Source organism: Protopterus annectens, chromosome 9.part0 (genome assembly GCF_019279795.1).
Source record: "Protopterus annectens isolate FY-2018-M chromosome 9.part0, PAN1.0, whole genome shotgun sequence".
In the NCBI taxonomy this organism is placed as follows: Eukaryota; Metazoa; Chordata; order Ceratodontiformes; family Protopteridae; genus Protopterus; species Protopterus annectens.
In genome coordinates this window covers 1,334,320,540-1,334,392,628 of record NC_056743.1, presented here as the reverse complement: position 1 = coordinate 1,334,392,628, position 72,089 = coordinate 1,334,320,540, and positions in this window count along the sequence as shown.

Sequence of the window (72,089 nt, the reverse complement as noted above, 5' to 3'; positions counted from 1 at the left end):
CTGTCGAATATGGATTGGGATTCTATTCCAGAGTGAGGGGAGTCACTGGGACAAGAATCTATCCCTCCAGCATGTCCTGTTTATTGTTGTACATAGGTTCAAGTTACTAGAATGAGTGATTCTGAGGGATCTCGTTTTTTTGAGGTGAAGCATGTCCATTAGTTCAGGGTTTGACATGGCCCTATAGGACAGACATAGGTCACCTCTGAGAAGACGGTAAGCGACTGAGAAGAGCTGGAGCTTTTTTAGTCGTGCTTCATAGGGCAATTGTTTAAGGCCCTTAATCCTCTTAGTGAGGTACTTCTGTGGTCTTTCTAGTTGTTGCAGGTGTCTAGTGAGGTACATCCCAAATGGGGCATTGTACTCTATTATGGGCCTAATGAGTGAGGAGTAAAGGGGCACAATCACCTCCTTGGATCTGGATGAGAAACCCTTTGTGATCAGGTGTGCCACATAGAAGGATTTCCTGACCGTTTTGGCTATGTGGTTATCAAAGGAGAGCATGCTATCTACTTGGGTACCCAGGTCCCTCATTACTTCTTCTGTACTTAGTGGATTCCCATCTATGTGGTAGTTTGTAGGTACTTTGTTTTTCCCAAATGGGATTACTATGCATTTTTTGGCATTTAGCTTGAGGCCGTGACTTTGACACCAGGTGTTTGTTTCTGTGAGACCCTTTTGCAGGATGTCTGTGTCAGCTGGAGAGTCAATTATTGCACCCAATTTACAGTCATCTGCGAACTTGGTTAGCCACAGTCCCTCCACCTTTGCCTGTACTTCGGAGAAATATATACCGAACAGGAGGGGTCCCAGGACTGAGCCCTGTGGGACTCCACTTGTGACTGGTTTAGAGTCAGACATGGCGCCTGCCACTCTTACCGTGTGGGTTCTGTCTGAGAGCCAATTGGCAACCCATCTCGTGACATAGGGGTTAATATTTAAGCTGGTGAGTTTGTCTATGATTCCCGAGTGTGGGATGGTGTCGAATGCCTTAGCGAGGTCCAGATATGCTGTGTGGACCACCTTCCCTTCATCTATGGCCTTGGTGACTGTTTCAAAGAAGTCAACCAAGTTCAGGAGGCAAGATCTGCCTTTAACAAAGCCGAACTGGGTGGGGTCCAGTGTCTGGAGGTTCCCATTGTCCCTGTTAATGAGCTCCATGATAATGCGTTCCATGGCTTTGCAGACCAAGCTAGTCAAGCTTATAGGGCGATAGTTCCCAGGGTCAGTTGTGGCACCACCTTTGTGGAGTGGTACGACTGTTGCTGTAAGCCATTCTTTGGGTACATAGCCTGTAGAGATGCTGAGTTTGAATAGTGATTTGAGATGGGGGTTAGTTCATTTTGAAGCTCGTGTAAGACACAACCTGGGATAGCATCTGGTCCCATTGATGCTGTGTTTTTGGCCTTTGCAAGGGCTGTCTTTACTTGTGTGTCTGAGATATCTGGAGTGCCACATTCTTCTGGGATGGGTGCTAGCCCCTTTTGTGGAGAGGGAGGGGTGAAGTTTGCACTGAACTTGTCAGCCAGGATGTTGGCAATGTCGGTTGGTTCAGTGTATTTATGGCCATTATGCATATCTGAGAGTTTGCCCCTAGACTCTTGACATAGTTAAAGAAGGCCTTGTGGTTATCCTTAGAGTCATTGGCTATTTTTCTTTCGAAGTTGGCCTTGGATGATTTAATGAGGGAGTGCAGTTTTTTACTGATGTTAATCAGAGATGCCTTCTTATTTTGGGATTTTGTTCTATCTTGCAGGAGTTTCCTCCTTCTGTTGTAAAGTTTATTTATGGCCGAGGTCCACCAGACTGACTTCCTCTTTTTTGAGGAGTTGGTCTTGGTTTTACTTGGGATGGCTCGGTCCATGCATTCTTGAAGGTGTTCATAGAATGCATTTGTAAAGGATTCTGCCGATGGGTCATCATTTTCCATTTGATTGGGAGCTTTGAAACTTCCCACCTGGGTCTTGAGGAGTGTGAAGTTGGCTTTAGAGAAGTTTTTTACCTTGATTTCCTTGACTGGGGGGGGGGGGGTCGGGATGTGGATGTCCAGTGTGATTAGTTGGTGATCTGATCTTACCAATGACGAGTTTACCTCAGGTGTGGAACATAGGTTTCCCATGTTGGTGATGACCAGGTCCAGTATGTTGTCACCTCTTGTGGAAGTGGTGACCAGCTGTTCAAGGGTGTTTGAGTTTATAAACTCAAGGAAGCATTGGGCTAGGCATTTGAGCTTGAGTAGTTTTCCCAGTCAATGTTTGGATAGTTGAAGTCACCCAGTAGCATGGTGTTGGGTAGAATCTTCATATTTTCTAATGTTCTCAGGAATGCTGCGTGAGCATCCTGAGACAAGGTGGGAGATCTGTAGCAAGCTATAAATTGAACAGTCAATTTACCTGCTGTCAATTGCACTTGGATGATCTCAGATTACGCGTGCTGTGCTACTAACCTGGAGGTGTGGGTGTTCTTGATGAATATGGACACACCCCCTCCTTTTGTGTTCCAGTCCTGGTTTTGGGACCTAAAGGTATGGTAGGAGTTATAGCCTGGTAGTGCTGGGGTGCTCTCTGGAGCCTTGAACCAGGTTTCTGTCACTGCACATACGTCGATTTCTTCCATACTAAGGAGAGCCTTGATTGCGTGCATTTTGAGGTTTAGACTTCTGGCGTTGAGCAGCATTACCCTCAGTTTTTGTTTATTATTGTTGTTTATGGAGGCGGGTTTGTCTTTTGAGCCTTGCCTAAAAAAGGCAGTATTGGGGCGGCAAGAGTCTTGGCCAGTATTCGAAAGCCCAGGGGCGACAGGTGCAAGCCGTCTCTGGTAACCATCTCCTTGTTTAATCTAGTGAGTGAGATGTCTGTGTGCCTGATGATAGAATCACCGATTACTAGTGTGTTATTTAGCCTTATGGGCTGTTTTTGCTTGGCACACTGACGTTGTGACATATGTGTTACCTGGTTTCTGTTGTGGGGTGGGGGTTGCTTGGGTGTATGCTTGGGAGGTCTCTGTTGTTTAGGCAGGTTCTTATTTAGAGCCTCCGAGTATGTTTTTGTATGTTTCTGAGAGTTGTTTTCTGGTGCAACTATGGCTGGTCTGTGTGAGTCTGGTAATGTGGTGCTAGTGTTGCCCTTCTCCTTGTGACTGGTTGATCCAGTCGTGGGTTGAGAGAGCTTAGCCTCCAGTTTGGCTGTGTAGCTGCATCTCTCACATATGTTTGTGTTGGTTGGGAGGAGGAGGGGGTTGTCTGTGTGCATGAGGCAATTGTAACATTGCCTCAGGATGCCCAGATTCACTAGCTGGACCAGAGAGCACACCTGAAGCTGTCCCTTGAACATGCTTGAATAGATGTTTGGGACTCTATTGCTGATTGGATGAGTAAAGAGCCTTATACTTCCTGAGTATAGGGCTGAAGTGCAAGCTGTAAGCTAGTGATAGTTTTAGTGAGTTTTAGTAAGTGCCGGTCTTAAATTGCCTTATTCCTAGTGCTGGGTTGAAGTGTTTCAAGTTTCAAGGGAAAAACTGAAGTGCCGACTTCATGGAGCCTGGAGTAATTTAACTGTAGCTAAACAGCGCTGCGCGGTGCACAAAACCACACTAAGCGGTTTTTATACCAGGGAGATAAAAAAGGATAGTAATTAGCCCAAAATGGCCAATGAGCTACAAGTTGCTGGGCTGGGACCACTCCTACAGGGACAGATAGACTGCTCAGAGTTCCCTCTCTCACAGTGAACAAGGAGGCCACCTAACTATCCAAGTATGATATGGGTAACACAGGAACCTTTACCACAGTCCTGGATTCAGCAAAGCCTGAAAACTGGACTAGACTAGTTCAGAAAGGTGGGAAAACAAGGATTTTTTTTTTCAGAAACAACAGAAATGCAGAGCTTAAATTACTTTAAATACACAGAGGAGGCTAGCACACTTGAGTGTGTAGCCTGTGACTGTGTTACAGGTAACTTAAATGCAAAAACGACAAACAGTAACTTTTTTTCAAGTGAAACAAGGAAGTAAGTACAGTAAGCAATGCAGATATCACTATGGATCCACAGAAACGCTGAAAAGCCGTGTCTTAGGTGGAATTAGGGTTTCAGGGAAATAACAAGCAAACAAACAACAAGCATACAAACAAAGCTAGATTCAACAGGCCTGGATCTAGTCTATGCTACAGCAAACAAGGTGTATCAATTTCAGTAAGAAACAGTTGGACTATAGTCCTCTTTTATTCTTCAATGTACAAATTACCTAACATTTATATTTGCAATGTTACATAAGCTTTTTTATAACCTTAATTTTTGGCAACACCTCTAGTCAAGAGCTAGTTGGATATGTCTAGTAGGGTTCCTGATGATGACGTTTGGAATTAAGTCAATGATGTACATAGTATGTAAATTGAGTTTTTTTGTGATAGTTAACTACAGAATTGTTTCAAGAATTTGTTTACTTGTTCTTCTATTCTCTTTATTTCTCTCAATCCTAGGGGATTTGTGGGTAGGCACAGGGGTAAGTTTGAGAGAGCTCAGTGCTGCATTCTCATTAGATATTGTATGGGTACTAAATTGGCGAACTAATCTTAATTTTCATGACAATGTTAGTAATAAAGAAACTGTTTGACAGTGTTACCAGCTGAGGATACATTTATTTTCATGCATAGCAGAATCCATAATGTATTTAAACAAACTCAGGTGTATTAGAATGTGCATTGTTTGTATACATGGTTATGGCATTGGGGGATATTAGTTTCAGTTCCAACAATTCACTCTGTAAATTACTTAACTGTCCTGTGCTTCAAGGTCATCCCTGAAAAGGGAACACCATTCTCAGTGGATTTATCTAGTTAACAAATATAATGAGTTAGTAATTCTGCACAGCATATGCCATTTTTCTGTATTTAAAAGCATAACTTTTTCTTAGATGGAAAAGGTTTCACTCTGACACTGCAAAGTGGCACTGCATACAACACACACACACACAATGGAAAAAGCTCACATGGAGAGGAAGAGGAAATGGAATACCTGTTAAACTGCAATTACATCTCTTCCATGTGATGGGTAAGCCCAAACAATCTTATTAACTAGGACATTCTGTTTTTCTACACTGGATATGCCAATTTTTTTTTAACTACAGTGTCTCAGATGAGCTGATCTGAAGGAAGCATAGCTCAGTTCTGTACTTAGCTATCTGGTTCAATGACATAGAAGGCTGGAACCCTGATTATGACCCATATAACAAGGGCTTGACTTGAGGTTCTTACTGGTGGACCCAGAAAGGCTGGAGAGAGGGATGAAAGGCAATGACCACTCACTTGTCTTATGGATGGAGGGGAATATGCATGCTCAAGGAGCACACATGTGAGCATGGTCATTCCTAGTGAAGACAGGAGAGGGAAGATCCATGATGCCTTATGGCTGGCGGTGGGCTGTTTGCTGGAATATACTCTCAGCATGTTCAACTCATTGCACAGCTGCCTGCGGGTAGCTTAGTCATGCATATGCATGGCGAGTAAAGAAAACGAAAAATCTCAAAGTACACAGCCAGCCTTGTGATATAAAAGATTTAATCCTGCCTATGACCCAGGTAAGCTGGTTTCGATAAGAAGTTCAGATGACACTAGGGCTGACAGGGAAGATAGGTGGGGTCTATCTTGGGAGGAGAAGGAGGTGGTTTCCCAGTCAGCTTAGCAAGCCACTCCAGTGGCCTGAGGTTGAGGTCTCAAGTTAGCAAAAGCAGGAGCCAGTCCTGGGAGGGGATGCACTGTCGCTGCCCCAGCTGGTAACAGTAGCTTCATTACTTCACATACAAGGAAGCATGCATGCATGGACTGGAGGGACATTAGGAATCCCCTCCAGTGATGCAGGTGTGTGTATATCATCAATGGGGGTGGGATTATAGCCATAGCAGAAAAATGTTTTCAACTGTCTGGATGCGGGCCTGAGCACAAATGCCTTCACATTCTGCCCAGATGAGAGCCCCATGTTCAGGCTGTCACTCAGATGGATCTGTGGGGTGAGCTCACACCACCAGGGAATTAATGGACCCATGTATGATTGTGGAGGCTTGCTGGTCAGCAGGCAGAAGGGAGAAAAGGGACCTAGAAAAAAATTCAAAAATATTCTTGAGAGGTGCCTGAATGATGTCTTTTCAATGGGCTGATCCTCACCCTGGTGCAGGGTAATGAATGGATTGAGAGAGGGATGGATGACTGGCATGAAGTGGGGGCAAACTCAGACTAATGGCTGCAGTATGGAAACAGACAATGGGCCCTTGCAGGATGGCTTGGGTAATGGACTATTTTATAATGAAGGAAAAGAGGTTGAAGGATGAAGGAGGGTCTTCTGGCATGTGTTTTTCTTTTCCTTTACCATATTTTTGCCCCATTGTGTCACTCTAACTCTCTGCCTGCACCTAATGGAGCATCCTCTTCCCTCTTTGGCCAACGTGTTTGGCTTTGCCTTCTGCACTGGGTTTGTCTTTTTTATGCTGGGAGTACCCGGAACAGAATTCTTTCTCAAACAGACAAATAAGGTGCTTAATGGGGCATCATGGAGGTAGATGAAGAATTAAGCTAATACATGCAGTACAGAGGCCTGTCTGCAAGAGGTACAAGCCTCTGTAAGGTAAGTGTAAATGCATGTTGACACATACAGATGCATGGAGGTGGAATTTATCAGAACAGATTATTTTTTATTTATTTAATATTTGTTGACCAGGAAACTCCAACTAGGACAGAGCCTATTTTCAGTGGAGGCCCATGAAGAAACGCTCCAGACAGATGTCTTTGGAATGTGGGAGGAAAACAGAATACCCAGAGTAAACCCAGACAGGACATGCAAACTCCACATAGAAGGCACCCCAGCCAAGAATCGAACCAGAGAACCTCTTGTTGTGAGGTGACAACATTAACCGCTGCACCACTGTGCCACCCAATCATCAGATCATCAGATGATCAGTATGGTTAGAGGTATGGGCTGGCACAGATATTGCCTGGAATGTGGTAGAGCATTGGCAATAAATAAATGATAGACAGAAATGTTCAATAAAAAGAAAATCTGGCACTGAAAAAAGTGAAGCGGTATACTTTACCAAATGAAATGTAGATCAACAAAGTATAACTTGCATATCCATACTAAAATTCACTCCTGACAAACGTAACTTCTATAACTTCCTCAAAAGGGGATAGACTGAACAAATCAAAGGCTTTTACCTTTTGCACGATCGTTATTTAACCCTTTGTCAGAAACAATGATTCCTTTCCTCCAAGTCTCCTCAAATATTTGTTTCAGACTTCAGGAGGACATAGTCACTGAAATTGCTCTAGACTCTTTCTGGTCAATTAATGTTCAGTCTTTCCTCTTTTTCACAAAACACATATTTCCCATGTCTTAGAAATCAAAGACATTAAAATACTAAACTAAATATTCTATACATTTGTTAACAAATTAATGCTGTTTAAAAGGGTGGATCTTGCTGAAATGGTTTTACTCTTGTATTCTTTTTAGTGCATTAGAGAGAAGTTATAGCTGTGTATAACATAAGCTATATTTCTACAACATATAATTGCACAAGGGATGGTAGAGCAGGAGTGACCTTTCTTGCATCTTTACTAATGCATGACCTGTACAGAAAGGTGTGGCTCAGATGAGTACATGTACATATACATCACCTGCACATGCTCACTAGCATCTCAATACACTATATACACATGCTCACTAGCGTCTCCATACACTATACCTTCCCTCAGCTTACTAAGTACTGGATGTGAACAGGCATTCCTACTGAACAACTACAACACACTTACATTATGATTACAGCAGATACTGAACAATAGCAATAACATGATTATACAGTGTTTAAAGAAAAAGCTCTTGAATGTAATACAGCAGTTTCTCAAGCAATAAATATATAAGTACATTGAATTATTATGTAAAGTACTATATCAATAAACATAATATCCATATGTTTAAATAGACAATTGTAATACTTAAGTCTACTGTTTGTAGTAAGAGCTATCTTATACAAAACATGCACGGCGAAAACAGTAAGTGCACCTTTGTTTATAAATAACACTTCAGGGCATGTCCGTAAAATAGCATCATTGTACAGCTACTAATATTGCCTGTTACCGTATTTATTATTAGCATTTTACAACATCATCATGAAATGGCGTTGGCATGATCTGACACCAGGATACCTCTTCCTCCTCTTTACAAGTTGTAATCTGATGAAAGTCATTCAGCTGCAAGGTGTAAGGTAACTGTAACGTGGCCAAGTTTTACTTAGCATCTCTGAATGTGTCAGTGGCCTTTCATCATCTCTAAAATGTGCCAGTGGCCTACGTAGGTCCACCTAGCAAAGCCAATAAATGGATGAAGTGCCCTACTCAGTATTCAGGTGTAGTAAGATAACAGCTATTTGGTCTGAAGGCACTAATATGCATACTAGGTAATGGAATAAGATCTGTGGTGGTCATTATACACTAAGAAATTTTGCTGTTGACATGTGATGGTTAGTGCCCAGCAGCTCTATCCGGCCTGGTTATCCTAGTTATGTGTCCATCTGTGGATGTGGTTACGTTCTAGGTCAACCATACCTTTATGGCAGGTTGCCCAATAAGTCATAAACCAATAAAACTGATTAGAGTAATCTGTTTCTTCATGTGTTGAGTTTAGAAAACTGAATCTTTTAATTTTGCTTTTAGTGTCAGTTATTTTTGCAACAGTGCCAACAACTCTATACATGTGATTTGTAGTATTTTTCGCACTTCTGAAAAACGGGTGGCTTTCCTGAAGAAATTTCTTTTCAGTTTTGCCCATCTCCTGCAGATTAATTACACTATTATTTATCTGAGTGTTCATTTTTATATTTAGTGTTGTACATTTTGAAGACTGGTTCTTGTGCAAAATGTGTGAAGTCTCACAGGTGAACATTTTCATTTTTACAAGATGAAAATTCTAGCCTTGGTATAATTGCAGGTGTCAAGAAGGATTGTTTGTAGTTTCCCATCAAATAGCTGGTGAACCCTTCTGGATAATTTGTAGTAATGATGTTAGAGCTGCCAATTGATCTGTCTTGGCATCATGGTTTTATTGTTTCAGTTCCTGTCTTTTAATAAGAACTTTATTCAGACATCAAAACGTATAGGTATGTAAAGGCACAAAAAAAAATTCATAACAGAATTACTCAGTAACAATGATAATTATTAAACTGAGTCAATCCATTGTAAAAACTATTACTAAAGTGACAAAGCTAATATGTCTAACAAATAAGACACTGTCAAATCAATATTCCTTAATGTGTTGGCAGCATCCACACTATAGTTGTCTATTCTTATACTTGTAATGATGCAGATCTACAAGGTGAGAGCAGCAAGTCCATTTAGACTTCACTTGTGCCTTCCAGACGTGGGTCTACAAATGCTTGTTACCATCTCCTTGAAGGTATCTAATAAGGGACATTTCCAAAAAATATGCATCTAGTTCTCCATCTTTTGACCTCCATTTTGACATTTTCTGTAAGAGTGAGTGTGCCAACTACAGCCTCAAGTTTGTTTTTATTATGTGCCCTCTTGCAAGGAGTTATCTGTGTAGTACATATATTATTTTAAGATGCAGTGCTCAGTCATTTTTTATTGGTTTTCTGTTTATGCTTTCTTTCTTTAAATTTAGAATGTGTAGTATGCTGGTTTGAACCTTTGTATAAAAGCAAATGTCTGTTTCCCTGGCACTGCTTTAGTGACCACAATGTGTTCATTTGCATGAGTTAAAAGCAAACTTCATGCTAGTTGTTTGACCTGACCCCTATCAAATAATGGAGCTTCTGTTTCACCAAAGCAGATCTGCAAATTTTATTTTGCTCTGGAATATAACTACAACTGTAATAATTTATTCAGGTTTTATGATGTCATTGGATAAGTTATAAAATGACTTTTTTCCTAAGGGGGTGTCACCTATGCTTCTTTTGGATAAGGACAGTTGGTGTTGATCATAGACTTGCTGTAAATATACACCATACAACTTGGTCAGTAAGGGAACAAGGTATAACATTGCTAGGCTTATAACGGCCCTAGGGTCAATAGCCTAGTAACCTCCTATGAACCTATGAACCTATGGGAATATATGAAATTACTTTCTCAAAGTTATTTGCAAAAACAATAAACAATATCATTTATCCAGTATCAAGTTCCATGTTCAGCTCAACTCAGAGTTATACAGATGTCTCTGGATCAGTTAACAGATTATATATTTCCAGATAGTGAATACCTTACAATTTACACTTCATATCATTTGCAGATTCAAGCTCTGTCATGCTGTCTGGGGTAATTTTCATATGCACTGTGACACTTTTAAGTATATTTATTTTTATTTATCCACTTGGCCTGTACAGAGTCTGCCAAAATGATCTTTCTTTGTGCAATAATTCATTTTAAAATGAAGAATCATTTTGACAGTGGGAGACTGCTACAATTAAAGCAGGGTGGTCTTTGGAAAGGTTTAGTTATTACCTTGTCAGCAGGATAATCAGCAAGTTATATTTGTAGTTTCATGGCATCCTTGGCAGTATTTTCCATGGCCATTGTTATTCGCAGTACTTTATCTAGGGTTAAGTATGCTTTCAAGAGACAGATGTTTTTATCTTTTATACCACACACAATCTTATATCTTATTCGCACTCATTTTTGAAACTGTACTGTGCTACATATTCAAAAAATACTTTCATTTTTTTATTTAATACAATATAAAACATTGGCTAGAGTAGATAGATTTAGAATTAAATTATTTTGTATGGTAAAGGGCAAGACATTGAAAATGCATATATCTAGGCTTTGATGGTGCCCCCACCCCCAAACTGTGCAAAAACTAAATATTCTTGACATCATTGCATTAACTTGAGGTTGTGAATCTTTCATTTGGTCCTCAGATTTGTCACATTTTCAACATAGTTTCACCAGGCCCACTTATTTTGCTAGTTTTTTATAATGGAACAGAAAATGCCCTCATAGTCAATATGATCTGCCAGTTTGTGATCCGGTAGGGTCCTATACCCTAGTACCCACTTCTGGCCAATGGTGGATTACATGCAGCTTGGTCCCTGGGTTGATTTCAAACCATGAGCCCCCTGCATACATTTTTAGGACCATACATAAATGCATGTGTTCTTTGATTCACCTTCCTGATTGTTTTTAATAATATTTCTTGTTTACTACAGCAATATTTGCAAGTGTGCATTTTAAATTTGTAGTTTTGAACATTTTTTGTCTAGTAAACAGTGAAACAAAATACATGAACCAATACTGATAAAAGTGTCCAATTTAGAACATTTTAACCATAAAAGGCCACTCAAACTGCTGTCCTTATAATCCACAAATATTTGTAATAAACTATTATTGACTATGTACACATCACATGTCTGAGTGATAACATGGCTGGATGCACCTAGTGCAGTGACAGAATAATGATTTTTTAAATTTATCAGCTCAGCAGCATCGGCCATTTTTATTCACATACATCCTCCCCAAACAAGCAGTTATAACTGCATTGTTATCTGCATCCTTCTCAGATGTAAGTCATATATTTCAAATTTGTATCACACAAACACACTGCACCCAAAGTATTCCAACTTAATTCACAGAAACATATGCACACTAGTCCTGCAAATCCAGATTAAAAACATGTTTAAAATTTACCAGATGAAGGGCATAAGGTACTTTCTTCTATAGAGAACCCCCACCAGCAGTTATATCCACTTTGATGACTGTATATATTCTTTGCTGTTATGAAGAAATAAATTGCATGCACTTAATTGGTAGCTTTGGATGAACTACATGAAACTGCATTAAGATCATTTTCATCATACCATAATATCAAGCCACTTGTAGCACAATTTAAATAGAAGAGTATTTGTGAGGGCATAAGAAATATGATAATGTATTATACATCAGTATGTACAATCTTTGCAGGAGTAGAAGTCATCTGAATAATTCCACAGTAAAGAGAATTATTACTAATGCAGGGGTTGCTGCTGGAAAATAACTGTCCATTTCAGTGCTTCATCTACAAATGCAGTGCCTGCTGCCCTTGAAGAATAGTGCCTATGTTGCATGGTGTGTTGGTGTTGCCATAGCATTTCCTGAACTAGATCAGCTATGCAATAGGGAATAGCTGACAAACAATGTCAACAGGTTCATAGGTAATACATATAGGATCATATGGTTATAGGAGGTTACTAGGCTAATGACCCTGGTGCCTTTACAAACCTAGCCAAGTTCAACCCTTGTTCCCTATAGGGCCTAAATATAGGGTCAGTGATTACAAGCCAATCCAAATCAGCACCAACTGCCCCTGTCCAAGAGGGACACGGGTGAAACCCCTGGGGTGACTTTGTGGTTTCTCATCCATTCATCCAGATTACACTTAAATAGAGTCAATGATGGGCTCTGTTTAACTTGAACTGGGAGTTTGTTCCAGAGGAGAAGCAACCTCTGTGAGGCATATCTGTCTCTCCAGTAAGTCCTGTTGATGTCACAGACTAGGTTAAGGTCCCTAGAGTGAGTGAATCATGTACCATTTGACTTATGAATGTGCAGCATAGCCTTAAGGCAGGATCAGAGGTTGCTCTGTATGCAAGGTACAGGTTGGCTCTGAGTATTCTTTATGATACAGAGTATACTGACAGTGATTTCAGTCTGTCCATGTATGACTTGTGCTGAGGACTCTGAATTTTCTTCATGAGAAACAGTTGAGGTTTCTCAAGTTGCTGCAGTTGCCTGGTAAGGTGCATCCCAAGGGAGCATTGTACTTTATTGTTGGCCTGATGAGGGAAGAGTATAAGGGGTTATAACCTCTTTTGTTTTTGAAGCTATGCCCTTATTTATGAGGTGAGCAATGTAGAAGGTCTTCCTAACCATTGTGATGACACAGTGATCAAAATAAGGTTGCTGAAAACCTGCGTGCCCAAATCTCTCAGCACTGATTTATAGCTTGGGGTGCTGTTATTAATATGGTAATCCACAGTGACATTGCCCTTGCTAAAGGGAATGATAATACATCTTTGGCACCACTCACTGGTTTGAATAAGCCCTTCTCGTAGAATGTTGACATCATCTGGGGACTCAATGAGTGCACCCAGTTTGCAGTCATCAGCAAACTTTGTCAGCCACAGAACTTTTGTTTTTGCCTGTACTTCAGAAAAGTAGGTTTCAAACAATATAGGCCCTTGCACCGATTCCTGTGGAACATTACTGGTAACAGGTCTGCTGGTGGAGGTGGAATCCCCTAAGTTGACTGTATGTGTTCTGTCGGTGAGTCAGTTTGAAACCAACTTGACAATATATGGGTTGATCCCCAGCTGGGTGAGTTTTTCAATAATGCCTGAGTGATGGATTGTGTCAAAGGCCTTGGCTAAGTCTAGGTAGGCTGTTTGCACAGATTTGCCCTAGTCCAGGGATCTGGTGATATTCTAGAAGAAATCCACCAGACTCAACAGGCATGATCTGCCCTTGACAAAAGCAAACTGGGTCTGGTCAAGCATTTGAAGGCGTTGTATGTTTGTTGATAAGGTCCATGATGATTATCTTCATGGCCTTGCAGATAAGGCTGGTTAGGCTTATGGGTCTATAGTTCCCAAGGTTGGTGTATGCACCCCCTTTGTGCAAGGGGATGACGGTAGCTGTTTTCCATTCTGCGGGGACAGAACTAGTGCTTAGCTGTAGTTAAAGAGAGTACTCAAAAGTGTTGCTAACTCCAGTTTTAAACCATTTAGAACATGGCCCAATATGTTATCAGATCCCATAGATACTGTGTTTTTGGCTTTGGAGAGAGAGTGGATAAGACCTGCTCTTTAGCAATAAAAGGTGGGAACAGGTGGTAGGAATGTACTGTGGTATATAAGGCTGGGACAGGGGGAAGAAATTTTCACTGTACCTGTCCGCTAGTAGATTGGCTATTTCTACAGGTCCACTATCTGTGGTGCCATTCACCACAAGTTCAGCACAAATCTGGGCTTTTCCTTTAAGGTGTGGGATGTAGCTAAATAATGCCTTATGGTTATCCTTAGCAGGGATGCTAATTTAGATTCATAATTAGCTTTAGAGGACTTTACAAGATGTCTTATTTGCTTGTTCAACCTGAGAGATGTGTGTTTCCAATTCTGAGACAATTCCTTCATGTTCTTATACATCAATTTCTTCCTCTTCTTGTATAGCCTGTTTATGACACATGTCCACCAGGCAGGCTTGTTCTTTCTAGAGATATTGCTTTGATCCTATCAGGTACGGCTGAGTCAATACAATTTTATAGATGTTTATACAGAGCATTGGTGTATATCCCAGTATAGGTGTCCTTGCTGTCATTGGTGATTTTTTGTTTTGCCTTAGGGGCTTGATTAGGTGAGACACTAGTGCATGTGTTTTTATGTGTACTGTGTTCAGCTGGTAGTGAATTATGTGAAGTGTGTTTATGTGTGGTAGCTCTCTGATCTCTGGGTAGGCTTCTGGTGTGTACCTCCGCATATGTGGGTTTAGGTGCTGTATGCGTGGTTGGTGCAGGAAGTGAAGTGTGTGAGCTGACAACAAAATTAGTGTCTGATATACTGATTTATTAGCAAGAGAGCATAGATTCTAGATTCTTAATACAGATGCATCTCTCATATATCAAATTTGTGTGACATAGAAGTAAAGGGTTGCCAGTGGACATGAGGCAATAGCTGCACTGCCTCAGGATGCCCATGTCGACCAGGCTGGCTGGAGAAATTGTGAGAAACTGTCCATTCATGATACTAGATATAGTACTGTGGTCAGTATTGGGGAGAGGACTAGAAGGACCAAAGTATGGCTGAGGGACTAGTAGTAGTTTTAAACTGTGAGATGCTTAGAGGGTGAGACTTGCATTGGTACCTCAGACGCTTAGATGAGTGTGTCTCTGGAGAGTGAAGCACAACAGTGAAAAAACTCAGATGGAACACAAGCAGTTGACTAAGGGAAAATGTATTTGTCTGGGACTTTGTGTCTATAACCACCAATGGTAAACACCACTGTGCGGTAGTGCACAGTGGGGCACACCACACAAACACGGGCAATAAATAACAACAAAATTAAAATTAAACAAATTTAAAACACTCTAACCAATGACAGCATACGAGACTGGGCCCTGGGCCAACAATCACCACTCAGACGGATCCTTAGCTACACTCTTCTCTCACATGGATGCAAGGTGAGGCAATCTTTTGTGGAGGAAAGCTGGATTAGTGCTCAGAAACTGCAAAAATAGACTTGTTCAGCAAATCTGAACCAAGTCTATGCTAGGCTAAAAAGTGCAACTAATAGCAAAAACGCAGTTCAAAAATAACAGCACACAGTAAAAAACAGTACAAGAAGTGCAGATTAAGTAAAAATGGTACTTATTTTGCAATAGAAAGCAGTGGATGTTTCGGATAACACAGCAGATCATTTGCAAGTTGTTTAGCTCTGCGCAGCTCTGGTAAACTAAGCATGCAGTACTGGAGACCTTTAAAGAGCCTGGCCCAATTGCTCCAAAGCACTGTCTGGTTAAGTGACTTGTTCAATGTCACACAGTAGGTAAATGAAGGTGAAAAGATTCAAACCCTGCACCCTTGGCACAGGAAGCAGCTCATTAAGAAATCAGACCTTCAGTCCTCTGTGCTGTACCAAGTGCAGTGGCATGCCGTGCATTGTACTATTGATATATTACTGTGACTATATTTTTTCTCAGAGTGACAGTTTTGAACTAAATGCAGAAGTCCTTTACTATCGGATCTCGTATATATGACTGTGTTACTGTAATATGAACTGTAATATGCTTGCAGGCACCTCCATCTTCGTTTTGACCTCTCTATGTCTTCTATGTCATCAAGAACAACTATCTCCTCTGACATCACTCACTCCCTATCTCTCCTATTTGAATGGCCAATAATGCTGTATTGTTGCAGCAAACACCTCCCATGTGAACAGAACCAAACTGTGGACAAATGGGGCCATATAGATGTCAATGAATCAGGCCCCTACCAGCCATTCCAGTATCCTGTTACTGGGCTGTCTCCACCCAGTCAGTGTACACGCCATTTTCTTCTTTACTTTTACAATTGCCACAAATATTTGGATTTCATTTAAAACTATATTTCAAATTTTACAGGAAAACACTGTCAACTATTTTCTAAACAAAACAAAACCCTCTCACATTGAAAAAATGCTTCACTTGGGAACAGTAAACTTCTTTTCTCTTCTCTTGAAACTCACATTTAGTGACATGCATCAGGCAGACCTTTAAACCACAAGAGACATGCTGGTATTCATAACCATGCAGCATATAGATAAGCACTAATTAAAGGCTATATGATGGGTGCAGGAATTTAAAACACAAATGTGTAACACAGTTGCTACATAAGTGCAGACTGAGAGTTGAAGTTGTGTTCTTATAGAAGCCCATTGTGTGATAATGCTGCATGTAGTAAGCTCTGTAGACAAGGATGTGGAAACCAGTGTTAGCTCTGTGCACCACTGATAAGACTGCAGCTTTAGCAAGAGCAAGGGTAACATAGCTGTGATCTAAGTGAAGAAATTGCATTATAAACCTACAAGCCTTATTCTGAAGGGCATCGATCCTGTTCCCATTAGTATAAAAGCCAGATGTGACCATCAGAATGCCTTACTCCTTGACAGACAGAAGTACTCCTTTTTCATTGGTTTCTGGCTCTGTGGGTTAGCAGCAATGCACTTTAGTTGCAATATGATGACATGACCTTATGGTTAGTAGCTATGATGACAATATGTGTTATAAAAGGGAACTGACAGTCAAGCCTGAAACCAAAATATTTAAATAATTGGACTGAGTGTAGAAAGTAATCTTGACATGTGGTTACAGACCAGTTAAGAGTTATGGATGAGGAAAGAGTCCAACTGGGCATTCCTAGACTTGGAAAAGCATTTGACAAGGACTCAAGAAAGCTGCTTCGGGCATTCCTGCGATGGTTCAAAATTCCAGAAACACTGGCAAAATCAGTGCAGGCTATGTACATGGACCCAATAACAAAAGTACAAACAATATTTAGACTCACGGGGGAGGGGGATGCCAGTGGTATTCAGGATTCAGCTCTGAGACCACTGCTTTTCATACTGTTGATGGACTACATTAGCAGTCAGGAGAGGACAGGTCAGCAAAGCTGCTGTATGGAGACAATGTAGGATTACAAGCGAACTCTGAACATGAACCTCAGTAAATGATAGGGGAATAGAGTGAAAACTGAAGGCACAATGGATGAAATGGTGTACAGACAAGGTATTTGTCATTTCAGCAAATGGAGGAAGTCAGAAGAAGCTGAAAATTGAACTTAATGGCTGAGATGTGATTGAGAAGGAGGAAAGTCTGAATGAGGAGGTCAAAGCTAGAATCATAGGGGATGCAGCCAACTGGCATCAGGAGTATTATATGACAGAAGAATGCCAAGGAATTTAAAAATAAGGGGCACAAAACCTTTGTGCAACCACTACCTTGACAGTGAAGGCAGAGCAGCTGAGGAAGTTAGAGGTGACTGAGATGAAATGCCTGAGATGGGTGATATGTTGCATATTGTGGGACAGATGAAAGAATGATGACATCAGAGAAGAAGCCAAAGAAGCTCCAAATGCAGAAAAGGTCAAGGAGAGCGGATTGTGGTGGCTTCATCACATCTGCATGAGAGCTGAAGAAGATTTGGGAGAGACAGGAAGAAGGCAAGAGGAAATGAGGATGTCCAGCAAAGGGATGGATAGTATGAGAGAAGACCTGTGACAATCAGACATGACTGTGACAATGAATAAGGAGAGTCGCCAACATTTAACATAACACCCTGACGCCACGTAAAATGGGAAAAAAGAGGATGATGATAATGATGTTACATACAAGTTAATACAACGCCAAGAGCGATTCTTTGTAGTGTCAAAGGAAGCATGACTTCTGTTTTTTTTTTTAAGTCCTGTAGAAATGAACTATTTTTGATTGCTTTGAGTTTCCAGTAAGAGCTGATGTTTTCTTTTGAATTGTCAGAAAACCATATTAACAATTTATCGGGTCTATATCACATGAGTGAAAATTGCGGAACTCAAAACCGCAATTGTGAGATTGCGGTACAGTGAAGATGGGAATATTTGCCCTTTCCTCACTGTAGTGCGATCTCGGAGTTGGAATATATATTTAGCAGGGGGGGGTACATCCCCCCACAACTGCAGTTTCGAGTTCCAGGATTTTCGCTCATGTGAGCGTTCACTAAGATGAACTTTCATTCATCTAATATAGATCCCAATTTATCAGCATAATGAAATGCAGGTATGCTGGTGAGGGTTATGTTGAAGGGATTTGTAAAAAAATAATAGTGAAAAACAGTGGGCCCAATACAAAGCCCTCGGGAACCCATATTTTAACCTGCTCTGAAAGGGGTCTATATTAGAAGACTGAAAGTTTAAAATCGCAAACACTCTAAAGAGTGAAAATGCCAGCCCTCAAGTGCTTTTTTTGAGATTGTAGTACAGTGAAGATCAGAATATTTGCCTTTCCTCACTGTAGTGCAATTTCAGAGTTGGAATATATATTTAGCGGGAGATGGGGGGGTGCAGCCCCCCACAATAATGATTTCAAGGTCCAGCATTTTCGCTCCTTAGAGCGTTCGAGATTTTAAACTTTCAGTCTTCTAATATAGACCCCTCTGAAAGACAGCTGGGCTGCCTGCTTAGACAATGAATTACCACCTCTCAGATAACTGTTTATTCAGTTAACAGCATATGTGTGTATGTGAAAATGCCCCTCCCCCACTGCCAACTCATTATCCGCACCCTTTGTGTTTGCAAAATAATAGGGTGAATGCCCCTTCTCCGTGTGTGTGTGTGTGTCTGTGTGTGTGTGTGTGTGTGTGTGTGTGTATGAGCAAGAGTACATGGAAGTTTACTGTTAGTTATGCAAATTAGGTGGGCATTTGTCTGGTATATAAGCAGCTCTTTGGTGTGACGTGGCACCTTATGAGATGTAGAGTACAGAGCTTCTTTGTACTCTACCATGATAAGTGGTGTGTTTATATCTATTTATACGTGCCCTTGTATTACGTGGACTTGGACCAGATGGCAAGTGAGTGAAATGGGAGTGGCCATTACTTTTAGCCCTGGTGGTTTTGGGTAGCTCTCCTACTGAGAGGAGGAACAGTTTCATCTATGCCTGCCAGAATTGGTTGCTGTTTTTTCTGGAGCTATTTTATTAATTATCTGTTTTATCTTATTTATTTATTTATTTATTTTTTAGTAATTAGAGCTTTGCCTGTTTGGGCGGCCATGGTGGTGCAGTGGTTAGCATTGCCGCCTCACAGCAGGAAGTTCTCTGGTTTGATCCTCGGCTGGGGTGCCTTCTGTGTGGAGTCTGCATGTCCTCCCTGTGGTCGTGTGGGTTCCCTCTGGGTGCTGCGATTTCCTCCCACATCCCAAAGACATGCTGCAGGTGGATTGGACACTCTAAATTGGCCCTAGGTGTGAGTGTGTGCGTGTGTGTGTGCCTTCTGTGGAAGGTTGGGTGCTGGGCTGGCAACTCGACACCATAAAACTCCACTGACAATCATGAGCGGACAAGGTGATCTGCTGTGGTGACCCCTAACTGGGAAAAGCCAGAAGAAGAAGAAGAGCTTTGCCTGTTTACTCTCCTTTTTGCTGCTGAGGATAACTAGTGCATTTGTCTGTCTTCTTTTCTTTATATTGCTGATCTAGACTTTTTGGTTTAGGTGGGTGTTTGTCTGGTATATAAAGAGCTTCACTTTCCATTGCTTGTCAACTTCTAATGTTGAGCTGTGTATTACAGCACTTGGTGGCATTATAGTGTTTTAAGTGAGTGATGGTCATATTTTGCCCTTGTTTTATCTGGGTTTGGAACAGTTGTACCAAGTGTAGTGACATGCAGTGAATTGTACTATTGATATATTACTGTGACTGCTATTTTTTCCTCAGCTTGGAATTGCAGGGTAGAACTCCATTATTTTTTCATTGTCCCTCAGTGGTCTCTGAACCTGTAACTGAACTACACGATCAGTTAATTTAATCTAATTGTAGTTGAGACTTGGGGACACTTACTACCCATTCCCTGTGTTGGTTCACCACTTGGGTAGTTGATAAATATCTGTTGACTTGCTAGTCTCTATTGGCACAGGTTCTCGGTTTACTATATCCCATTCTGTTGACATCCTACTTACTTTAGGAACCCTGGGACAGTGTAATAATATCATTTATTCTTGTCTTTTCATTTGTGACAGATGCAAATATGTGCTCAATTTGGAGGCTAACCTCTCACCATATGTCAGTAAACAGTTTACTATTACATTACAATGATTTAGCAATATACCCTGTTATGTCAAGTTTGTTAAGAAATTATTACCTAAGCGTCCTAGAGCACATTTAAACAAATATCGGCTAAATAACACCAATCACTCTAATACATCCACACTGACATCTTCACGCACACATAAATTAACTCACCCTTGCTCCAAGCCTCCACCCATTAGGGCTCCCAAGGCTGGAGACACACATGGTAATTTTTGGTAATTGGACCAGGCAGTCAAGAGGAGAAGGGAATTACTTGCATCACACCACCAGTCTCACATAGACCTATGAAACCAGCACCGGCAAAAAACACACATAAATACAGGAAAACATACCCAGAGGCTCTAAACAAAAATCTGCAGAAGCAACAGAGACCTCCAAAGCAGACATCCAAGCAACCTCCACACCCCAACACAAACCATGAAACACATACTTCACAAAACCAGTATGCCACACAATCACAGCCCTTAAGACAAAATAACATACCCAACACACTAGTAATAGGTGACTCTATAGTCAGGCACACTGATGTCCCACTCACTAGGCTGATCAAGGAGAAGGTTACTGTTAGCTGCCTGTTGGGTGCCAGGATCCACCACATAACACAAGCACTCAGGTCACTCCAGAACAAGTACAAATATGACTCTGTCATTGTCCATGTTGGTATGAATGACCTGAGCCGTACCTCCCTGGAGTACATGAAAAGAGACATGGAGGAGCTTTCTGATCATGTAGCCCAGGCCGGTATGACCCTGACCCTGAGTAGCATCCTGCCCTCACCAAGAACGATACCACAGTATACAGAAAAAAAATATCAATTTCAACAATTGGCTAAGCTTCTGGTGTCATTCAAAGGGGATCCAGTGTCTGTCAGCCTGGGATGACATGCTTGACAAGCCACACTGCTTCGCTAGAGATGGCTTGCACCTGTCACCCTTAGGCTTTCGAATACTGGCCAAGGCTCTTGCCACCCCCATAGTGCCTTTTTTAGGCAAGGCTCAAAAGACAAACCCACTGCCGTAAATAGCACAAGTAACAAAAACTGAGGGTAATGCTATTCAATGCCAGAAGTCTAAACCTCAAAATGCATGCACTCGAGGCACTCCTCAGTATGGAGAAAAATCGATATATGTGCAGTAACAGAAACCTGGTTTAAGGCTCCAGAGAGCACCCCAGCACTACCAGGCTACAACTCATACCATACCATACATTTCGGCTACAAAATCCAGACCAAAATACAAAAGGAGGGGAAGTATCCATATTCATCAAGGATACCCACACCTCCAGGTTAGTGGCACAGCACGATGCTTCAGAGATCATCCACATGCAACTAACAATGGGTAAAACTGCTATTTAAATTATAGCTTGCTACAGATCACCCACCATGTCCCAGGACCCCCACTCCGCATTCCTGGAAACACTGGGAAATATAAAGGTCCTACCAAACACTCTGGTATTGGGTGATTTCAATTACCCAAACATTAACTGGGAGAACTACTCAAGTATAAACTCCCTTGCCCAACATTTCCTAGAATTTATAAACTCAAACGCCCTGGATCAACTAGTCAACACCCCCACCAGAGGTGGCAACATATTGGACCTGGTCATCACCAACATGGGCGACCGGTGTTCCACACCGGAGGTCAACCCCTCACTGGTTAGATCTGACCATAAACTAATCACTCTGGATATCCACATTCCACCACAACCCCCGATCAGAAACCACCGTGAAAAAATTTTCAAAAGCAAACTTCACATTACTTAAGACCGAGGTGGAGTTTCAAAGCCCCCATGCTAAAGGATAATGCTGTCCAAGCTGCAAAATCCTTTACTAATGCACTCTATGGGCACTTACAAGAATCCATGGATTGTATTATCCCAAACAAAACCAAGACTCACTCCTCCAAGAAAAGGAAACCAGTCTGGTGGACCCCTGCCATAAACAAGCTATACAATAGAAGGAGGAAACTAGTACAGAAAAGAGTAAAATCCCAAAAAGGGAAGACATCCCTGATCAGTATCAGCAAGAAACTATGTTCCCTCATAAACTCATCCAAGGCTAGCTTCGAAAGAAAAATTGCCATGGACTCCAAAGATAACCACAAGGCATTCTTTAGCTATGTCAAGAATCTAAGTGGCAATTCTCAGATCTGCTTGGAGTTAGTGCAGAATGGCACAAAATACACTGAACCGACCGATATAGCCAACATCCTGGCAGACAGGTTCAGTGCAAACTTCACCCCCTCTCAGCCCCAAAAGGGCCCATAACTATACCAGAAGAATGTAGTGCCCCTGAAATCACAGACACTCAGGTTAAAACAGCCCTCTCCAAAGCCAAAAACACAGCATCAATGGGACCAGACGGTGCCCCAGACTGCGTCCTACACAAGCTCAAAGATGAACTAACCCCTCACCTAAACACACTGTTTAAACTCAGCCTCTCCACAGGCTATGTGCCCACAGAGTGGTTCACAGCAACAGTTATTCCACTCCACAAAGGTGGAGCCACAACGGACCCCAGGAACTATCACCCTATAAGCCTGACTAGCTTAGTCTGAGAAGCTATGGAGTGCATCATCATGGATCTCATTAATAGAGACATTGGAAACCTCCAAACACTGGACCCTACCCAGTTCGGCTTTGTTAAGGGCAGATCATGCCTCCTAAACCTGGTGGACTTCTCTGAGACAGTTACCAAGGCTATAGACGAGGGAAAGGTGGTCCACACAGCCTACCAAGACCTTGCAAAGGTCTTCGACACCATTCCCCACACAAGTATTATAGAAAAGCTCACCAGCCTGAACATAAGCCCCTGCATCACGAGATGGGTTGCCAACTGGCTCAAGGACAGAACCCACATGGTAAGAGTTGCGGGAGCTATGTCTGACTCTAAACTGGTTACAAGTGGCATTCCCCAGGGCTCAGTCCTAGGACCCCTCCTATTCTGCATATACTTCTCAGAGGTACAGGCAAGCACAAGAGGACTATGGCTGACCAAATTCCCAGATGACTGCAAACTAGGGGCTATAATTGACTGTCCGGCTGACACAGACATCCTCCAAAAGGGTCTCACTGAGACAGATACCTGGTGTCAAAACCATGGCCTCAAGCTAAATGCCAAAAAGTGCATAGTCATCCCCTTTGGAAAAATCAAATTACCCACAAACTACCACATAGGTGGTAGCCCCCTAAATACAGAAGATGTAATAAGGGATCTGGGGACGCAAGTAGATAGTAACCTCTCCTTTGATAATCACATTGCCAAAGTGGTTAGAAAATCCTTCTATGTGGCCCACCTAATCACAAAAGGGTTTGCATCCAGATTGAAAAAGGTCATCAGGCCCCTCTATGCATCACTCATCAGACTCATCATAGAGTACAATGCCCCATTTGGGATGTACCTTACAAGACACCTGCAACAACTGGAAAGACCACAGAAATACCTCACCAAGAGGATCACTGGCCTCAAGCAGATGCCCTATGCAGCTCAACTGAAGAAATTCCAGCTGTACTCGGTTGCATACCGCCTACTCAGAGGTAATCTCTGCCTGACATACAAGACCATGTCCAACCCAGAATTGATGGACATGCTCCACCTAAAGAAAACTTTATCCCCTTGAGCCAAATGCTCTAGGGATCTAAACCTCACCACAATAATAAATAGGATGTGCTGGAGGGATATATTCCTGTCCCAGAGACTTCCCATGCTTTGGAACAAGATTCCAATCTACATTAGGCAGAGCTCCTCTTCAAAAGAAACCTTGATGAGTGGATGGGATACAAAGTTTACCCCGGGGATCACTTCAATGGCTGTGCTGGACAGAGGCACAGGGAACTAATTTAAGGGGGGTGGCGAAAGCCAACACATTCCGGCTAGGCTTATAAATGCCTTCGGGCAGATAGCTTAGTACCTACCTATGAACCTATGACCTATGTTGACTCTGCAGTCAGGTACACTAATGTAGCACTCACCAGACTGTGCAAGGATAATTCCTCTGTGTGGCATCAGTGATCACAGCCTTTGGGTCCCTTCACCTGTACTGTGAGTATGCTAGATCCCCTACCCTGAGGGAGATGCACAGAGATAGTTATTGGGTTTGCTATGCATGTGTCTGAGGTGGGAAAGGCACTTGTATTGAGCAGTAACTTGCCTTCTTCAAGAATGATGCCACAACAGGAAACAAAAAAAAAATCATTTTAACAATCTGTTTATTAAATGGTGCAATTCCAGGATGAGTTAATGTGTGTCAATATACACAAGAGTCAATGACTAACATGTACCTGACCAGACATATGCAATAGTTGGAACTCCAATAAGTTTCTTGCCAGGAGAATTCAAGGTGTAAATAAATTGCCCTATACAGATCACCTTAAAGTCCTTTCTCTACACTCAGTCTCCCACAGTTTACTGAGATGCCATCCACCCTCAAGGCTTTCACATATTGGTTAAAAGTTTTTCTGCCTCTATAGTGCCTTTTTTAGGAAAATTGTATCTGTTAGAAATTCCAACTTTATAATCTGATCTACTTTAAGGTGACTGCACTATGAAATAAATTAGCTGCTTGATTCTGAGGCTTTACAGCCACTTGAGCACATTTGTATTTCTGTAAGTACAGAAACTTGGGAAACCTGACTTCATTGTCCTGATAGCATTCCCTTAATACAGAGGTACTGTAACCATTACTCATTCAAACCATCAGGGGCTTAGACAGAGTACCTGTTTTAATCTGTTCTCATATTAAATCGTACCTATTACTTCAAGATTCTCCTTTTGAACTCTTTGACATCTTTATCACATTTGATAAGGTCAATTACTACATCATCACTGACTATGGAAGCCTTTCAGTGCCAACTGAGGATTACATTAGGTACTTAAATAGGGTGTATCCCATGTCTATTAATTTCAATTCCCTAATTTTGGGTGGCTTAAGATATCTGTCAATCAAGCAGGTGTGCTATACAATCAACAGCAAATATTCCCAACATTCCTAGATTTAATAAATACCAAATCCCTGGATAAAATTGTCCAATGCCCCACTGGGGATATAATATACTTGATTTTGTCCTTACAAATCTAGTCACATACACAATCACCAACTAATATCACAACCTCCTTGATCAAATTTGCCAACCAAACTGCCACCTTTTCTCTCAAAATTAGTATCAGTCAAAAAAATAAAAAAATAATATCAACCAGTTCTCAAATTTAACTACATCCACAGACTATACCAAAAGCCAAATGTATATCCTTGCTTGAAGAGCTAAAGAAATTCAAACCTGCCTTTCTGCTTGTTAATCTGATCACTGAAGCCATAACATGTACCCAGTATTAGAAAATGGGAAGGGTGTTCCTAGGTACATAGGTATATACTAAGCTAATGACTACCAGGGCCTTTATAAGACTAGCCCTGCAACCCAATACAATTGTGTCCCTATGTATCATGGGTGCTTATTAGGAGGGGTTATGTTAGTTAGGAAGTTTCTATAGGTTATGTGGAGGGGTGATAGTTTGGGCATACTTACTGTCTGCCTCTGTCTATCAAAGACATGGAGCCAGACCTGGGGTGAATTTCTGATTTCCCATCCATTGGTCATGTTTATGCTTAAATAGGGTTAGGGATGGACTCTGCTTCACATGGATGGGGAGCCTGTTCCAGACCATGAGAATCCCCTGAGACATATCTGTCTGACCAATGTGTCCTGTTTATGTCACAAGCAAAATTTACATCCTTAGATCTAGTGGTTCTGATGCTGCTCATTTTGTGGCTGTACAAAAGGTCCATCAGAGCTGGATCCCAAACTGCCTTGTATGCGAGGCATAGATCGCCTGTCAGTAACCTGTGGGAGACTGAGTGTTGAGAAAGGGTTTAAGGTGATCTGTATAAGACAATGTATTTATACCCTGAATTTTCCTGGTAAGGAGCCTTTTTGTTGTTCCAGCTATTGTATATGTCTGCTCAGGTACATGTCGTAGGGAGCACTATGCTCAGTGATGGTTCTGGAAAGAGCCAAATAAAGTGGTACTATGACTTCCTTGGACCTGGATGCCATGACCTTACTTATAAGCTGGGCAGCAGAGAATGATTCTCTTGATACCTTTGCCATGTGTTGATCAAAGGCCAGAATAATACCGAAATATGTTCCCAGTTAACTGGGACAGCTATTAGGGGTGTCTTATCAATGGAGTAGTTGGCCTGGGTGGCCATTTTCCCAAAAGGCACTAGAATGCATTTATTGGCATTGAGCTTTAATCCCTGACTTTGGCACCAATCATTTGTCTGTATTAGACCCTATTATAAGATGTTTGTGTCATGAAAGGAATCTACGATGGCTCCCAATTTGTGCTCATCTGTGAACTTAGTCAAAGGCCCTTGTCATTAGCCTTCATCTCTGACAAGTACATGACAAATAGGAGTGTTCCCAGCATGAAGCCCTGAAGTACCATACTGGTGACCAGTCTTTTAGTGGAGGTGGTCTCACCAATCCTTACTTGCTGGGTTCTGCCTGTGAGCCAGCTGGCAATCCAGAGACTTGTGTAGCAGTTTATACCCAGTTCGGTGAGTCTGTCAACTATATCTGAGAAGGATATTTTATCAAATGCCTTAGTCAGGTGCAGGTATGTGGTATGCAGTGTTTTCCCCTCATTCATTGCCTTGCTGACCTTGTTAAAAAAGTCCACCAGGTTTAGTAGACATTTCTTTCCCTTAACAAAGGCAAACTTGGTTGGGTCCAGTATCTGAAGGTTGCCTGTGTCTTTGTTGATCATTTCCATGATAATTTGTTCTCTCGCTTTGCATACTAGACTAATCAGATTAATGAGTCTGCAGTCAGTTGATGGTCCACCTTTCTTAGTGGGATAACAACTGCAGTTCTTCATTCTTGTGGTACAAAGCCTGTTTTGAGGCAATAGTTGAAAGTGACTCAAGTGGCCCTGATAGGTCATGTTTCAAGAAATTTAGGAGGCAAACCGGGATATTGCCAGGTTGCACTGAAGCTGTGTCTTTGGCTTCAGTGAGTGCTTCCAGAACCTGCTCCCTGCTAATAGTGTGTGTGTGTGTGTGTGTGTGTGTGTGTGTGTGTGTGTGTGTGTGTGTGTGTGTGTGTGTGTGTGTGTGTGTGTGTGTGTGTGTGTGTGTGTGTGTGTGTGTGTGTGTGTGTGTGCGTGTGTGTGCGTGTGTGTGTGTGTGTGTGTGTGTGTATGTGTGTGGGGGGAGCTATGCTAGTAGGTATTTCATGGTGGGAGGAGGGGAGAGTTTGAAGTGATTTTGTCAGCCAGCAGACTCACTATGTCACTCTAAGCAGTGAAGGTGGGGCAACTGACCACCACTTTGGTGCACTGCTGTGTGCTGCCTTTGAGATTATGGACATAGCTGTAGAAAGCTTTGTGTTTGTCTTTAGCCTGTGAGGCTATCTTGACCTCATTGGTTTTAATTAGTCCTCTTAGTTTTCCAGTTAGTTTACAGAACTCTTATCATTATGGGAGTTGCGCTTCCTGATTTTAGCCATGACTATTTTCCTTTTGTTGTATACCCTACTAAGGTTAGGGTTCCACCAGTGTGGTTTGTTTTTAGAGTTTGTAGATTTTTCTCTGTAATCAGTTCTGCATATGTTACTGTGAACTCAGGGTTAGGAGGGGCACTGAATTTTGACAAAATAGTGCTTAATAGGATATAGTTTGCTTTGCAAAGTTACTAATTTTTACAGGGTTTGCTGTGGTTATCAAGTTGATTTTTATTTCAAAGGAGACAGCTTTGTGGTTTGACCTCACCAGTGAGGATATAACACTGAGGGGCTTTGCAGCATTGTTCCAGATTGGTGGGTACCAGGTCCAGTATGTCTGAAACCCTGGTTGGAGCACTCACAATTTGGTCAAGGGTATTTGTGTTAATAAAGTCTAGAAATCATTATACTTGTGAGTTTGTCAGTGTATACTTCCCAGTCTATAGAGGGGTAGTCAAAGTCTCCCATGAATAGCATATTTGGTTTAATAGTGAGTCTGTGTAGTAGGTCTAGGTATGAGATATGGGATTTTTGGGACATAGAAGGTGACCTATAGCTAGGATATGGTATGGAACTTTGTCTGTGATAATTTGCATGTGGATAAACTCCAGGGCATCATCCTGTTTAACCAACTGAGAGATATATTTGTTGCTAATGTAGATGGAGACTCCTACTCCTTTTGTCCATGTCTGTACAGCTGATGGTTTAAACGTGTGGAAGGCACCAAAGCCTCCCACTGCTGGAGTATGTTCTGCAGATTTAAACTATGTCTCAGTAATGGCACAGATGTATCTGTTCTTCTGAGTGAGGAGATCTTGTAGGGTGTGGAGTTTTCTTCTAGCATTGGCCAATAATACCTTTAGGTTTCTTGTCAAGTTGTCATTCCCTAAAAAATGCTCTAAGGGGGTCGATAAACTTTTAGCCAATATTGAAAGGCTTAGGGGAGACAGGAACAGACCATTCTTTACAAAGCAACTTGGTTTGTTAACCATGTCCTCCCACATAGAAACATATTTAATCTCCCTGTAAAGACACCAAAAAACAAGCCACTTATTGAAGTCAATCATCATTTGTTGGCACTGTGGCGCCATTCCTGGTGAAGGCTGAATGTTGCTCAATGCAAGGTACAAACCTACCTGAGACACATATTCAGAGAGATCAATAATGTCTCTGTCTCTCTGAGACACATACCTAGCCTTCCAAAATCTTTTGTTTACGTCGCAACAAGGTTTAGATCCTTAGATCAGGTATTTCTAGTGCTGTTTGTTTTGCAAATGTGTAGCAGATCTATCAGGGCTGAATTCGGTGATTGCACCCAGCTTGCAGTCATCAGAAAATCTGGTTAGGTAAAGGCCTTCTACATTTGTCTTGACTTCACGGAAGTATATTCCAAACTGGAGAGGTCTCAGTACCAAGCTCTGTGAGACACCACTAGTAACAGGCCTCTTGGTGGAGGTGGATTCCTCCACCCTGACTTCATGTCTGTGAGCCATTTGGGTATTCATTGGGAGGCATGGGCATTTATGCCTAAATTTGTGAGTTTTCTATAATACTCGAGTGCGTTATTGTGTCAAATGCATTTGCCAGGTCAAGGTCAATGCGCAATAGATTTGTTTTAGCCTAACTAACATACAGGTTTCAGCTCTTAGGGTAGTTTTATAGAAGAAAAGTACTCAAGAACAATACTTTTTCTGGGTGGACACATGGTATTATGGATATATGGAAAACAATGGGTGAGAAAAGTACCTAAATAGCTTATATGACAGACAATTGCAACAAAAGAGGGGAGGGAGGGACCTTACAAGTCAGATTACATTAGGTAGAGGAACTATTTTACATGCAAAATATAAAAATGTGTATATACTAATAATAAAACAAACACAAAGCAATGTAACTTATAGCCCATTTTCTAAGAGCAGTAATAATCCAGGGTGGGCATTACAGGGAAATACTGGACCCTCCAGAGGTGGCAGGTACTGTTCTTACAGCATCAGCTCTCACAACACTTCTGATTGGTCCATTATTTCTCTATAATTCCCAGCCTGTTGGGCATTATTGTTTGCTTTTTCAACCATCTCAACCCATGTACTGATAACTCTGAACCTATTAGGCATAAATATGCTGTAAAATTAAAACACAATCCCTATGGTAGAATTGTTAGCTAAATAAACTTTATAATAGGAGAAAACAATTATATTGTTCCTATAAAAAGTTTTCCACCTCAGAAGAAAGGAAGTTTATAAACAAGTCCATAGATTTCTCATAGATTAATAGATTCATAGATATTGAAAGGCCATTAAGTCTTATAACCACTTATGCCTTGCCAGTACTATGCCACACACAACACTGCCTTTCTGTAGGAGGGCCATATAAATCAGTCCTGGAATACATTTGTGAAAACCCATCCAGTCATCTAGTTTATGTTTACAGAAAGACAGTGTGTTGCACTGCTTACCTTGCAGGGAATGTTTATTCTGGAGCTTAGGGAGGCACTGGGTTATAAACGTATCCCTCTGCCATGTTGTATTTATCTGATGGCAATGATTTAGGTCCCTGATACTAGTGTTCATAGAGCCACTGGACTTAGAGAGTTCCAGGAGGCCCTGGACAACTGGGTCTCTAATAACACAACATGCATAACAGACATCTCCCCTCAAAGTTTTTATAAGACAATGAATGAAGGGATTTTAAGCCTGTGATCTTCTTTGGTTAGGAACTTTAGGGTCTTTCTAATTGTTTGACATGTTTAGTGAGATACATCGTAAAGGGACATTGTACTCAATAATCAGTCTAATCAATGCTGAGTATAGAAAGTGACTACCTCTTTATACCTTTATGGTATTCATTTGGAAATTATCTAAGCAAAATAAAAGGATTTATCACATGATGATCAAAAGAAGTGATTTATCAACCCAGGTTCTTAGGTTTCTGATTACATTTATGCTATGTACTGGTGTATATTGTATGAGAAGGAGATGTTTAGTCTACTAAGAATGGTGATACCCACTTTTTAACATTTAGTTTAAGATCATTTTAGTACACTAGGACTTTACTATGGAGAGTTCATTCTGATGGGTTTGGGTGTCAGAATGTGACTTAACAAGACTTCCCCAGTTTACAGTCATCTGCAGGCTTTGTTAGCCAGATATCTTGGCTCCCTGTTTGGACACCTGAGACGTAAAGGCCAAAAAGGAGAGGATCCAGCACTAAACATTGAGGGACACTGCTGGTCCCTTTCCTACTTTCTGATGAGGTGCCTGTAACCCCCTTTGTTTTTCTTCCAGTTTGCAATACATTTTCCACATATGGGTAACTTTTTAAAGCACTTAGCTTCTGTATGATGCCAGCACGGGGGAATCATGTCAAAAGCATGCATTGGACAGGTAGTGATATACCATGTGTACTACATGGCCACCATATATAGTTTCATTATCATTTCTGAAGATGTTTAACAGATTCCGTGGGCAGGATCTTCCCTTCACAATGCCAAATTCTTGTTGAGTCTAATAGTAATTATAAGTTCCATGGATATGGAGATGAGGCTTGTAAGACTCATAGGTCTGTAATTACTTGAGTCAATTTTAAGGCAAACCTTATGAAGGGGCATCATTATTGCAGTGCACTATTCATCAGGGACAAAACCTATAACTAAACATAGGTTAAGTAGTATAAGGGGAGTGTCTGCAGGGGAATGTTTAACACTGTTAATTAAGCAACCAGGTATATTGTCAGATCCCATGGAGGAAGTATTTTTACTGTTGGTTAGCAGTTTCAATAAATGATTTTTAGAGATAATTGAGTGAGTAAGGGATTCTGGTATTTCAGAGCTTTGTACAGAAGGCTCAGGGTTACAACTGGAACCAAATGTTGGCAATATCTATTGGGTTAGAATCAGTAATCATAGCTAGGATGGGTGAACAGGGTAGCCGACCTGGGTGCAAGGTAATAAGCATTTCTGAATGCCAGTACAAAAATGAATTTTGATACTGCTTTTTTGCAGTATTTAAGTGCTTCATTGCTTCACGTGTAGTAAAGGTTGTAGCAAGTCATTTGCTACAAATGTAGCAAGCAGCTTGCTACAGTTTAAAAGCAGAAAAAAAGTTATCTTTTTTTCTCAGTTGAGGGACAGGCAGCAGAAATGGAAACCTTGTACCTGGCTGGCTTCTGAGCTTTAACCATGCCAGCCAGATTACTTTGATTTTTTTTTTTTTTTTTTGTTCCTTAAACTATAGTTGAGGGGTATTAGAGTAGGGGATGACAATGGAAGTAAAAAGTGCCACCTATGACTCTAGTCAGAATAATAGCCATTTTTAATACATTCAAAGAAATGTAAGGTATTGTTTCTTAGTTTTCTAACATAGCTAAAGAAGGATTTATTATTATCTTTGGTTTCAGAAACCAACCTAAGGTCACAATGACTTTTAGTGGACTTAATAGTGTTCTTTGGTTTTGTAATGCATTTGATATTTTCCTAGAGAAGTGGTGTTTTGCATCTGTAACATCATTTAAGGATTTTTTTCGTTTTTTTTTTTAATGTTAGTAGACCACTAGGGTGAGGGTTTAGCTCTGAAATTTTCCATTATACTTGGTTCTGGTATGGCTTGCTAGCTCTGTGCATTTTATTAAATGGATATAGAATTCCTTAGTGAAACTTGCTGTTATATTAAAGTCAAGGTGTTGCACTTATAGGTGAATTTTAATATGTTATCATGCAGTAGTTTGAGGCTGGCACATTTGAAGTTCTTAAATTCAGAGGGGTTTGCTGTAGGGGCTTTTGGAATTTTAAAAGAGAAGAAGAAATGAGCCCCTGCAAGTATGGTAGCTGCACGGCTCCAAAAATCCTTCAGCAAAACAAAAATACAGAGCCAGCAAACCATGACAGAAAGGTTTAATGATATAAAAATAGGAGAACAAAACAGTGTCTCTTGTTCTCCTATTTTTATATCATTAAACCTTTCTGTCACGGTTTGCTGGCTCTATATTTTTATTTTAAAAGAGAAGGCCACAAGAAGTGGTCAGACTTCTCTGGGTAAAGAGTTATTGGAGGAGTAGTGCAAGAGGTGGCCATATTTGTAAGAATCAGGCCAAGAATGCTGTGTCCTCTTGTGGTTTACTATCACCTACTCAATGGAGTTTTTGTTGATAAAGTATAGGAATTTTTGGGCATATCCTGCACTGGAGGTATAGGTGTCCCAGTTTATTGAAGGGTACTTAAAGTCACTCAAAATAATAGGTCCATGAATTCAATAACATTCATAGCATAAGCCACACAGCTTATAGTAGAAAGGCCCTTCTACAGTAACATGACCATTTGTGATTCAGAAACATGCTAGCTATGATGATGTAAGACATCATTATTGGCTAATTCACATTTTTTTGAATCACTGTTCTGCACATTGTTGCAATAACCTCCTGCTCTTGTAGGCTGTGGCATTCCCCCAAGTCAGTCTCACACACACAAATACACAGACACACACACACACACACACACACACACACACACACACACACACACACACACACACATGCACACCACAGTCCCTGCACCTGTTCTGACCCTATCTACACTCCTCTAGTTTCCCCCCTCCACGTTATACTTTACTGCCTTTATGGCAAATTCTTATTAGGCCCCAGTGATCTACTGTACTCCTCTACCCCATTTCCCCATTATGATGTTGGTGCCATTACAGCACTTTAAATAGTAATTTCTGGTGTCCGGTGATTCCCCCTGCCCCGATCACCCTTATGATACCTGTAGCATTATGACACTTCAATTTATCCCTTGTGTTCCGTGGTTTCCCCCCACCCCCACCACTGATCCCTGTACTACTACTACTACTGATGGCATTATGGCACTTTAAATTGTATTCCCTGATGGACAGTGGTTCCCTAAACCCCACAATCCCCATGCTATGGTTGTACCATTGCAGCACTTTAGACTGTAAGCACTGGTGTCTGGTAGTCCACCCAATCTCACTTATAATATTCTGTGCCTTAGGGCACTTTAAGGAGCATTCCCTGGTGTCTAGTGTATTCCTCTACTCCTCGGACTCTGTAGTAACATTGATGCCAATAATGAACCTTATTGATGAATCCCTGGTGTCTAGTGGTTCCAATCACCATATTCATGTTTGGAGGTTGATCACCACCTTTTAGGTATGTCCACTACTGTGTCATGGTGGGGATAGTCATGCTGATCTACATGGCCAAGCACTTTCTTATACTGCTTCGCTGTGTAAAATAGAAAATAATGGAGTACCTGGGTTTATGGAGTACCCATGAGTTTAGAAAGATTGCTGTTAAGCAACTGTTTTTTGATAATAACTTCAGAGCACAGAAACTTTTGGCATGACTTAGGGAGCCTATAACAAGAAAAATAGGCAGAGATCCTGTAGAGGTATTAGACGTATTTCAGAAATGTTATGAACATTTGTATAAAGCAAAGAAGTGGGGAAAAAAGAAAAAGCACAAATGGAATTATTTATGGAAACTTAAATGTGCCAAGGTTAGAGGTGATCGAGGCTGAACAATGAATAGTTAAGATATGAGGAGATGAGATAAAAATGGTGATGTATAACTAATCTGTAGGAAAGTCTCCAGGAATAGATGGCATTCCTGTAGAAGTTTAGAAGTTAGTTGGGGAGAAAGTGGTAAAGATCTGGAAAGTTTTGTTTCCCAGTATTTTAAAAGGAGGGGAAGCACTAACATCCTGAGAAAAAGCTGCAGTGGCTGTAATATCTACAGATGGTAAAGACCCATCAGATCCAGCTTCATATAGGTCCATTTCAATTTTAAACCATGATGATAAAGTGTTCATGTCTATAATGGCTACAAGGATGGCAAAGGTGATGCCAAAATTGATAGCTATGGATCTCTGTGGTTTTGTGGAGGGAAGGTAAACATTTGACAACATTAATAAAGCAATGATGATCCAGAGGGAAGCAGGATGCAAGTAAATACCTCTATTGTTGGTGGGTCTTGATACAGATAAAGCATTCAACAGAGTAAGCTGGGATTTTATGAGTGGGGCAATGGAAGTATTTGCATTTTCTTATACAATAATAAGGTTAATTAGGAGGATACATGTGGGATAGGTGTCAAAAATCAAAGTGGGAGGGTTCCTCTCTTATAAGTTGTGCCTGAAAAGAGGAACCAGGCAGAGGTGTTCTCTTTTCCCTTTGTTGTTTGCCTATACGTATAACCATCATCAAAGAAAATATGTGTCAAGGAAATAATCGGTATGGTATTCAAGAAAAGTTGGCTTTATTTGCAGATAATATTTTTTTGTACCGGACAGCACCAGAAAAGGACATCTCAGTATTGCGGAATGTTTTGAGACAGTTCTGAGTTTTTTTTGGATATAAATTTAATGAAGATAAAACAAAGGCTACAGTTGTAAACTATGTATTCACATATGAATTGGTTCACCGATACCCATATTTATAGAGACATGATGAAATGAAATATTTAGGAATATGGGTTAAAAAGAATTCTGTTATGGTAGATATAGAAATGGATAGAAAGATATAAGCAGTAAAATATTTTTAGTACCTTTAGTTTTATGCACAAATCAGGCATATTTTTTAACAGCCAAAGGAAAGGATATGGATAGTAATTAATAAAGAGTTAAAGGATTTTATCTGACAAGAAAAGAAGAGTCAGATGGGAAAAGCTGATCATTCCAAACGAACAAGGAAGTTTAGGATAGCCTGATTTGAAGTGATATTTTACAGCTACATAGTTAAGGCTGTTATACATAAAACAAGCAGAACGTTACAATTCAAGGAGGAAAGGGATGATGATTAAGCCAGGGGTGGGGGTAATGGGGAGTAATTCAAGAAATAAGAAAAGAGTGGGATTTTAGATGCAGATCCTTAAGGAGAATAACAACAGTCATACAGAATATTATATTCATAAATTAGCAGAAAGTATACTAAGAACTAAGCCAACATGGGAATGGAGAAAAGTGATGTTGCCAATAGGGATGAGTGCAATTAGGAGTGCAAGAGGGTCTGGAATTTACCTGGGGATGCTAGCAAAGGAACTGGTATACAAATAATTAGAGAGAGAAAGGTAATAGAATGGGAGGCCAAGAAGACATTTAGACTACAGGCTACAGATTCCCTTCCTTATCAAGGATTGATATCAGAGTATAGGCACAGAGAAAGGTGTATGGGGATCCTAAATGAAATATCTGCAAAGGCTGAGTTTTCAGCTGAGTTTAGATTGACAATTGAATTGTACAAGTTATAGGCCACATTAAAGGTGGGAAAAGTTTTGAAATTATTTATTTTGGTCTCATTTTTTTATATCACAAAAATCTGGTATTTTAACAGGGGCATGTCAACTTTTTATATCCACTGTAGATGGCAAATGGATATGTAATGGGGAAGAACAAGGTACCTGGAAGCATGTGTTCTTGGAGAGTAATGAGTTGACAGACTTTAAATACTCCCTACAGAGCATACCTCTCAATGTCTTAGAGCAAGAAATCTGGGCAAAGCAACAAATAATGGGGGGGAGCAAAGGCCCCAAAATAGGGACACTTTTTAAATATTCCTCTTACAAACTTAGAAAGTTGACAAACTAACAAGATTTGCAATACCATGAATTTTCTGAAGGATATTAACTCTGAAACTCAAATGCCTGCCATTATTTTCTGACTTCAGTCCTCAATGAGTTGCCAGTGATTTGCCAGAAAACCACAACTTTATGAGAAACAGGCCAAAAATATAAAGCAAAAATCGGGACAGTTAAGATGTATGCTACAAAGTACTCTGACAGGAATACCGGGCATGTAAATGGGTGTATCTAAGAAAATGATTTTTTAGAAGTGGGATACAGGATCTGAATTGCCTACACATAGTAAGGCCTTGTTAAGTTTAATTCTGATGACTGCCAAAAAACAATGACTTGAAAATGGAAAACAAAGTCTAAACCAACCGGTTGTATCTGAAGTGGTGAATATTGTAGCAGTGATAAAAGAACAGGAAGTGGAAGCTTTAGCATATGTCTTTCCCCCTGGAATGCCTCATTAGTGTTCAGCCATGGGCCAGCCCTTCATAGTGCTGCATGTCTTCATGTTGGAGGAGCAGGCAGCACTGTGTAAGGGTTTTGCTGAATTGAAGAAAGATACCATGACTTGTACACCTCTGCGTCCACATCATTGTACCAGGTCTACTACATGTGCTCGTGACACACATTCTGTCTGCTGCTTGCTAATTTCGTCAAGTGCCCTAACTCCTACTGACCTGCCTCCCGTAACCTTAACTAGATCTACCAGAAACCTGATCCTAACCCTAAATGCTCTCACCCAGTGCCTAACCTTAAAGTCCCCCATCCCTCCCTAAACCTGAAATCCCTCTCACCACCCTAACCTTAAAGTCCCAATTACTTCCTAAACCTAAGGTCTCCCTCTCTCTCTCTCTCTCTCTCTCTCTCTCTCTCTCTCTATCTCATTCAAGATCACTACCTAAACGTAAAATCCCTTCCACCTAGCATCCATGATCACTTCCTAAACCTATAATCCCCTTCCCATGTAGGAGCGCTCTCTAAACCTGAAATCCCCATCCTCTTCATTAACCTTAAAGTCTCTATCACTTCTTAAACCTAAAATTCCCCTCCCCCTCCCTAAACCTAAAATTCGTTCCCCCTCCCTAAACCTAAAATCTCTTCCCCCTCCCATCCATGATCACTCTCTAAACCTGAAATCCCCATCCTTCTCATTAACCCTAAAATCCCTATTACTTCATAAACCTAAAATCCCCCCTCCCCCTCTCTAAATCTAAAGTCCAAGCTCCACTGCACATCCCCCTCCCTAAACCTAACAGCACCCCTCTGGCTCTCTTTTCCCACTTCTCTGGACTACAGTGAGGACTTGGCTTGTGCCTATCTCTTAGGTTGCAAGCAGATGTGGATGCAGCTGCATCTCTCACCTCCTGTTTGAGTTTGAGCTTAAGCAGCTGGTTGGGCGTGTAATAGACATTTGAGCCCTTGGTTGTGAGTTACTGGAACATGAGCAGCTGTAGAACACCTTGCAGTATCATCATGAATTCAGCTCAGTTTTGCTAACAGGGACTATGAACTGAAGGTTGCTAACTCTTTAAAGGAAAACCACAAAGCCTTTTCTAACTATATTAGCAGTATTAGAGAAGAGGAGGAAGGCATGCCCGAAGGCAGGTAAAGGCTAGGACTGTGGTAGTGAGGGTCAGAACTTCGAATGTTGGCAGTATGACTGGTATAGGGAGAGAGCTAGCTGATATGATAGACAGAAGGAAGGTTGGTAAATTGTGTGTGCAAGAGACCAGATGGAAGGGGAGCAAGGCTAGGTGTATCCGAGGTGGGATCAAATTGTTTTATCATGGTGTGGATAGGAGGAGAAATGGCGTAGGGGTTATCCTGAAGGAACGGTATGCTAAGAGTGTTTTGGAGGTGAAAAGAGTGTTGGATAGAGTGATGTTTATGAAGCTTGAAATTGATGGTGTAATGATGAATGTTGTTAGTGCATATGCTCCACAAGTTGGGTGTGCGATGGATGAGAAAGAAACATTTTGGAGTGAGTTGGATGAAGTGGTGATGACTGTACCCAAAAATGAGAGAGTGGTGATTGGAGCAGATTTCAATGGGCATGTTGGTGAAGGGAACAGAGGGGATGAGGAAGTGATGGGTAGGTATGATGTTAAGCGAAGGATTGCAGAAGGTAGTGGATTTTGCAAAAAAGGATGGACATGGCTGTGATAAATACATATTTTAGCAAGAGAAAGGAGCATAGGGTGACATACAAGAGTGGAGGAAGATGCACACAGGTGGATTATATATTATGTAGAAGGCCCAGTCTGAAGGAGATTGGAGGCTGTAAAGTGGTGGCAGGGGAAAGTGTAGTTAGGCAGTATTGGATGGTGGTTTGTAGGATTTCATTGGTGATCAAGAAGAGGAGGAGGAGTGTGAGGGCAGCAGCAAGGATCAAATGGTGAAAATTGAAAAAGGGTAATTGTGAGGTGGAGTTCAGGAAAGAGTTAAGACAGGCACTGGGTGGCATTTGAGAGTTACCGAATAGCTGGGTAACTACAGCAGAGCTAGTAAGGGAGATGGCTAGAAAGGTGCTTGGAGTGACATCTGGAAAGAGGAAGGAGGACAAGGAGACATGGTGGTGGAATGAGGAAGTACAGGAGAGTATACAGAGAAAGAGGTTCACGAAGAAGAAGTGGGATTGTCAGAGAGATGAAGAAAGTAGACAGGAGTATAAGGAGATCAGGTGCAAGACAAAGAGAGAGGTGGTGAAGGCTAAGGATAAGGCATATGAAGAGTTGTATGAAAGGTTGGACACTAAGGAGGGAGAAAAGGACCTGTACCAATTGGTTAGACAGAGGGACCGACTTAGTAAAGTAAAGTCACTAGTAAAGACTCTCTCTGCTATTGGAATAAATTTGTGTATGGTTTTATCTGCTATGGTTTGGTATCTCCCTTTGTTCTGTTTTGCATTGGATATTAACTGTTGTTTTTATACTATTAATTTATAGAGATATAATTTTCAATTTTTTCTAAATATCTCAACAACCAAGTAACACAGACAGAACTCCTTGGCCTCATATGAAAGCTCTCAGCTAGATGAATAAAATGCTGATGTGTGTAACTTGAATGGTTGCTGAAATATTACAAAATACCACAAATGTAATAGTTACTGTGTTTACTGTGACTTATAAAATTCAGTTTAAGACCAAGAACCTAAAGAATACTACCACCATAAAATAATTAGTGCTGAAGGGTTTGCCATTTATACTTCTTTCATAACCCCATATGGTTCCAGAGATATTAACATTTGTTTGAAATGTGAGGACATAATTTGATTCTGTCAAAAGGCTTAGGCACTACTCATTGGAAGTTACAGTGCAAACTTCCTGAACTCCATTGGAATAGACATATTAAGATCGATGAAAGAAATAGATTACAGAAAGTCAATAAGACCCAAAATGTTAGAAGTCTGATAAAACAAATGAACACAGTAAGCAAGGCTACTCACAGATATTCATATGATGTAGCAGAAGTAAGTAGGATATATTACTGTGCAGAAAAATTAATAACAGATAAAGTCTTACCACAAAAAGACAGAAAGGAAGAAATCAAATGCCATCATGGAAGCATCAAACAGAGAAAACTATGAAACAATAAAGACAAGAAATGTCACTGATAGTAGAGTATAGAAGAGGGAACAGATCAACAAAAATACTTAGAAAGACAGACATGATAAAAGCAACGTGCAATGTTAGAACAGGACAGGTTCTATCGTACATTATTGCAAATAATAAACTAAAGATAGCACAGGCAGAAAAAAAATTAAGAAGATACGCAGGTAAATATAAAGGAAAAGTACAAAATAAGTAATTCATTGATAACTCAAAAAGGTTTTATACAGAAATGGGAGACAAAGCAAAAGAAATAGAAATGCGACCAAAAAAAAAGAAGAAATAGGCACATTTTAGAGAAATATCCATGAAGATCTCGTGAAACACAATAAAGATGTTGAATCGATAGAATATGTTAAATAAACAGTAAGACGTGCAAATATACAGGATATGAAATGGGATGAAGTAACAGCCAGAGAAACTGAAGCAAAATTAAGAAAAACTCCCAATGGAATCTCCCAGGCCCAGTTGCAGTATTTAACTTCTGGCTAAAAATATTAACATATTTACACAAAGATTTAGCCCTGAGTAAGAATTACTTATATGCGCACCCCAAACAAACACCAATCTGGTTAACAACAGGAAAAACATTGCTCCTTCTTAAAGAGTGAACCTGCAAGCTATCCTAATAACTATAGACCAATAACTTGCCTTCTGACAATGTATAAACTATACACAGGAATTAATACCGACAGAGTTTATAGTCATTTAGAAAAAAAAACAATCATGGCAATAGAACAAAAGGGTAACAAAAGAAAGTCATATGGAACAAAGAATCATTTGTTGTTAAAGTCATAATGCAGAACTGAAAAAAAGAGGAAGAATATAAGTATAACATGGATAGATTAGAAAAAAAGCATTTGACAACATCCCAAGTTCATGGATGAAGGACTACTTACAGATGTATAAAATACACCCTGTGTTGATCAATTACATTACAGTGACGAAACTGTGGCAAACCACTTTACAGCTAAGCCGTGATAAATGACAAATTATTATCCCAGGGATAAAAATTCGGGGGGGGGGGTATTCTAGAATGACTTTGTCACAGCTGGTCTTTTGTCTTGCCCTTAACCTTGTCTTGCTTATCCTGACACCCATTGTGGGTGCAGTACAGTGAAACTAATCCTAAACAAGGTACCAGCCCAATTTTAGGATGCACTCACATGCACACCAACACATGGCATGTGTACCTATGGACAATTTAAAGGATCAACAATTCACCTACAACACATCTTTGTGAGAGTGGAAGAAACTGCAGCTCCTAATGAAAAATCCATGTGTACACAGGTAGATTTTCAGATTCTGGACAGAAGATTTCCAACAAAAGAACTAAATTGGATTCTTATGAGGTAGCAATGCTAACTGCTGTACCACTGTACCACCCTGAATGTAGTAAATGTTTTCCATTGAAACCAGCTCTTCCTTCTTCTCAAGGTTATGCAACCCTGGCTTTAGAATATATGTTTAGGAAGGTATGAAAGAACAGCCCCCAAACTGGGGATGCGTGAAAAGTGCCTCCTGCAAAACTATTTACTAGTCTACACAAGTCTAATAAGGGGACTTACTGGATGAAGTATTAGAAAGGTAATTAGGGATGAAAAAGGCAATGAATAGAGCTGGCTCACCAAACAAAAGGACACATAACAAAGCAGAGAAGCAGCAGTAACAGGCACTGCAACAGTATAGCAGCATAGAGAAGGAGCACTACTACTATAGCATGTATGGGTGATGTGTGTGATGTCATAACAAAGCTGTTCCTCTGTAACTGAAGCAGTACAAGCAGCTACATGCACAGCATGGTGGCATGTGGCAGCCAATGGCACAAATCATAGCGCAACACAGTGCTTAATAATGTGGGTGTGCAAATCAAAGCAGCAAACGTGCTCATCATATAAATGGAGAAAAAAGGATAGACAGGAAAGGGAAGTACAGCAAGCGGGGGGAAAACAATGATAAGTATTACAGACAGATGTTGGGTATAAGGTGATGTATTTTTTGTTGGGCTAGATCCACCTTTTATTGTTAAAAGAGAAGGGTTGATGGAAGAGGTAATGATAGATGGCTTTGGATAGGATAGAGGGAGAAGGGTAAGTTGTAGGTGTCGACAGACAGACCAACATAGAACACAAACAGGGGTGGTCTACATACAGAAGGTGGGGTGGACAGATGAGGGCCAAATACAGAGAGTAAGCAACTAGTGATGGGGAGGGCTTCACAGCAAATAGATAAAAGAGATATTCCAATATACATGTAGTTTAATCAAAATAGATGTATTCCACAACAGGTCCACTTTCAAATTTCGAAATATTGAAACATCGAATTTCAGTATTTTGAGACGAAAATAACAAAAGTGCAGTTATTTGAAACTGCATTTTATCGAATGTTAGATTTCCGAGTTAGCGGTAGTTGTGGTGTGGTGTGTAGTTTATAGTGTGCTGTCTCTTTAAGGTGTAGTGTACTCTGGGGTTTAGAAATGGTGTCCGATGTGTGTTTATGTCTGGAAATAGGTAGGTTTGTGTTTTTTATGAGTTTTGGGTAATAATGTTTTATTTTGTAATCTTTTTTGGAAGTTGTAGGAGTAAGTTCAAGTAGGAAAGTGAGTGTGTGTGTGTGTGTGTGTGTGTGTGTGTGTGTGTGTGTGTGTGTGTGTGTGTGTGTGTGTGTGTGTGTGTGTGTGTGTGTGTGTATGTGTGTAACTGTTGATTTTTGTACAAGCGTAGTGTGTGTGTGTTTTTTGTGGGTGTACATGTGAAAATGTGCAGTGAAAGAGTAGGGGGCATAGCAGTGGGTTAATTGAGTTGTTTGCAGTAGTGCAACCTCGGAGTTAGTATATATAAGTAGCAGGGGGTGTGGGGGGTGCAGTCCCCCCACATGGGGGTGCAGGGGGCCTGCTGTCCTGCTTATATGTAGATTTCTTGGGTTTTGTTGGTGGGTGTACTGTGTTGGTTTGTTATGGTGTAGGTTGGATGGTCATGTTTTTGTTTTGGTTTGTTGAAAGTGGACCCATTACACAACATATCAGCAAAAGCAATCAAGGAATTTGAAAAAAAAGATGGGTTTGGGCCAATACCAGTCTTTCTTTTAATTCACATTCCTTTGTTGACTTTGCCAATAATTTGTGGACTTCAACTATTTTGATCAAAGTACTTATATATTGGAGTGGCTGCTTTCTTTATGAGCAGTGCTGATTGCTGGATGTTTTTTAAATGTTTGAATTGATCATACATGCTCACATTTGTAGGACATGAAGCATGTGTAGATTTGTTGAACAGTAAATAGGTATAGACAATAATACAGAATGGAGAAGTAATATTGTCAAGGAATATGATTGACTGCTGACATGATTGTCTTCTATGCTGGCCCAGACAGCAGTATACCTAGACATCAGACACTTGTGTGGCCAATGTCTTGGGCTAGTTGCTCCTCTGTAGACCTGATGGCCATGGCCCACAAATCCACAAGTTGAGCTACTCACCAAGTCACTCCAGAAAGTGCTCCATATGTGGGTGCCTGGCTGCCTGCACACCTCTGCAGCCACCAGCCTCTACATCTGCCATCATGTCACCATATGTGATACCCCACATCCACATTCCGAAGACAGACCTTCACCCTTTCCTGAAAGGCTGAAAAAGACGGCACCATGAAACCCTCCATCTCACCTTCAGCAGAGGAGCCTTCACCCCCCCCCCCCAGAGAAGGTACCAGTGACAGCTGTAAAGTCTGTCAGAAACAGAGGTGAACATGGCCATACCACCTCCTCATGTGCATCAACTGGGCATGCAGTTCACACTGGATTAAGCAGCCATGGCTACTCAGTTGGTCTACTTGAGGAGCAGTGTAATAGACCAGTGTGCATGGATGAACATTTCTAAGTTGCGTGTCATGCACCATAGTATTATATTCACTCCCTGGCCTGGTGGATGAGTATTAACGTTCCATGTTTTGTATGTGTATAGCAGCACTGCAATGTGTTGGAAGCACAGTACACAGACTAAATTATACACAGACTATCTAGCCTAATTAGCAATCCTACCACACAAAGTGGCCTGTGTTAGCACAATATAAAGCACAATTGCCATCTTGCACAAGACTAGTTTAAAAATATAAATTTAATTTACTGGGATTGCTGTAAAAATACAGTAGAAATGGAGCATTAAAGACAGAGAAGGAAAGACAACTGGGCTGCCACTGTAGCTGTTTCACCCTTGCAATGCCCATGGTATCTGTCAGGGGAGGGCAAATGAATGCGTAACTGTTTATCTAGCTGAGACATATGAAAGAGTAAGAACATGCAAGTAATTCACCTCCAATATGGCACAAACCATGGAAGTAACACAACACACAAATTTATCAAGGTGTGTAGGTGCAGGGGCACCCAGATGCCCACACATGTCACATGACACATCATATGCCTGTTGGAGTGATGGACACAAAATATTGCATGGGATACTGTGGCATATAGGGTGTAAGACTGACATAATCCTACATAACTGCAGGGTTACAGTACCATACATAGGGCTGGGCATTTCAAAATAGTAACTGCATGTGACATCTAAATGGATACAGCGGGGGAGACTATGGACAGTAATGCAGGCATAGTGAACCTGCATACATACACCAACCAAATTATATGTTTTGTCTGCAGTGATACAGATATAGATATGGCCAACCAGGGAAGACTGTACCTGGAAAAGTTCACAAGCCAGAAGAATGATGTAATACTGTAGTCCCACTGCACGCATGTATAATGGCACCTACTGGCCAAAGGTGATGCAGACCACAAGGTCAGGGACCAGATTAGGCAATACATAGTGGGGATGTGAATATCATGGAAGGCCATCACTATTCCCTAGAAAAAGAGTCAAAAAGGGTTACAGATATGGTCTCTCATACAGAGTAGAAAGCTGGGGACATTGTAGTGTACACGACCACCAAAGGGAGTGAATCACCAGTACTGAAGTAGCTGACAGATATTGAGGAGTTTTTGGTATCACTCTCTGGGCAGGAGGCCAAGTCCTTATAGCAGGTGATGGCTTTGATGTAGATGCTGGCCTGGTACTGACTACCCTTGTGTCAGTAGGTCCAACATCAGGTTAGTTTTGCCCATACCACTATGGTATGATTCAAACATATGCATGAAGTGGAAAGGATATGAGTGCTGGAAACCTACAACTTAGTTGTCTTGGCACATTCTGGGCTATAAATGCAATGTCCAAACCAACAAAGTATGTATTCCAATGTATTGTATTGGCCTGTTTTCCTTCTCTCCCACTGTGTATGCCACAAGGGGAAAGTCGAAAATATCAGGATTTGCAGGCAGAAATGACAGCAGTGTGGAAGAAAGATACCCAGACAGTTTCAATAGTAGTAGGAGCAACGGGTCTTATAAAAATGAATCTACAATCGTATTTAGGTATGTTACCAATATATGTAACTCCATACGAACTGCAGAAGGAGTCATTACTGGGCCCATTGTGGGTGCTGCAAAGAGCACTTCTGGCTGACATCAAAGATTGAAACAATACTAATTCCATGAACTTTAAATGCACTTTGAATTAGGAATGGGGTCTATTCCTGTCATGCTATTAGAAACCCAAAAGACTTGAAGAAATTAAAATCAGAAAGTAGAACCATATGTCAATGCGCCCACACTAGTGCCATGTGTGTTTCATGCAGTCACAGATTCAACTAATGGTTCCAGCACAGTGGAATATCAGCAGGGCTACTGTGGCTGATGGTGACGATGACTTGCAGGCATCACAGTCTGATGACACAGTGCTATTGTCCTGTCTGTGAAACTCTGGAGGAGAGAACACCAATATCCACAGATATAGAGGCCCCTTTGTGGGTCACTGGTGTCACCGTTGAACATATAACCTCACCAGGGCCAGACATACCATTTGTAGGTGACAGACCCACATGGGCTGCTCCTGAGTCACCACCAAATTCAACATGATATTCCCACTGCCTTCAATGTGGGCATATGCACAATAGGTGAGAAATGCAGGGGAGTGTGAAGCCACCATGACTTTGGCGCTGTCCCTGGTATGCATGTTCATAGGTTCATAGGTGTTTACTAGGCTAATGGCCCTGGAGCTTTTACAAGCCTAGCCCATAGAAGTGCCCTGGCATCATGCTGCATGACTTTATTCCCAGTGCCTCTATCAAGTAGAGCCACTGGATTGATCCTTGGGGTGAACTTTCGATTTCCCATCCATTAATCAAGATTTCTCTTGAAGAGGGCCAGTAAGGTGCTCTGTTTGACATGTATGGGAAGTCTATTCCAGAGCATGGGCAGTCTCTGGGTTATGAACCTGTCCCTCCAGCATGTTCTGCTGATTGTGGTAATGAGGTTGAGGTCTCTGGAGCATGTGGTGAGGAGGGATTGGGATTTCTTTAGTTGTAGCATTTCTAACAGAGCTGAGACAGACATGGCTTTGTAAGTCAAGCAGAGATCGTCTCTTAGTAGACGATATGAGACAGAGAATAGATGGAGTTTTTTTTAGTCTGTCTGTGTAGGACATGTGTTTAAGGCCTAGGATCCTCTTCATGAGGTACATTTGTGGTCTTTCCAGCTGTTGCATGTGTCTAGTGAGGTACATGTCAAATGGGGCATTATACTCAATGATTGGCCTAATGAGGGAAGAGTAGAGAGACATGATAACCTCTTTATTCCTGGATGCAAAACCCTTGGCAATGAGATGTGCCACATAGAAGGACTTTCTGACCACAGTGGCAATGTGGTGGTCGAAGGGAGAAGTTGCTGTCAACTTGTGTCCCCAGATCTCTTATAATGCCTTCAGTGTTCAGTGGGCTCCCATCGATGTGGGAATTAGTGGGAATTTAGTTTTTTCCAAAGAGGATGATGATGCATTTTATGGCATTAAGCTTAAGGCCATGGTTTTGGCACCAGTCATTGGTCTCAGTGAGGCCTTTCTGTAGAATGTCTACATCACTTGGGGAGTTAATAATGGCTCCCAGCTTGCAGTCATCTGCAAACTTGGTCAGCCAGAGTCCCTCCATGTTGGCCTGGACTTCTGAGAAGTAGATGCCAAACTGGAGAGGACCCAGGACCGATCCCTGTGGGTCTCCACTCATGACTGGTCAGCAGTGTGACTTGGAGTTCACTAATTTCATACTGTGGGTTCTATCTGTGAGCCAATTTGCAACCCACCTAGTGATATAGGGGTTGATGCCTAGTTTGGTGAGTTTATCAATAATTCCTTAGTGGGGAATGGTATCAAAGGCCTTGGCTAGATTGAGGTAGACTGTATGAACTGCCTTGCCCTCATCCACAGCTCTGGTGACTGACTCAAAGAAGTCAACCAGGTTGACCAGGCATGATCTACCTTTCACAAAACCAAATTGCTTGGGATCTAGAGTTTGGAGATTCCCTATAGCCTTGTTAATTAGGTCCATGATGATGTGCTCCATAGCCTTACATATCAGACTCATCAGGCTAATGGGGTGATAATTCCCAGGGTCTGTAGTCACTCCCCCTTTATGGAGAAGGATGACTGTATCAGTGCACCGTTCAGTAGGGACAAAGCCTGAGGTGAGTATGTGACTGAACAGAGCACACAGATGTGGTGCAGGTTCACTTTGTAGTTCATGTAGAACACATCCAGGGATATTGTCAGGTCCCATGGAAGCTGTATTCTTGGCCTTGGACAATGCAGCTTTAATCTGTGCTGCAGTAATGCTGGGTGCCTGGCAGTCCTCTGGTATTGTGATTGGTCCTTTGGGAGGGAGAATGGGGTAAAGTTGGCACTGAAACTGTCAGCCAATATGTTGGCAATATCTGTTGGCTCAGTGTAGGAGGTACCATTGTGCAGTGACTCAGAGCAAACTTGGGTATTGCCGTGGAGATTCTTGATATAACTACAGAAGGCTTTGTGGCTGTTTTTAGTGTCTGCCACAATTCTTTTATCATAGCCTGCTTTAGAGGTTTTGATGAGGGATCTCAACTTTTTGTTGAGGCTAATAAGGGAGTTTTTCCAGTCTTGGGACTTCACCTTTTTCTGCAACAGTTTCTTCCTTCTGTTGTAGAGTTTATTAATGGCAGGGGACCACCACATTTGGCTTCAGAATCAACTAGCAAATATGCAGAGTGGTGATTCAGGTGCAAAGTGTTGAATGCGCCACTATGTGGCTGGTAAGTGTGCTTAGGAATCCTGTGTTTCACTAGAGTGATATTCACTGATGTAGCTTTCATCTAAACTTTTACATCAGAGATTACTTCTATCAGAATATAACAATGTAAGTGAATGGGAGTAGAATGTTCATACCTTTTACTTATGTTGCTAGTGCATGGCAATTAAGGTGTTTTTGTGAGAGTTGATGACAGTGGGAAATATTTTCTTTTTCCTTCTGCTGTATGATCGTTGTGTCATTATGTTCCTAGCTGCAGCGGTATGTGAGAGTGAGGGGGTCATCACTTGTTGTGAGTTTTCTCTTGTGAGCTTAGTTATTGAAGATTCAGTGTTTTGTAACTGATGAATTGAATCCTGATCTAACTTGACTCTGATGATTCAATACAGATCTGTGTGCTTGGTGACATTCATGAGGACATGTGCCAACTGCTCATTGACCCAGATTATTGGCACAATGAAACAGTCATGGTATTGATATCAAATGCTGCCTACACAGCTGCATCCATATGACACATTAGGACTTTTTTCTAATCTGCTTATGATAGCTGTGGAGCCTATGTTCAAGGGAGGGTCCAGACATGAAGAGGAAGTGCACACGGCATCTCGCAGAGGGGAGGCAGACCATTGGAGATGCACCATCATTGTCATATCCAAGAACATGGTCTAACATCCTTGATTGTGGGCAGAGCCATTCATTGGGCAATACCCACGGGATTCCTCTTCTGGATGGCCTGGCAAGATTCCATAGTTTATCTCCATCCCTACCACAGAATGATCAAAACCTGATGAGGTTAACTGGCACAGTGTATGCTGCTGCGGTCACATAATGACACCCCAATCTCATCATTACAAAATGTATCCATGACAGCCAACAATCACCCAGACTAGTGAGCAAAGACCTTGAGAAATATTTTTATTTACTGAAGTCAATGTTTTTGACATAATCATAATGTTTTGATGGTAGGAATATTCTGCTTGTCTGCTGTGGTTTGATTGTTATAAGATGATTGAAAAAGCTTATCTCATAACCCAGAATAAAGTATAATAAGAAAATATAACTGTCTATACATGTACATATTGCAATATTTAATACTGCTATTAATAGGCAGTCACTAATTCCAGACTTTGTAATCTTGGGGCACTTTCTTATTTCCTTATCTTGGATAAGAGCACTGTGTTGTTTTGACTTTTCATATTGTCTTTTAGTCCAAGAATCTTCTTATATGTGAAGGGACAGATAACAGTAAAGGTTAGATAGTAGTTAAACACCCCTTCGGAAAATACTTACCCTTTGTGCAGAGTTTGGATGTAAATTGATTTTATTCACATTTCTAGATCAAACAGCAGTTAAAGCTTGTTTGACACTTTAATATCTTTCCCTTATATCTATATCTTACAGATGATGGGATTGTTTTACACCATATACCCTAGATCCATTACCAGCAAGATTAAACCATAGAAAGATTCTTCAGTGTAACGTGGTATGATGAACCTTATAAGATGTAGAAGGAAGCTGTAAGTGGCATTGGATTTTGTATTTCTTAATGTGTTAGTGGTGCAAGACCTAATTGTTTGCTTTCTTTTCCATCAGCATACTGTTGGGTCACACTGAGTGAACAAATAAAAAGGTAATAAACTTTCACTGCTATAGCTGTGGCTTGCTTTAGCATTTATAGCCTTTCTACCATCTAAAGAAACAAAAATGAAAGGCTTCTTGTTTATTTTATTTGTATTGATTAACCAGAGTAAAGCACTGATCTCCCTGGACCCTTTTCAGACTCAGCACATGAGTGCTGTCTGGTTAAGTGACTTGCTGATAGTTACAGTTAGTTAATGTAGGCTGAGGGAGTCAAACCATGGACCACTGGATAGTATGTTTATAAGTATATTTATCAGCCCCAGTTTTTGTCTAATCTTTCAGTGTTGTATTGTAAGATTATTTTGCCTAGTCTGGTTGCCAGCTACTAAACACTGCATGTTTTATATAACTTTAGGCTGTCCTCTGTAAGTGACTTAAACATTGCTGTCCTTTACTAATAGATGCCTCTTATGCCCAATTGACATGCATCTGTATATGTACATTGTTGACCTATATAATACTTATATAGCCTTTTATTTGTCTAAGCCCCTCTGGTTATCCTCTGTAAAACAGTCAAGGAGTTTTAGTTGAGGTTTGAGCAGGTAGTAGACATGGTTAAGTGCTACACGTAAGCACCCTCAACTAGTTTATCTAAATCAGGGGGCTTATCAGCATAGCTTTCTTATCCTATACCTATTCCATGACAGGGCTAGCCACCCGGCAGTGTGAACCTTAAGTCTAGATGACTGTCACTGTTGAAGTGACACCCTGATCCCAGGTGCAAAAATGAGAAAAGTGGTTGAGGACAGATGGATGGATATTGTTATACATATTATTTTAGTGGTGCTAAAATATATTTTGGTGGATATTCCATTTTAATTTTCTGTTAATTATTTATTATAAATTGCACTGTCTCAGAGATTTCACTGTTTTATGCAAAGAGAAGCACATAAAATTATTACTGTTTCTCACAAAGCTGGCATGACCTTGAACTGAAAATGATATAACGGATGCAGAGGGTTGCACCTTTTATTTACTTTTCATGTGTTGACATTGTAGGAAATTCAGATATGTGACAGCATGTGTTTATATCACATCTGTACTGGTGTAAGTAGCTTTGCGCGGCAGGGCCAAACAGTTGTATGTTCAGATTGAATTGTGGGGTTTGATAGTATCATAGTTGAACCTTTTCAGCCACTGCACATGTTTGAAATGAACTGCCATTTTAAAACTAGCTTTTGCGTGTATTCTGGAGAGGAAAGACTGCTACTGGAAGACTGTTTAGCATTTGCTTTAGTGTATGACCTGTCTTCTTCTTCTTTCGGCTGCTCCCGTTAGGGGTCGCCACAGCAGATCAACTGTTTCCATTTCCTCCTGTCCTCTGCATCTTGCTCTGTCACACCAACCACCTGCATGTCCTCTCTCACCACATCCATAAACCTTATCTTAGGCCTTCCTCTTTTCCCGTTACCTGGCAGCTTCATCCTTAGCATCTTTTTCCCAATATACTCTGCATCCCTCCTCAGCACATGTCCAAACCAATGTAATCTTGCCTCTCTGGCTTTGTCTCCAAACCTTCCAACCTGGGCTGACCCTCTAATATACTTATTCCTAATCCTGTCCATCCTCGTCACACCCAGTGCAAATCTTAACATCTTCAACTCTGCCACGTCAAGCTCTGACTCCTGCCTTTTTGTCAGTGCCACTGTCTCCAACCCGTATAACATAGCTGGTCTCACTACCCTCTTGTAGACCTTCCCTTTCACTGTTACTGGTACTCATCTGTCACAAATCACTCCTGACACTCTTCTCCACCCACTCCATCCTGCCTGTACTCTCTTCTTCACCTCTCTTCCACACTCACAATTACTCTGAACTGTTGATCCCAAGTACTTAAACTCATTCTCCTTCACCACCTCTACTCCCTGCATCCTCACCATTCCTCTATCCTCCCTCTCATTCACACACATATATTCTGTCTTAGTCCTGCTGACCTTCATTCTTCTTCTCTCTAGAGCATATCTCCACCTCTTCAGGGTCTCCTACACCTGTTCCCTACTCTCACTACAGATCACAATGTCATCTGCAAACATCATAGTCCACGGAGACTCCTGCCTGATCTCGTCTGTCAACTTGTCCATCACCATTGCAAATAAGAAAGGGCTCAGAGCTGATCCTTGATGTAATCCCACCTCCACCTTAAACGCATCCGTCACTCCCACCGCAGACCTCACCGCTGTCACATTACCCTCGTACATATCCTGTACCACTCTTGCATACTTCTCTGATACTCCCGACTTCCTCATACAATACCACAACTCCTCTCTAGGCACCCTGTCATATGCTTTCTCTAAATTCACAAAGACAGAATGCAACTCCTTCTGACCTTCTCTGTACTTCTCCATCAACACTCTCAGAGCAAACATCACATCTGTAGTGCTCTTTCCTGGCATGAAACCATACTGCTGATCACTAATCATCACCTCCCTTCTTAGCCTAGCTTCCACTACTCTTTCCCATAACTTCATGCTGTGACTGATCAGTTTAATCCCTCTGTAGTTACAACAGCTCTGCACATCACCCTTATTCTTAAAAATCGGTACCAAAACACTTTTTCTCCATTCCTCAGGCATCCTCTCACTTTCCAAGATTTCATTAAACAATCTAGTTAAAAACTCCACTGCCATTTCATCTAAACACCTCCATGCTTCCACAGGTATGTCATCTGGACCAACGGCCTTTCCGTTCTTCATCCTCTTCATAGCTATCCTTACTTCCTCCTTGCTAATCCACTGCACTTCATGATTCACTATCCGCACATCATCCAACCTTCTCTCCCTCTCATTCTCTTCATTCATCAACCCCTCAAAGTACTCTTTCCATCTGCTCAACACACTCTCCTCGCTTGTGAGTACGATTCCCTCATTATCCTTTATCACCCTTATCTGACGCACATCTTTACTAGCTCAGTCCCTCTGTCTAGCCAATCGGTACAGGTCCTTTTCTCCCTCCTTAGAGTCCAACCTTTTATACAACTCTTCATACGCCTTATCCTTAGCCTTCGACACCTCTCTCTTTGCCATGCACCTGATCTCCTTATACTCTTGTCTGCTTTCTTCATCTCTTTGACAATCCCACTTCTTCTTCTCCTGTACTTCTTCATTCCACCACCAGGTCTCCTTGTCCTCCTTCCTCTTTCCAGATGTCACACCAAGCACCCTTCTAGTCATCTCTATTACTAGCTCTGCTGTAGCTAGCCAGCTATTCGGTAACTCTTCACTGCCACCCAGTGCCTGTCTTAACTCTTCCCTGAACCTCACCTCACAATTACCCTTTTTCAATTTCCACCATTTGGTCCTTGGTGCTGCCCTCACACTCATCCGCCTCTTCTTGATCACCAATGTCATCCTACAAACCACCATCCTATGCTGCCTAACTACACTTTCCCCAGCCACCACTTTACAGTCTCCAATCTCCTTCAGACTGGCCCTTCTACATAAAATATAATCCACCTGTGTGCATCTTCCTCCACTCTTGTATGTCACCCTATGCTCCTCCCTCTTGTTAAAATATGTATTGTTCACAGCCATGTCCATCCTTTTCGCAAAATCCACTATCATCTGACCTTCCGCATTCCTTTGCTTAACACCATACCTACCCATCACTTCCTCATCTCCTCTGTTCCCTTCACCAACATGCCCATTGAAATCCGCTCCAATCACCAGTCTCCCACCCTTGGGTACAGTCATCACCACTTCATCCAACTCACTCCAAAATTTTTCTTTCTCATCCATCGCACACCCAACTTGTGGAGCATATGCACTAACAACATTCATCATTACACCATCAATTTCCAGCTTCATAAACATCACTCTATCCGACACTCTTTTCACCTCCAAAACACTCTTAGCTTACTCTTCCTTCAGGATAATGCCTACGCCATTTCTCCTCCCATCCACACCATGATAAAACAATTTGAAACCGCCTCCGATACACCTAGCCTTGCTCCCCTTCCATCTTGTCTCTTGCACACACAATATACCAACCGTCCTTCGGTTCATCATATCAGCTAGCTCCCTCCCTATACCAGTCATACTGCCAACATTCAAAGTTCAAAGTGTATGACCTGTAATGTATGTAAATTGTAACCATGGTTAAAGCTGACCTCACAGTAATTTAACTCCACCCAGTTCCAATTAACCTGACCCATTTATTGCTTTCTACAGTCCCACCACAGATCTGAATTTGCCATCTGCCCCTGCCTAAAGGTATAAGGTCAGTAGTTTCCAACTTTTGCTAGAAACACACCAGGCAATGTCAGTAATGAATAAGAGGAGCAAGATCAGGTATATGTTCAAGACATGGATGCCAAATTAATTTACCTCAATAATGAGCAAATTGAAACCTGAGAGGTAAATCTTGGCCTCCATGTCAAGAGCACATAGCATCTAAGTTATGATCGAATAAGTGATTCTAATTCTTCTTAGTGCATGGGGGCTTTATCAGCTGCATATACAATCATTTTCTACAAACTCTGAAAGCCATGAAACACTTGGAGCCAGCACACAGAAAATGCCAGAACTGAAGTATTCCTCTAAGGATCTAACAACTTTAAAAGCTGTGAAACACTTTACCACGTTTTCTTTAAAAGTGTGGCAGTGTGAAGCATCTAACAGCTTTTAAAGCCTTTCAGCTTCTGCCACTGTTATTTGTTGGCTAGCACTAGTTGATATTAGTTTCTAGCATGAGACCTGATCTTAACAGCACTTAAGGGGTGCTTAACAAAAGCTTGCAAAGCATCTCTCTAATGTCAGACAAAGAAATCCACAAGAATCCCTAGGGGACGTGTGCTTTTATGTTGGGTAACTTATACAGGAGATAGTGTTCATACAACAAAAACATTGTTTAATATTGGTACTGAAACTGAATACACCACCACCACCACCACCAGCTTAAGGTCTATAACATTCATCCTGGTGAAAATGTGGCCATTTCTTGAGTTTCTGCAGCTTTAGTAGAATATCAGTGATCACCTGATATCTCACATTTGTAACCATACTGTAAACTGTAAGATACTTTGATAAGCAGTGTTCCATGGTAGATGCACATTACAACTGTAAAATCGTATAGATTTTGTTTTACTGCTCAAGTCGGTAAATTATTAAGACCATGCCATACACAAGGGACAGCAGTACTGAAGCTGTTGAGTACAAATTTGAAAATTCTGGCTACATCCCTGCTCTAAGACTATGCAATCAGGTGAAAGTATGTGTCCCAGTTACATTTGGAATGGATTAAAGAAAGACAGAAGCTTCATTTATAATTTTGATGTGAAATTTCTGTGGAATAATTCTTATTGCAACTCCAGTTTTCAGTATATGCAATATATCATGTGTATGCTTCTTATATCATTGTAAATTGTTAAAAAAGGTAAAGATTCCCCTTTCAGCCAGGTCACTAAATGCCCCTCTGGACTTCTTCCCCCAGCCTTCAACATCTTCTAACAAGTCTGCAGTGGGGAGAAAAAAGCTCATCTCCAGAAAATAAAATTTGACTGTCCATTCATTTATACTGAGAGTTATGAGAGCTGCTTAATTTGACTGCATTTGAAAAGCATTATCAGTACTTTCTCACTAGTATGCAACAGTGGTCATTCAGGACTGACAGACCTACTTTAAAATATTCACTTGGCATTTTGTGCCTAGGTTTATGACAATTTATTGGCCTTGCAGCTAGGTTTCTGTTACTAGGTTTAATGGCCTATTATACCATGATCCCCCCAAAACGTGCACGCTGATTGGCCAGTGTGCCCGTTGTAAATCGAGTTATACTAATGGAAAAAGGACCGGTCGCCCGGACTTTTTTCCATTAGTATAACTCGTTTTTTTAAAACACTGTCTCGCTATGTTAAATGGGTTTAACATAGCGAGACAGCTTTAAAATAAGCAACGGAGATCTCCGTTCATAGGTTCATAGGTTCATAGGTTTATACTAGGCTATCTGCCCTAAGGCATTTATAAGCCTAGCCCAAATTATTGTGGCTTACGCCACCCCTTATATGAAAAAATACTGTGCCCATTAGTTTGTTGTGCCTCTGTCCAGCAGTGACCCAGAGATGATTCCCGGGGTAAACCTACGATCTCCCATCCACAGGTCTAGATTTCTCTTGAACAGAGTCAGCGAGGTGCTCTGCCTCACATGGACCGGGATTTTATTCCACAGCATAGGGAGTCTCTGAGTGATAAATCTATCCCTCCAGCACGTCCTATTTATATCCGTGCTAAGGTTTAAGTCGCTTGCTCTAGTGGTTTTGGTGGATTTGGATTTTTGAGGTGGAGCATGTCCATTAATTCCGGGTTGGACATGGCCTTGTATGTCAGGCACATGTCACCTCTGAGCAGACGGTATGCGACTGAATAGAGCTGGAGTTTCTTCAATCTGGCAGCATATGACAGATTTTGGAGTCCCTTTATCCTTTTGGTGAGGAACTTTTGGGGTCTCTCCAATTGCTGCAGATGTCGGGTGAGATACATCCCGAATGGGGCATTGTACTCGATCATTGGTCTGATAAGTGAAGAGTACAGGGGAACAATGACCTCACTAGATCTGGATGTGAATCCCTTCATGATCAGGTGGGCAATGTAGAAGGTCTTTCTAACCACTTTAGCAATGTGAGTGTCAAAAGAAAGGCCACTGTCAACCTGGGTCCCCAGGTCCCTGATAACCTCTTCTGTGCTTAGTGGATTGCCACCTATATGGTAGCTTGGGGTTACCTTGTTTTTCCCGAAGGGTATGACTATACATTTTTGGCGTTTAACTTCAGGCCATGGCTCTGGCACCAGCTATCTGTTTCCGTGAGTCCCTTCTGAAGGATATCAGTGTCCGATGCACTTTCCACTATGGCCCAGTTTGCAGTCATCTGCAAACTTTGTCAGCCAAAGTCCTCCCATGTTGGCCTGTACTTCTGAGAAGTAGATGCCAAACAATAGGGGCCAAGGACCGAGCCCTGTGGGACACCACTTGTGACCGGCTTGGAGTCTGACACAGCGCCAGCAACTCTAACCCTGTGGGTTCTGTCCTTAAGCCAGTTTGCAACCCATCTTGTGACATATGGGTTTACATTTAAGCTGGTAAGTTTTTCTACAATACCCGAGTGGGGTATTGTGTCGAAAGCCTTTGCAAGGTCAAGGTAGGCTGTATGGACTGCCTTTCCTCATCAATGGCCTTGGTGACTATTTTGAAGAAGTCGACCAAGTTCAAAAGGCATGATCTTCCCTTGACAAAGCCAAACTGGGTCGGGTCCAATGTCTGCAAGTCCCCTATATCTTTGTTTATGAGCTCCATTATGATCCTCTCCATAGCTTTGCAGACTAGACTTGTTGCTTATGGGCGGTAATTACCAGGGTCCGAGAGGCGCCACCTTTGTGGAGTGGGACCACAGTTGCCGTCACGCCACTCCTTGGGCACGTATCCTGTGGTAAGGCTGAGATTAAACAGCTGCCTTATGTGCGGGTTTAATTCCTCATTTAGCTCGTGTAGCACACAGCCGGGGACACCATCCGGTCCCATTGATGCTGTGTTTTTAGCTTTAGAGAGAGCAGCTTTCACCTGCGCATTTGAGATGTCCGGGAGGCTACACTCGGCTGGGATAGTTATCTCTCCTTTAGGGGAGAGGGGTGAAGTTTGCACTGAACCTGTCTGCCAGTATGTTGGCAATGTCTGTGGGTTCAGTGATTTTGTATCATTTTGGACTAATTCTGAGCATATCTGTGAGTTTCCACCCAGGTTCCTAACATAGCTGAAAAAGGCCTTATGATTGTCCTTTGAATCCATGGCAATTTTTCTCTCAAAATTGGCCTTAGTTGATTTTATGAGTGCTCGTATTTTTTACTAATAATGATCAGGGGTGACTTCCTTTTATGGATTTTGTTCTATCATGTAATAGCTTTCTCCTCTTATTGTAAAGTTTGTTAATGGCTGGGGTCCACCAGACTGGACGTTTGCCCTTTGTGGAAAGAGTCTTGGTTTTATTTGGGATTGCCTGATCCATGCAGTCCTGGAGGTGTTCATAGAAGGCATTTGTAAGGGCTTCCGCAGCTTGGGTTGTGGTTTCCTCTGACTCAGGGGCCTTGAAGGATACCACACCAGTCTTGAGTAGTGTGAAGTTTGCTTTAGAGAAGTTCTTCACTATGGTCTTTTTGTTTGGGGTGGGGGCGGGATGTGGATTTCCAGTGAGATTAGTTTATGATCAGATCTCACCAATGAGGGATATACTTCGGTGTGGAGCATTTTGTCCCCATGTTTGTGACAATGAGATCTAGTATATTTTCTCCTCTCGTGGGAACAGTGACTAGCTGTTCCATGGCATTTGAATTTATGAACTCCAGGAACCGTTGGGCTAGAAAGTTAGGGCTTGAGTAATGTTCCCAGTCTATATTCGGGTAGTTGAAGTCACCCAATATGATGGTGTTTGGAGATACATTTATACCCTCCAGTGTCTTCAGGAAGGCTGTGTGGGGTTCCTGAGTTTGAGAGGGTGGCCTGTAGCATGCTACAATTTGTAGAGCAGTTTTGCCTATTGTTAGTTGCACCTGGATGGTTTCCGAAGCTTCATGCGTTGCCACCAACCTGGAGGTGTGAGTATCCTTTATGAATATGGATACACCCCTCCTTTTGTGGAGTGGTCCGGGTTTTGGGGCCGAACGCATGATATGAGGTAAAACCTAATAGTGCCGGGTGCTCTCAGGAGCCTTGAACCAGGTTTCAGTTACAGCACAGACATCGATGTTCTCCATACTGAGAAGGGCCTCGAGTGCGTGCATTTTGAGATTTAGACTTCTGGCATTGAGCAGCATTACCCTCAATTTCTTCCCATTTTTGTTTTCTAGGGTGGTAGGTTTAGAATTTGAGCCTTGCCTAAAAAAGGCACTATGGGGGTGGCAAGAGCCTTAGCCAATATCCGGAATCCCAGGGGTGACAGGTGCAAGCCGTCCCTTGCGAAGCAGCGTGGCTTGTAAAGCATGTCATCCCAGGCAGACAAACACTGGATCCCCTTTGAATGACACCAGACATTAAGCCAATTGTTAAAGCTGATCATCTTGTCTCTATATTGTGGCATCATTCTTGGTGAAGGAAGGATACTGCTCAGGGTTAGGGTCATACCTGCCTGGGCTACATAATCAGAGAGCTCCTCTATGTCTCTTTTCATGCAGTCCAGGGAGGTACGTCTCAGGTCGTTCACACCAGCATGGACAATGACTGTGTCATATTTGTACTTGCTGTGGAGTGACCCGAGTGCTTGTGTTAGGTGGCGGATTCTAGCGCCCGATAGGCAGCTTACTGTGACCCTCTCCTTGTTCAGCCTGGTGAGTGGGACGTCAGTGTGTCTGACTATGGAGTCACCTATGACAAGTATGTTTGGTGTTGTATTTGGCCTTAAGGGCTGTGACTGCTTTGCACACTGCTTTTGTGGTTTATGTGTTGCTTGTGGGGTGTCTTGAGGTAGCAGTTGTTTGGGTGTCTGCTTTGGAGGCCTCTGCTGTTTAGGTAAATTTTACTCAGAGCCTCCGAGTATGTCTTTGTGTGTTTATGTGTTTGATTCAGTGGAGTGGTAGCATTATGTGAGGCTGGTTTTGTGGTGTGTGTAGTTGCCTTCTCCTCCTGTCTGGTCTTGCCAGTCCTGAGTTGAGAGAGCTCAGCCTCCAGTTTGGCTAAATAGCTGCATCTCTCAAGTATTTGTGTTATGTGGGAGGAGGAGAGGGTTGTCTGTGTACATGAGGCAGTTATAACATTGCCTCAAGATTCCCAGATTCACCAGCTGGACCGGAGAGGAGATTGACAACTGACCTTTGGACATGCTAGAATAATATTGGGAAATCCTTAATTGAAAACAAGGGCCAGTGGGGAGTGAGGGTGTAGTGCTTTTAATTTTTAGTGCTGACTTATATAATTGCTTTAGTGAGCAAGTGCCAGGTAACTTGAGTGCAATGTGATACAAGTAACTAAATGCAAAACGACAAACAGTAACTTTCTTTCAAGTGAAACAAGGAAATAAGTACAGTAAGCAATGCAGATATCACTAGTGATCCACAGAAGCGCTGAGAAGTTGCGTATTAGGTGAATTAGCTTCCAGGGAAATAACAAGCAAACAAACAACAAGTATATAAACAAAGCTAGATTCAGTAGGCCTGGATCTAGTCTATGCTAGAGCAAACAAGGTGAACCAATTTCAGTAAGATACAGTTCAAATATTCAGGCACTATAAACCTTTAACCAGAAAATTCCCAGCTCAGAAGGGCAGAGTCCAGCCTCTTCTCCCACAAGAGTGCAGTCCACGAACCTTCTTAATGTAAAATAACTGGCCTGAAGCCCAAGTGCCTAAACCAGAACTAATACACTTGGACACTGGGCTCTCAATCAGCAGTTCCCAACTTAGAAGGATGAAAGCTACCTGTCCTGCCACCACAGTGCTTGCCACAAACCTTCCTAATGTAAAACAACTGGTCTGAAGCCCAAGTGCTTAATCCAAAAACTTGAATGATAGCTACACTTTAATCAAGTTACAACCAAGCAGTAATAAATACCATTGAATACTTTAGAGAATGTCTGGATTAGTGCTCAAGTTACACAAACAAAGCTAGATCCAGCAGGCCCGAATCCAGTCTATGCCACAGCAAACAAGGCGCACCAACTTCAGTAAGAAACAGTTCAGATATGCATGCACTATAAGCCTTTAACCAGAAATTCCCAGCTCAGAAGGGCAGAGTCCAGCCTCTCCTCCCACAAGAGTGCAGACCACGAACCCTCTTAATGTAAAATAACTGGCTTGAAAGCCCAAGTGCTTAAACCAGAATTAATACACTTTTAGAATAACAGACACTGAGCCCCCAATCAGCAGTTCTCAACCTAGAAGGATGTAAGCTACCTGTTCTGCCACAACAGTGCAGACCACAAACCTCTCAGTGCAAAACAACTAACTGGTCCGAAGCCCAAGTGTTTAAACCAAAAGGCTTAGAATGAGTTACACCAAGCAGTAATAAATACAATTGAGTATTTTAAGATGATGCAAAAGTAAAAAGAAGTAGGTAAAACACAAGTACAGTAAAAGCAGATGAAATTTTTTTTTTTTTTTTTTTTTTTTCTGAACAAGTGCTGAGATCAAAGAAACAGATTTGAGTGCTGAAACTAGAAAACTGGCTAGTTACAAGAAAAAAAAAAAACAAGCTAGAAGGCTTCCCTCAAACACAGAAGGGCTTGGGGGCTCAGAAGCCTACAAATAGTCTGTACCACTTAACAAGAAAGGCAGGAAATAAGCTTAATTTTTTTTTTTTCTATTTCCCAGATGCTCTCTTTGTACACAGTAGGAGTGCCTGAAATCAGAATATGATCTCACTGCACTCAGTTCTTTTAAAGCTGTCTCGCTATGTTAAACCCATTTAACATAGCAAGACAGTGTTTTAAAAAAAAGCAACGGAGAAAGCAAGATCTCCGTTGCTTTTAGTGTCTATGTTAAATGAGTTTAACATAGCGAGACAGTTTTAAAATAAGCAACGGAGATGTCCATTGCTTATTTTAAAACTGTCTTGCTATGTTAAACTCATTTAACATAGCGAGACACTAAAAAAAAAGCAACGGAGATCTTGCTTTCTCCGTTTTGCTCAACTCTGATGTACCGCGCAGCGCCGCAGTACATCAGAACTGCCGCGGATGCCAGACATCTGCGGAAGGGCAGTAAACAGGCATTATACTATGCCATTATTTAAGAAAAGTAATAGTTTCTTTTCTTAAATAATGTCATGGTATAATAATAACACTTCTGGTGTGGGTAATGTAATTACCCACGGTTGGCTTTATCCCTCGGCCTCGGGACCAAACCACGCCAACCGTGGGTAAATTTAGCATTACCCACACCCAGGCGTGGGTTGTTGCTATAATTACTTTCCTTAGGGACTATGAATATCTTAGATGTATATACCTCACTTACTCACTGACTTCCTTCATGCAAATACTTGAAAGATATGTCAGATGCTGTCACAAATACCAGAAAAGGCAAGATTTCACAGAAAGTCAAAATGGTGTGCAGAGAAACTTCATAAACAATTGCAGTACTACTTAAATAACATTTTCTTTGTATAGTGTATTCTTAGAGTAGATCTAAAGGTAGAAAGAGCATTTTGTGATAAGAAATAGTTGATATCTGGGAGGAGTCATCATTTTAAGCCCTTATTAGTGTCCAGGAGAACTTTGCATTCAGAGTGTATAAAATATTTTGTTAATTTTTCAAACCTCCAGTAATCCACTCTTGAAAGAGAGTGAAAACAATAAACAAATAAACAGACTTTCTGTTTCATATCTGTGTTATTTGTCTTCCAGAGATGTTATAATCTTGAATCAGATATTATTTGCTAATTTCTATAGCAACACATCGTATTACAGACTATAGCCTGGAGCCTCTGCATAATATTTGAAAAAGACTGAGAGTTGGGCAGAGTTTATGCTGTTCTATCAATGCATGTATGTTCAGTAAATTTTCTAAAAAAAAAAAAAAAAAAGTTTCTTGGAGCAAAGCCACAAATAGACAAAGGAGCAATGAGGCCTTGAACACCAGCTGCTCTGATCTGCAAATTTTGCTCCATTCACATGCACACATTATCAGGCTGATATGGTGAAGGTTAATCGCAATTATTAGGTGATTCATGTAATTACGTATTACAGACTGATGAATACTAAGTAATGAATGGGGTGGTGGAGGGGAGGGTTATGCACACACACAGATAACTAGTCAAGTAAACCCACAAACCCATCAATTGTAGTGTAATAATGACATTATTAAACACATTGTGGTGGTAAATAGAAAATATATTTCACAAGACAGATACTCTGAAATGGAAAACTAAAAGTAAAAAAAAACTCTCTCTGGTTTCTTTTGTCCTGTAATTTTTGAAAATGTGCATGTTGTTAAAAATCTGTGTATAGTTTACATTTAATCATGAAATTACTCTGTATTATCTGGACACATTGATATAGCTCCATTATTTGTCATGTTAATTTGCTTTTTATGTATCCCTTGGCTGTTATATTAAATAAGCACTGTGCAATCTGTTGCAAATACGATGTAGAAAGTATATGGGAAAGCCACATAGACCAGTATAGTTTAATGCTTATTAGCAGATTTATTACAGAGAAAGGGGCAATAAATACGTAATCAGTACTGAAACACCATATTAATCATTGACAGATGTAGTTAAGTAGTGGTGAGGCAGCTTTGTTAGCCTGCAATGCAAATTACTCAGGTTCAAGAAACACACTGCTCGGTCCTATTTACTGGTGGATGAGGTGCTGGTGGTAAAAGAGTGTTCTAGTAAAATGTTATCTTTTCCTGGGGGAATGTGGAAGTAACCCTGAAACAACCATGTAGCCATGTCTAAGGAGAGAATGTTTGTGTTTGCAAATGTTCTGAAGAAGTGGATGCACAGATGCATTGCTGGCATTACCTCTTGACTAACCCATCAAAAAAAAAAAAAAACAGAAAAGAAAAAAAGAAAGAATATCTTGGCCAGGCATATAATGAGTGATATACGACATCCACCACATATTTTGGTACCTAAGTATTCCAACTAGGCAGTGGAATGAGTTAAAGGTTAACCTCCAAATATGTTTATTTTTTTTTTGATGAGAGACCCTTTACATTGGTAAAGTCAGTGGATCTTAGCCTTTCATGTGGATAGAAGGCAATTAACAGAAGTGGAAAATGAATCCATGGTAATGTTAATGCTTTCAAAACTATTAATATTTTAGTGGAAATATAATAATGTTACCTGGGTATAATAGTATGCAGTTAAGTAATTATAAAATGAAGACAACAGTAATTCAAAGAATCCCTTCAATTGACACTAGTCTTGCTGTGGGAAGTCAGGGAGGTGGTATAAAATCTTCCTGGATACTAAGCACTGCCCAGTACATTTACACACAGTCAGAAATATACCTATACAGAAAGAAACACAGGCTATTGGTGGGGTGGGGGTGTCCCTTGCCATCTGTAAAATATGCTTATTTGATTCTGCAGTTTTTACTTTTGCATAAAATTAGTTCTAGTAGATATAGATTTTTTAGGTTGTATATACGGGTCTACTTTAGATCGACGAAAAATTAAAATGTCGAATGCTCACATGAGCGTAAATGCAGGAAGTCGATATAACTTTTTTGGGATCACAGTACAGTGAAGATTGGGATATTTGCCCTTTCCTCACTGCAGTGTGATCTCGGAGTTGGAATATATATTTAGTGGGGGGCACAGCTCCCCCAGATAGCGTTTTCGAATTCCTGAATTTACGCTCATGTGGGCATTTGACATTTTGCGTTTTCGTTTTTATAATATAGACTCATATATACAACTAACTAGTTTCTTGCAGTTGTTGCTAAGCAAATTCATTTACAGCAGTTTGGATAAAGTCAATGGCAGCAAACCTTTTGGAAACATACAACATTTTCTTAAATAACAATATGAAACATAGTAATATGTTTTCATTAGGGAAACTACAATAAGGCATACCTACTTGAACTTGCACTGAAACAAGTCAGAATGTTTAAAAAATAGTTGTCTCACTCCAAGTAATCATAACAGGATGGACACAGTACCTCTTCTGTTACCAGACACTACACATTTAGATGCTACAAGCCAAGCCATGTTTGAATGCCTGTCCAGCTGTGCATACGTCTTTGCAACAAAGGAACAGTTCAATCCTTGTCCTGGCTACCATGTATTATTTGCATAGTTATACACTACAATAAACTACAATAAATACAGGCAGGATGGAGTGGGTGGAGAAGAGTGTCAGGAGTGATTTGTGACAGACGAATACCAGTAAGAGTGAAAGGGAAGGTTTACAAGAGGGTAGTGAGACCAGCTATGTTATATGGGTTGGAGACAGTGGCACTGACAAAAAGGCAGGAGTCAGAGCTTGACGTGGCAGAGGTGAAGATGTTAAGATTTGCACTGGGTGTGACGAGGATGGACAGGATTAGGAATAAGTATATTAGAGGGTCAGTCCAGGTTGGAAGGTTTGGAGACAAAGCCAGAGAGTCAAGATTACGTTGGTTTGGACATGTGCTGAGGAGGGATGCAGAGTATATTGGGAAAAAGATGCTAAGGATGAAGCTGCCAGGTAACAGGAAAAGAGGAAGGCCTAAGATAAGGTTTATGGATGTGGATTATGGATGTGGTGAGAGAGGACATGCAGTTGGTTGGTGTGACAGAGCAAGATGCAGAGGACAGGAAGAAATGGAAACAGTTGATCCGCTGTGGTGACCCCTAACGGGAGCAGCCAAAAGAAAAAGAAGAAAAAGAAGATACACTACAATAAATTAGATCAGAAGCAATAACTTTCAACAAATTCAGTCCATATCTGTAGGTGAATTTTCAAGGAAAATGGACAGAAGAGGAAGAAAATAAAATAAGGAGATACAGAGAGCGAGAAGAAACTTTCTGTTGGCACCACTAAGGAAGGTGATGACACAAATATTGTTTAAATGATAAATCAAAGTCTCTAAATACTGCTTTTGTGTAATAGGATACAGCAAATTAGCAACTGTAGTGAGAAATGATCCATATGAACTTACTGTTGTGCACAACCATGAACAGTTTACTAAGAAGCAAGACAAGTGTTTTTTTTTTTTTTTTTTTTTTTTTATTTACTTGCTTCTAAAATGGCATCGGCATCAGCCTTTTAGTAGAGAGCAATAGATCAACTACCAGAGACAGCTCCCAATATGCAGTGAAAACTTGATGATATCCTTGTGACAGGCAGAGATGACAGCACTCATTTAAATAATTTATAAATGGTCCTTCACAAGCTAAAAGAGCAATGGCTTTAAGATAACAGGAATATATGTGACATTTTCAAAAAACATGATGTCTTATTCTGGATATGTTTGATCAAGACACCCTGCATAAATCATAAGAAAAGAAAGGATACCCTGAAGGCATTCAAACCTCAGACTATGCCATAGATAAGGTTGTACCTACATCTGGTGGATGAAATGCCACTACAGACTTCTATCAAACTTCTCAGTGGCCCTATGTGCACTGACTGAATTGTTACAGAACGGGGTACATAGAACTGACACAGATATGCAAATAAACCTCTTTGGTGACCAAAGAGGTGATAACATTGGGCAAGGTACTAATACATTTACATTTTTCTTTGCCTATTAAATTAGCATGGAGCACTTTGCCTAATGGAGGTACCATTGTATTATGAAAGCTTCTAGATGGCACACGGATTACCACTGCAGTTGCTTTAACTCAATGACAAAATCTGAACAAAGTCATGTACAAAATAATAGAAAAACACTTACCTGATCTGGGAAGAAAAGAAGGCTAATCAGCTTTTTGTTGAAGGAGACCTGTATTTATAATGGAAATGCGGCAAGTGGTGCCTGTTTTAACATACAAAAGGAGGGCTTGAAATGACTGCAAGATGGCCACAGTGCTAGTCACATTTCTGAGAGTGTATTCCTATGACACTGAATTCTAGGGGACTAAATAGCATGATATTGCTGATGGGTTATCATGTGAAAGGTACAAAAGGTAAGTAACACAGCTCTGTTGGATGATTAGAGTAGCTATGCTGATGAGTGTCATCGGTATCATATGAAGAGCCACAAGAAGTAAGTAGCAAAGATCTAGTGGATGTATTTTCCATAAAAACTCATTTAGTCACTGCCTTATCCATATACTTCCTCATTTAAAGGAAACCAGAAATGATCCGTCACTGTCTCAATTATCTGCCATAAAAAATGGCCGAACAGGAATAATTCACTGTAACCTACATTTGCAGCTGAGAATTGACTGTTTATAGGTGGGACATGGGGGAAAATCAGTGATCTTTCTTAAATGTGTACAGTATTGTGAGTAAACAATGCTATGAATTGGTTGACTAGTCATGAAATACAAATGAAGATGAATTAGAAATAGAAATCAAATGAAAACTATATAATAAATAAATAAATAAACAAACAATAATAAATCTACTCCTATACTACTAATGGACAGAGGCAGATCATAAATGCTTTTTTCCATGCATGGGTTCCCTTAAATTATCTATGGTATGACCCCAGTTATTCTCGTTAGGGGTAATATGTAACTATTGACCATGGGATAGGAAAAGCCAATCTATAACCAAATAGGAAAGGTTACTTTGAGCACAAAAAAAGGAAATTGTCTAGGGTTAAAATGGCCCATAAAGGCAGCTAGCCTAGTACTTACCTATAAACCTATGAAAAGAGTATAGGGCTGGAAGCCACAGTGAACATGAAGCAGAAAAATGGATAAGGCAGAAAATAAAGGGGAACAGTGCATGTTTGGAACTGTAAAATCATTGAGTTCAGAAAAGAAAGTAAGCTTTGTTGTTTGAAAAAGGCAGGTAAAGAAGAAAATAGAACAAAAAAGTATCAGAATTTCATAAAGGTTTCAGATTGTACAGAAGATGATGAAGAAAACAATGAAGAAGAAATGGTAACTAGGCAGGACATGGAAAATATTAAGAAATATAGATTAAAAAAATACACAATGGTTGAATGGATATTAGGCCCAGTTTTAAAAAATAACAGTATTACATCTGTTGGCTGGTTCAAAGGGTTGCTGAAGTTAGTGGTACAGAAGTACTCTGAAGCCTGTTTTATTCAAAACATGAGAAAAGGTGTAACAAAGGAGACTGTAAATAGATTGAGAATCCACTGCTTTGGTGTCTATTTTGGTCAGTTCAGGGACAAGGAGAGCAAATACCAGTGTCTCGTATTCTTAAAACAAATAACTGGTTGCTAGACCCTCATCCCTGGAGACTAATGATTATAGATAGGTTATTTATGGATTTGTGCATGAAGCTTTCAGGATAATTGATGCACATCCCCAAGACTCAAAATTAAAGAAAAAGAAAATGCAGGAGATTGAAGGCGTTTAGTTGTTTTACTATTGCCAGTGTGAGAAGGGTTCTGAAAACTGCATTTGGTTAGTAGTGCAAATAGAAAATGGAAAGCTTGGGGAGATCTGAAAGAACATTTAGCAGAAGATAATAGTTTGTACGAGGCAAGAAAAGGGTTTGCATTCAGATAAATTAAATAAATGACTCAAACAGATTATAAAATATTTAATGGATATCTAGTCAGTGCATACCACTCAATTTTCCAGAATTTTGTGGAATGTCCAGATTCATGTCTCATATTTTTGGTTTCTTCTTTCTAAAATTTGTGGATTTCTGACAAATCTTTTGAGGATTGAAATCACCGAGTAATGCCAAGCATTTGGATCTCAGACTTTGCAAACTTCAAGAAATGCATACTAATGTAAAACCTGTTGTTCAACCAACTTTCTAAGTTTATAAAAGCAATATTTAAAATCTGTCTATGGTTGTGGGCCTTTGTCCTCAATTATTTTGGTTTGCTGGGAATTCTTGCACTAAGAGATTGAAAGGTATAGGCTGGAGTGACGTATAAAAATGAAGCAGTTGGTTTCACAAACCATATTTTAATGTCAAAAGAGCTGGTAGGCTCCACATCATAAGTCCGAGATCCAAAACTGTGAATCCCAGGTTTTTGAATTTCACAACTTACTATTACACTACTAAGGCATGCTCTTATGCACCCCCAAACCCCAATATATACAAATCTGAAGTCTGAGATCACTGTGCCTCAGAATAGCAAGAATAATTTGAGGTACTATCTGTAATCAGAGATTTAGCCTATATTTTCCTTGTTTGCACTTGTAGTTCAGGTATTCTGACTACTGTAATTATGGCTTTCAGAAATTCAACAAGCACTGTACTTAGTATTAAAAACAGAAGGTGTGTTTTCTAACAGGATATGGAATATTGTGTTTAATGGAGTATAAAATGCTAAGAAGTAATAGGAGCAGACTACTGAAGAATTCAGAAGAATTTGGGGTAAGAGAAATATTTTTATTGTCCACTTGACCGACCCAGTAGCTCCTCTACCTCTCATTGAATTGGCTCATTTGTTCCTCTTAAGGACAGTGGATTGGGCTCCCAGGGGAGCTCACCAGTAGCACCGATCCTGGATCACATCAGATCCCAGGAAGGATAAGGGTTCTATGACCCATTCACTTCATCCCCTTAAGCTCACTGGCCTCTCCATTCAGGGCAAAGATTTGGACCATTCTCTCCCAGGTATGAGATTCTGACAACCATTCACTTACCAGCCATTCCACCTAAAAGGCGAGGGTCAGTTGGTTGGTAGTGTGCTATTCAGAAAGGCAAACAGACCAATCTAGCCCCTATTAAACATGACCTAGCACACCCATCTCTGCGAACTGGCTATGTTCCAGCAGAATGGAGGACAGCAACAGTAATCCCTCTGCACCTAGGGGGACCATCATCAGCCCTGGGAATTAGAGGCCTATTATACAATCAGTGTATTCTTTAGAGTTTAGAGAGTACTTATACCTGTTAGATACTCCCCAGATCACCTTGAATGTCTGACTACTTCTGGTCATAGCTACCATTTATTTTGATATTTAATTTTTAATAACTGATCACCCTTTGAAGGGTGTATAGACCTGTCTGTCTCTGGTGGCAGCATTTACCATTTGCATTGGGGAGAGGATGCAGCTGGAAATCTGTGTCAGGCTTCCCATATATATATATATATATATATATATATATATATATATATATATATATATATATATGAGTGTGTGAGATTTGAATTTATTTTGAGTGTGATTGAGTCAGAGGTCTTAAACTGAAACGCATTGCTCTGAAGTGCATAATAAGGGAATACATTTGAGGAAGACAGAGGTATATAGTTCAGTCCCAGGAAATAGAGCTTGTTCCTGTTGTGCTTTTAAAGGAAATTGTGGAATTTTACTTGTGTTCCCTGTGCTCTGGTGTTTTCCATGACACTCTAGTCTCTTTGGGGGCATGGGGGACGTCACATATTGGTGGCAGTCCAATGGGATATTAACCGGATGTCACACCCTGCCACTGTATTCTGTCTCCTGCAGTTTGCTAAGAGTTGACCTGTGCCTGACCTGCAGGACAGTTTCTAACCTGGTCCTGATGGAAGTGCTGCACATTTGTAAATCAAACTGCATGTGGGTCACTCGCTACAAGGAACTTAACCTAGACTCTGACATGCACACGTCATGCTGGAGACATAGATGAATCTCCTAGAGACTGCCACTTCTCTGGAACAGGCTTCCAATTCACGTGAAACAGAACACCTCCACAATCCTCTTGAAATGCAACCTAGATCAATGGATGGATGAATGCTAATTATACAATGACCCCCTATTAATATTTTAAAACGTGCACACTGATTGGTCAGCATGCCCATTGTAAATCAGACTTATACCAATGGAAAAAGGTCCGGTTGCTCGGACTTTTTCCATTAGTATAAGTCTTTTTTTTTTGTGTTACACAGCAACGGAGAGCGGAAGAGCTCCTTTGCTGTAATCATGCTATGTTAAACGGGTTTAACATAGCAAATTATATTAAAAAAAGCAACAGAGATCTTCCTTTCTCCATTGCTTTTTTTTTTTTTTCAAATATTTTATTGATTTTCAAAAAGACGAAACATAATTTCTACTAGAATACAAATGAAACAAAGACAAACTATATACAATATGTACATATGGCCTATATGAAAAAAAAATGAGAATACCTCATTTAACTCGTTTAACATAGTGAAGCAACGGAGAAAGGAAGATCTCCATTGCTTTTTTTAAAGCCATCTCTCTATGTTAAACTCTTTTAACATAGCGAGACACCTTTTAAAAAGCATTGGAGATATTCCTTTCTCCGTTGCTTCCACACACAGCTGTGATGTACTGCATAAGCATACACATGCGCAGTACATCAGAACTGACACAGAATACCGGACAGCTGTGGAAGGTCAGCACGGAGGCATTATACAATGCCATTGTTTAAGAAAAATAAGTATTTTTTTTCTTAAATAATGTCATTGTATAATAGTAATAACCCACTTCTGGGTGTGGGTAATGCTCGATTTACCCACGGTTGTCTTTATTTGGCCACTCGGGTTTCGCCCTCGTGACCAAACCACACCAACCGTGGGTAAATCCAGCATTACCCACACCCAGGCATGGCTTATTTCTTAACTGACTCCTGGAGTGGCTCCCATGTCCATCCTGGACAGAGGAAGTCAGTATTAACTCCTGTAGACACTTACCTCTGTGAACTTCACTCGCCTAACCACTGACAATTTGGTCAACTCAGGATAAATATGGCTAGGCTTGTAAGGGCTCTAGAGCAGTTAGCCTAGTAACCTTCTATGAACCTCTGAACCTACTGCCATAATGGCATTGCAATGCTGACTTCTCAGGAAAAAACACATGTGTTGTACATCCTATGACATTAATGCTGCCCATACTTCTCCTCTGTAGCAGATTTGGTAATGCAGCTTTCCTACTCCCAGGGTGGGTGTGCTAGCATTGGTCACTCAAACTTGTCCTTCCCAGCTTGGCCCATGCCTATAATCAACATGGTCTAAAAGGTCATAAGGTTTTAGCCTTCTATGCCATGGGTCTGGCCTGAGTGAAAGCAATATTAATTGTTTGTTTGTGTCTTTTGGCTTTTTCCCATTTAGGGGTCGCCACAGCAGAACTCCGGTCCGCTAATGATTGGCAGTAGAGTTTTACGTGCTGGCTTGCCGGGCCTAACACACAACCTTCAACAGAGGAACGCCCATTCACGCATGTCACCACACAGAAGATGCTCTACCTGAGAATCAAACAGGCAACATCTAACTGTGAGGTGACAACGCTACCGCAGCACCACCACCGCAATATTAACAACTGAAGATATTATAGATTGCAGTTGGGAACAAAGAATGGACAGATGATGAAAACCATAAAGGTAATAAAATGATTCTCAAAGGGTACATAGGTGGTGGCTAAGCAGCTTCCATATTAGTGGTTGATTCTTATATGTTGATCGTTAGTTCCCTAGTCTCAGTTCCCCAACTTTCTATTTCCTGACCATGTTTGCTATTAAAGTACTGTAAACTTAAAACTCCAACCTCCTCCCTAAACCTAAATTCCCACATCACTCCCTAACCTTAAAAAAGCTTAGCTCAGGCAAGTATACTTTCTTTACCCTAGTAGGGTATTTCCATTTCCCTGTAGCAGTGTGAACATAGAATAGAATATTTAAGTAAGGAAGTGTGGAGGTGAAGTCCTTCACGGGGGGGGGGGGGGGTGCAGTGTAGCTTCTTCCTGTAAAAAATAAAAAAATAAAATAAATAAAAGCACAATATTTTTAACTTTTTTCAGGATATGAAACTTGCTTCTTTAAAATCAAATAGGC